A 60,948-nucleotide genomic window follows, 5' to 3' on the forward strand; every position below is an offset into this window, starting at 1 on the left:
TAAATCAGGACCAAACCAGCTCTAAACCAGGACTAAATCAGGACTAAACCAGCTCTAAACCAGGACTAAATCAGGACTAAACCAGAACTAAATCAGGACCAAACCAGCTCTAAATCAGGACTAAACCAGAACTAAATCAGGACCAAACCATCTCTAAACCAGGACTAAATCAGGACTAAACCAGAACTAAATCAGGACCAAAGCAGCTCTAAACCAGGACTAAACCAAGACTAAACCAAGACTAAACCAGGACTAAATCAGGACTAAATCAGAATTAAACAAGGTCTAAACCAGGACTAAACCAGGTCTACACTAGAACTATATCAGGACTACCAGAACTATCAGCAGTGATGTCAGATAGATATCAGACCTATGCATGGAGTAAACCAGGACTAAACCAAGTCTAAACCAGGACTAAACCAGAACTAAATCAGGATTAAACCAGAACTAAACCAGGACTAAACCAGGACTAAACCAGAACTAAATCAGGATTAAATCAGGACTAAACCAGGACTAAACCAGGACTAAACCAGGTCTACATTAGAACTTTATCAGGACTAAACCAGGTCTACACTAGAACTGTATCAGGACTACCAGGACTATCAGCAGTGATGTCAAATAGATATCAGACCTATACAAGGACCAAATAAGGACTAAACCTGGACTAAATCAGGACTAAACCAGGATTAAACTAGGACTAAATCAAAGGTAAACCAAGACTAAATGAGGACTAAACTAGGACTAGATCTAGAGTTAACCAGGACTAAACCAGGACTATACCAGGTCAACCAAAACTTAACAAGTCTAAAACAGAGCTAAGGACTAAACAAGGCTAAACTGAGACAAAACCAGTTCCAAACCCAAACTTTCTTCTCTGTTCTGTTCCTCTGGTTTCAGGTTCATGTTTTGCATACAAAAGCATTTCCCCAACAGCACTTTATAAGTTAACCAAAGAGTGTAGCAAATATGCGTTCATAAAATACTACAACTCATGCATCCAGGCCCTTGGATCTGCCCAAAAACTGCTGCCAAACAGTTGGATACAAGAATTCCTTAATAAATTCCCATGGATCTTTAGTTGTTGTTACATTTTTCCAACCTGGTCTTCAGCACATTTGAACATCTGTAAGTCATTCTGGATAAGATCAGCTTCTAAACCCCACGACTCACACACAGCCGACAAATGAAGTGGCACAACTGAGTCATCAATGGACCAATTAAAACAAGATGTGAGCCATTTAAAAGAAATATACAGTAGCTTTTTCATATGGTTCGGATTAACAAATTTATCACTGTGCCATAGTGGGTTAGAGGTTTACCCACAAACCAGAGAGTTTAAAAGCCACCCACAATAGCGAATATATGTCCGCTGTAACAGGAAGGGCATCTGTTAAAATCTGTGGAATCATTGAAGCTATCATCGAAATTGTTTGATGCGTTTGAAACACCAGAGTTTACATTTCTGAATGGAAATTGAGTTTTTTGTTATATATATCTTCATGTTTATACAGGGGAACCCAATGAGAACACATGGATTTGCTTTTTCATGGGTGCCCTGCTGAAAATACAATACAAAGAGAAAAGCTATAAAATAAACAAGTACAAAACATTAAAAATACGTAAGGGCTGAGTGAAAGAGTGGATCTAATGGTTTCAAAACAGGGGCTGAAATCTGCATATACACCACATCTCCATAATCCGGTACAGAAAGAAAGATTGAAAGATTTCATTTCTGTAATTTACTGGGATGCAATATTAAAGCCACACAGTGCAACTTTTAAGCCAAAAAATGAGTAAAATTCCATGGAAATGTTGTTCGTATCTCTCCAAGGAGAACATAGGAGTTCCAGTTCCAAGTTGCACAGTGTAACTTTAAAACCAGTGCCCTATAATGCCAATAGTAATGATTGACTTGGATGGACTATTAAACAGCTCCCAGATGTAGCAGGACTAGGCGTGACCGTCTGTAGGTGAAGGCTTATAGTGCCGTGGGTAATGACACGCCCCCTTTTCACTCCTGGTTGAAAACACGACACAGACACCAAACAGAACTTGTGCACATTGTCAGACTAACTCCATCCATCCACCACGAGGATAGAAGTAGCACTAAGCACTTGATTTGTGGGTATTAGGTTAAAGGAACAGGAGTACAAACATTTGAACTCAACCTTTGGCAAAGGAACTTGACCAGCTTTTATACTTGTCACGGTTTTTTATCCCACTACTATGTTTCATTTTGTTAATAAATGTATATGGGCCCATAACATGTAACTCTTGCACTATGGCACTTTATATGGTTTTAGTAAAATTCGATAATATTGATTTGTGTGCACTCTGATGTTAGAATAGCACTGGACATTTTACCTTTACTAAATTGCCTATTGCCTACTAAGTGTTTTAGAAGTGCTGTGTATGTTAAATAAATTAGCTAAACTTATGTCTAGCCACACTCTGGTTATTCTGGCACTTGCAAATACTTGTTTCCATAGAAATAAAGGGGAGTAATTCTTATCTCTCCATGAAAAATGTTACAAAGTATGGTTTTAACTTTTCTATTTCCATGGATTTGTGCAGGGGACGTTCCACCCCCCAAAGAAGTTACACAGTGTTGCTTTAAAAAACAGTGCTCTATGATTGAGTTGGCTGGACTATTAAACGACTCCACCAATCATAAAAACAATGACGTATGACTCCACACTAAACAATGTGTTTCCATGTGATGTCATGAAATGCTAACGCTTCCTCATTAAAACAGCGAACTTCTAAAGAGCCGCAGGGCCATTTTGTTTCCTCACTTTTCATGGAAATGCCATTTAGAGCAATGTTTTCAGAGAAATTACAAACGGAAGTTATTTATCTTGTGTCAAACTGCAGCATATGTTGACATTCAAAAAGAAAACGGCAAGAGGAAGTGTGTTCATTCATAAAAAAAATCTCTACGTTTATAATAAAGTCCATTCAGTGACGTGTGACCAGTGATGGAATTGGCTGAAATGTTCCAAAGCATGGCATTAAACACATCTGTCTAGCATCTATTCAATTACAGGTGTTGTTCCTACTGAAAGCGGGATCACCTCTCCATAGATCTGACCTGTAACCTGCTTGTCTTTATGGATACATAAGGCAAACCGGGGAAAACAGCGGTGTAGAGGGCTAGAAACTCAAGAAGGACAACTGGTCAAATCTGTGGAATCATTGAAGCTAATAGAGTAGAAAGCATGCATTATGACTGTGAGTGGGCTCGCCTCTCCACAGATATAACCTGTAACTTCGCTTGGTGGCATCTGTTTGTCTACATGGATATATGAGTTAAATGCTGTACTGGAGAAAAGCGTTGAAAAATAAACCAGCTGGAGGCATCTCTACTGAACTAAAGGTAAAAGGTAGATGTTAACTTGAAAACTACCACTTCATGACATCACAAGGTGGAACAGAGCATTTTGAGCTTCGGAGATGTAGAAAAACTGATAATAAAAAGTTACTCCAACATGTGTGAATGAAACAAAACACAACTCCAGGTACGTTTTTGAGGAGGAAATAGCATTATAACATGACTTAAAGCTCAAATGAGTCAGTTTTGTGTCATATGGGACATTTAACACTCACAAGAATCCATCTTATGTAATACGCTATAGGGCCCTTAATATTAGATCATTCCAAAAACATGTGAGTTTATTAATACATATTTCTAAGTTTGAGACTCATATTTTCCTGGTGACACTACGTCTCGTGAGGAAAACTTCACAGAAGATTCATTGAGAAATAAGTATTAGGTAAAGCTCTAGACTTGAACCTGCCGTTGCCAGCTGGAGCGACGCAGCAAAAACAAAAACATGGAAAGAAACTTAGAGACAGGTCAAAATAAACAGGACTCTGACTTCAGTTTGAAATAAAAGGTGTCTATCCCTCCCCCACAAAAACTGAAGACTTTAGCAGACAGGAGCAGTGCGTTTCTCAAATACAAAGTTTAGCAAAATGATCTAAAATAAGCATTGGTGTATTAGAAAATAGATATTAAAATGCATTAGAACAGTTTGATTAGTGTCTGGATGTCAGTTGTGGTTGGCAGGTGCAGAGGAACATGAAAATAAACATCTGAAAAACTCTGGCAGATCACAGTGGAACACAGGACCAGGTAGGAATGACCGTAGCTCAGTTGGTAGAGTGTTTGTCCACTGATTTGAAGGTCGGTGGTGCGACTCCAGCTCCCAAAGATGAATGTTGCTGTTGTGTCCTTGGGCAAGACACTTAAGTTAAGCCTCAAGTGGAGGAGTTCAAGTATCTCTGGGTCTTGTTCATGAGTGAGGGAAGGATGCAGCATGCAGGGTGGCTGGGGGCTCCCTTAAAGATAGGGTGAGGAGCTCAGTCACACAGGAGGAGCTCGTAGTAGAGCCGCTGCTCCTCAACGTCAAGTGGAACCAGTTGAAGTGGCTCAGGCATCTGCTCAGGATGCCTCCTGGATGCCTCCCTAGGGAGATGTTTTGGGTAAATTCGCTAAATTGGGCCTGTTATATTATTATTATTATTATTATTATTATTATTATTATTATTATTATTATTATTATTATTATTATTATTATTATTATTATTATTATTATTATTATTATTATTATTATTATTATTATTATTATTGCAGACACTACCAGTAAAAAGTTTGGACACACCCTTAAATTTAATGTTTAATTATTATTATTATTTTTTTTTTAATGTTTTTTACAAAATACGTCAATTATAGGAAGTAAGATATGTAGGAAAAAAAGTTAAACAACTCTCTAATATTACATTTTTAAAAATATTTTATATTTAAACCCTCAAAGTATCCACCCTTTTAGTTACTGACTTTTTTATTTACTACATAATTCCACATATCTTACTTGACTGGTGCTGTGTAAAGATACACCACCAGTCAAAAGTTTGGACACACCCTCTCTAATAACTACTTTTCAACAAAGCAAAGGGTGACTACTATGAGGATGTGAATATTAAATATAAAAATAATATTTAGTAATGAGAGGGTGTGTCCAAATATTTGACTGGCAGTGTATGTAATTATTCACACCTGGCTGTCTGCGCCAAGGCCTGAGTTTAGCTCAAACAAGTGTTGCATCATTTTAGTCCCCGTGTTAGTGCAGCCACTGCAGCTCAGTGATTGAATTCTACAGGTTTTCACATGAGGCCTGTCCATATACTGAGACAAAAATATATCTGCAGGTTTAGGCTCTGGTAACACAGATTCAGTTGTGATTGTAATGGCGTTTTACAATCAAGCAATTAAAGTGGAACTGAACACTATGTAAACAGCTTTTTCTCTTCTAAACTGTGCACATGGGGTTTTAAAAGTATTGTCTACAGTCCCGTGTGATATTTTGGTCATTAGTCTGATCTCGCCCCTACTCCTCCCTCACTCTCCCCTTTAGTCCTCCAGACCCACCCCTCCTCCTCCTCACTAACTTCTTTAGTCATTCAGGTACTTCAGGTAAGTAAAAAACAAACAAACAAACAAACAAACAAACAAACAAACAAAAAAACTCATACAGTTTCTTTAACACAAGAAAGGAAAACAAGAAGCAGCTGCTGCCACAGGTCATCTGCACCTCCAGCTTCTGAACACGTCTGTGCTGTACTCCATCACTCTGTCTCTCTCTGTCTTCTGGTTTGGATGTGAAAGTGTCTCACTGCCTGAATTTTCTATTATTGATACTTTGCAGCTGATGTCATCAACATTCCCTGGGGATGTGATGCTAACTGTAGGCACTAATCTGTCTGAGGCATTGTTAAACTTTAATCTGAGCTTTGTTTTAACACAATCTGAACACAAAGAGAATTGACTTGGTTGGAACTACTATTTGTGCTGTTAAAAAGTCTGTTTTTAGTGATCACAGGCTCTGTGTAAACCATAGACTGTATAAAGAAGTGATTGTGACGTCACTCACAGTATTCAGCTCCAGTCAAATGAAGTTCATCGAGGCTCGCAGTTATAGGAGCCAAGTTGGAGCAAAGTTCCATATTTGAAATTCCGACCGTGAGTATCAACCAAAGCAACCAAAGAGCCAATCCGGAGCAAGGCTGTTGAAGGTAACACCAAAAGGACAAGCCTGACAGTGGTATAGAGAGAGCCACAGTTTTTCAATGTAAAGTGAATTGGAGCCAGAATCAATCGAGCCAGAAGGGCGCCCATGATCACTTCCCATTTGGAACGTCATGGCTAGCACATTAGCTATGTCCATCTATACAGTATATACAGTCTATGGTTTAAATCCATTTTGATTTTTTAAAATTAAGTTTTCAGACAATCTTAAAACTTTTTGGCAGTGTTTTCTAACGTGTGCATTGTATCACCATGGTAACTGCTGAACATTCCGCCATTGACATACAAACAGAAGACCCCTAGTGTGATATGACTGCAAAGTATCAATACATTCTCAATCTTTCCCAATCTTTCCATCTTCATTATCTGTAATAAAACATCCCTCACCAAATTATTATTATTTTTTCTTTTCATTATTTTATTATTATTATTTTCATTATTTTATTTTTTATTACAGTAGCAACATAACTCCTCATATTATTTCAGCAGTTCTCACTTCCCCTGTCACCTTTTTTTTTCTTTTTATTTTAATCCATTTTAGCCTCTGGTTGAATCTTGTTATTCCAAATGCAGGTTCATAAAAGGGGGATTGCTTTCTCTCCAAGTGCACTTCAGAATGGTGGACTCATTATGAAACTCAGCCTTGGAGACCGGCTTCAGTCAAAACAGTCTGAGTCCTGAGCTCCCTGCAGTGTCATAACTAGATTTATACATAAAACATACCACAACTCCCTGGACTCCACCTTCTATATGAGCTCAAGGTTCAAATGTGTGCACCATGTGATTTAGTCTGTGTTGTTTTAGTTATTTTAGTATGTCATATATGCAGCAGTGGATCACATGACTCCAGGAGGGAGAGAAGAGACTAGGGCTACTCTCAAACGCAACAGTGTGAATAAAAGAACTGACATTTTATGCTTAGGATTTCAGTAAAACAGGTGGAGCTAAGTTGTTTATGCCAATTTTTCTTTTCACGTTTTGTCACAAAAATGTTAAAGGTGCTAGATAGGATTTTTACTGTTTTAAAAAACGTGAAAAACAGAGCTAGTTCATTTTAAACGGTTCGCACTAACATTATGTATTCCGAGCATCCTAATAATTCACCAAAGTTAAATGGGTAATAGATTCCCTGTGTTTTGTTTTTTTTTGTTTTTTTTTTGTGAAGTGAATCTGAAGTAGACCAGATTATTGATATTTTATGTTATAAAGGCTCCTTTTGGTATGAAAAAAAAATAAACAATAAAAAAAAAAAAATAAAAAAAATAAAAATAAATAATTCACCTTGTTGAGTTTATAAGCGCTTTTCAAATGAGAGAAAAAGTCTGTTTCATCATATTCATCATCAACAACAAGGATTGACTGACTTTAAAACTGTTTTGGACTGAGGGTTCAGATCTGGAAGAAAGTCTTTCACAAGTTACTGGAAACTGGACTGTATGTGTGGATCCTCCTCCCTCCCTCCCCTCCTTCTCCCCTTTAGTCCTCCAGACCCCGCTCCTTCTTTTCCCCTTTAGTCCTCCAGACCCCGCCCCTAAGTCAACCATTTTGTTCCATTTGGCGAAATATGCGTATGGTGCATAGTTTAAAGAGCCCAGATGATGCAAAATAGACGTTTATGAGCTTTTTTGTTTTTTTGTTTTTTGTAGCGATGATCATCATTCGCCTACTCAGAGTTGGATTTTTATTATCAAGAAAACAATGACCATGTTTCCTGATACCACAGCCTTCGTACAGGGTTAGGCTGGGTCCATCTTATTACCATGAAATCAAAAAGAATAGCAGTCCTAGAAGTGCCATTTATTGCTGAAGTCAATATAGACAATGAGTGATAATATTGAAACCAAGCCCTAAAGAAGAATTATCCCCCCAAAATGATTTTAAATGTAAAATATATAAACTGCAAGAAATAAATGCCAGATCGAAACACTTAAGTTGTTGGTTTGTGTGTATAATGAGCCATAGCAGTTCATGATTCAAATTCTAAAGCTCAGACCTCATCATAGAACTGAAAAATAACCAACATTCTTCCAGTAGAGCAAAGAAAATGTACACGCCATAAATACTGACTCCAAAGTACATAGTTCCAGCTTTCATATTGTAAACGATAAGTCGAAATAGTGATTATTGTGACAGGCCTAGACAGTCCTGTGTAACATCAAGTTTGACTGTGAAAACTCTCACACTTTGCTCATGTGTTTTTCTGTTTGTTTCAGTCTGACTCTGAGGTTCACACTTTACACATGTAACTGTATTGTATTATGGTAAAGGCTGTGTAGATGCTGTTGATACCAATCTGTCAAAAACAAGTGTTGGAACAGCAAATGCATCAAAAACATATCGGTATTATGTGGTGTGTTCTTGAAAATCAGATAAAACATATCCACAATACCACAGTGCACTGTATGTGTGATGTGTTCACATCTCTGCTGACGCCTTCTTCCTGTTTGACTCATGTGTGAAATACTATTGATTCTTCGATTTTAGGTGTTCACAAATAGTTGCTTTTTGCTGTTATGTTTGAATTTCTATACTGAAAGTGAGAAAGGTTTGGGCCAAAATCCTTAACCAAGTGTGAACACAGCTGTAGAACTGAAAAAGGTGATTGCAGTGATCGTGTTTGTGAATGAGAGTTGTGTCTCTGAAAAAGAGCCTGGAGAACCATGTGAACTAGTGATGTGAACAAGCTGGCTCTTCTGAACGGCTCCTTAATGTGAACTGTTGGAACCGGATCTCATTTTTTAAAAGAACCAAATCTTTTCTTGCTAATTTGTCTGCATTTTTACACACTTTAACACTAAGCCAGCACAAGAATCAGCACAGAAGCAGAGCAGGCGACACGAGTCAGAGATTTATGCCAGTTAGTTTTAAAAAATATATTATTATTAATATTATAGCGCATTATTTAATTAGAATTTTCATCATTTCAAAGTGTAAACACTCTCCCACTCTCACTTTGATCCATTTTAAACACATCTGCGGCTTGGTCGTTTCTCTCTGTGATTAGTTTGTAACAATAGTTCTCACAATGGTTTTGGTCACATAAATCAATAGTAAAACAGCCAGTCTTTTGAACGTCTCTTTGAAAAGAACAGATCCAAAAGATTCAGATCCCACAAAGGAGCCGAAAGTCCCATCAGTAGTGTGAACCGATGCCAAACGTTCCTCATGATTTGACCTGTTCCTCTGTTCAGATACAGGTTTGAACCAAATTATCAAACTAAACCAAATTTTTAAAAATGTGCTAAAACAACTGAAAAAAACTGACAGCTTAAATGAATATTGTTAAAATGCTGATTTCTGTTTTAATATAGCGAGTTCTTGGGTTAAGTCACAAACAGAAATGATCAGTGTTAAAAATATATTTCATGACAAAGTACATCAACGTAATCAATGGGAAATACTGCCTCTTGCCGCCATCTGGGAGAATGACGTCATGACATTACAATCTGAAAACCACCATTGTGACCCCAGACCTCTCAGGTATGACATCCTCTTTCTATATCAGTGTGCAGAATCTTCATATGACTGGAGTTACCATCACTGAGTACGCCATTTCACATCAGCATGAACCACAATAACGTCTGTGCACTTTAACCTGTTAAATAACTTCCAGTCAAAACCAAGTGTGCAGCTTTCAGAAAACCCTGCAGACAGCTGTGTCATTTTCAAAAGTCATGAGTCCACATATTACACAGCAAAGAGTTTAAGGGTTAAAGATCCAGTTAGAAACTTTCAATGGAAATTTAAAGGGCCTATATTACACAAAATTGAATCTTGTGAGGTTTTCAGTCTAGCCATAATGCTGTTAACTCATCAAAAACAGACCTGGAGTTGTGTTTTATTTCCTTCACACATGTTTGAGTAACACTTTATTAATAGTCTGTAACATCTCCAAAGCTGAAAATGCTCTGTTCCATCTTGTGATGTCATGAAGTGGTAGTTTTCAGCTCCTTTTAGCTTTAGTTCTGTAGAGGTGGGAAATATCAGAGCTGAAATTATCCAATTGATTCTAATGAAGGTGTATGGAGTTTAAAAACACAGTGGAGCACTTCCTGTATTACCACATGACATCACAAGGTGGCACAGAGTGTTTTCTGTTTGAGAGAAGTACTCAGCCTAAATATGCAGGGTTTGTGTGTTAAACATGTGTGAATGAAACAAAACACAACTCCAGGTCTGTTTGTGATGAGGAAACAATATTATAACATAGAGAATCAGAAAACAGTGTAATATGGGCCTTTTAAAGACACTTAAGGGTTCAGAGTTGTTGTTTTTTTACCTTTGTCATGGTATGTTGAGTCATTTTGGTGAGTTTGAGAATTTGGTGCCATACTTATAAACAAGAGCTACTTTTCACTACTTTTTGTGATTTTTATTGTGACTGAGATTTGATGTGATCGAGCTCATCACATCAAATCCCAGTCACAATAAAAATCACAGGAGCTCGGTCACACAGGAGGAGCTCGGAGTAGAGCCGCTGCTGCTACACGTCGAGAAGAGCCAGTTGAGGTGGCTCGGGCATCTGGTCAGGATGCCGCCGGAGGGACTGTTTCTCGGTCGGCCTGGGAACGCCTTGGGGTCCCACCGGAGGAGCTGGAGGACGTGTCCGGGGTGAGGGAAATCTGGGAGTCCCTGCTTAGACTGCTGCCCCCACCACCCGGCACCGGATAAGTGGAAGAAAATGGATGGATGGGATTCGATGTGCGATTTATGTTTTAAAAAGTAAGCTTCTGTTCAAAGTGCACCTTGTAAACAACTCCAGAAGTATTAACATTTGAGAGACGACTGAAATATGAACTGATAAACAAATACAAAAATCACATGCATTTCTGAACACGTTTGTAGAAGCCTAAAAAAATTGATTCTCAACCTTGAGGCCTCGACCCAAAGTTGTCGCAGCATGAATACAGTGGACCAAACAAATAAAAAACATGTCTTAAAACTAGATTATTTATACAGGCCTACTTTTATAGCCAATATCTTAAATAAAAGAGCATTGGGTTACAAAAATTGAGTCAATACTAGTTTAAATATTGATTAGTATTTGATTTCTGATACTTTTGTAAACCCTCACCCTAACTCCTAACCCCTTAATTAAGTAGTAAGGCTAATTAGGATTTCGTCATTATAAAGAGGGACCGACTATTCAATATTTTGACACACATATTGGTCTTGGGGTATTGGCCAATGAAATGCATGCTAACTATATTTATATAAGGCTTCATCCCATTGGTCACAAAATCTTATCACCAAAAATGAGGTCTAGCATGTGGAGGTCTGAAGCCTGTTAAGTCTGTTCTTAAAAGCAGAAAGCTGAGATCACACTGATCAAATAATCTAATCTAATAAAAAGCAAATCAAAGCTAATAAAAAAGCAGCGTTGGGTCATAAAACTGCGAAACATTTTGAGAACCAATGGACTAAACTAAGATAACAAAAAAGTCAGGATATCTTGTTCTATACAGAGGACATTTGCTCATCTGGGAGGGAGGAGGAGGGGCGGGGTCTAGAGGTATAAGGAATAGTGTGATTGGTCTAACATGTATTCACACTTCAAACTCAGTGCTGTGTGCTATCACCAACTACTGGAAATTGCACAGGACACACTTCTTTTTATTTTGACCCCAAAGCTGCAAATGTACCTAGTTTGCGCAAAAATAGCCAAAAAAAGGAGACAATACTATTCACATAAAAGTAGATTTAAGTTGACTTTAAAAGTAAACTGAACATTAATCACACTACTAGTCTGAATTGCAATATACTTCTTTTCCTACAAAGGAGTGACCTAAACAGCTGTCTTCTCTCCACTGAGGTCATGGTCAGCGTGTTATGTGTCTGTGCTGTTTAGTTTAGACCATGACATCATCTCTGGGCTGTCTGATCTTTGGTCCCCAGTCTCTCTGAAGCTGGACGAGTGATCTGGATTTGGACCTTGCCCCTGAGTCTGGAGGTGTGTTGCTGATGGGCACAGAGACAGCAGCAAACCAGAGCCAGACGTGTGTGATTAGTGTGGTATGTATTCTGCATTTAAGAACGTCAACAAGCTTCAGACCTCCACCTGCTAGACCTCGTTTATTGGTGATAAGACTTTGTGACCAATTCGCTATAGATATAAGATATGAACATTATGAACAGACAAATCAGGCGGCTTCTTTCCCCAAGTTTGGTCTCGCTAGCATTAGCAACAGTTTTTGAAAGTATGATTTTAGTTTTATCTCTTTGCTGTTAAACCTTGTGTTGAATACCATGTGTCACGGACATTGAGGTGAACTTGTTTCTCAGAAAGAATGCGACACATGCTTATTTTAAGATGTCTACACCGGAATCTGCTACCCACCCCCTGCTAGACTCCTGATTGGCTCTTTGGTTGCTATGATACTCGCTTTGAGAATTCCAAATGTGAAACTCAGCTCCAAATTGCCCTGATGAGCTTCATTTGACTGGAACCGAACACTATGGGTGACGTCATATTGACTTAGTCCACTTCTTTAAACAGTCTATGGGCCACACCCACCTCTGTATTTTTGAGTAACAGGAACTTCATGACTGGTTATGATAATAATCCAGTATGCAAATAGAACCTTAAGTGGTTGACTATTGTCCAATAAATAAATGTAATCAAAATTAGCATGGCTTTTTATAGACAAAATGTTAAAAATAGTGAACTAAACAATGGACTCTGAAGGGTGCAGTACTTTCCACTTCATTAACAAAAGCTGATTATCCCATCATTAAAGCCACAACCCAAAAGCATTCGCTCCTTGTTGACGTCACTCACAGGATTAAGCTTGTAAATATTTAATTGCAGTAATTTGTCTTTCCTGAAGTGCTGAATGTGCTGACAGAGCAGTAAGTTTAAGAGCAGCTCCTCATGTGGTAGATTTATCATATCAGTCATCTGTTCCACACATGCATCAAACCAGAATCACAGAGCGACAGAAATAAGATTATGGTCAAGTGTACTTCAGACCTGTATATTTAGAGAGAGAAGGGAGAAAATGATATATTAAAACGATTTATAGGTCCTATGTTACACAAAAGTGACTCTTTTTTGAGCTTTAAGTCATGTTATAATGCTGTTACTTCATCAAAAACATACCTGGACTTGTGTTTTGTTTCATTCACACATGTTTGAGTAACCCGGCATTATCAGTCTGTCTATATCTCCAAAGCTCAAAATGCTCCGTTCCACCTTGTGATGTCATGAAGTGGTAGTTTTCATGTTAACAACCACCTTTTATGTTTAGTTCATTAGAGATTGGTAATTCCAGGGCTGAAATCATCCAAATGATTCTAGTGAAGGTCTGTGGAGTTTAAAAAACAGTGGCACACTTCCTGTTTTACCAGATGACATCACAAGGTGGAACCGAGTGTTGTCATTCTGAGAGAAGAACTCAGCCTAAATATGCAGGTTTGTGGGTTAAACATGTGTGAATGAAACAAAACACAACTCCAGGTCTGTTAGTGATGAGGAAACAACATTATAGGCCCTGTGATAGTGACAGTTTTAGTTAAAAAGGAGGCGAAACCATTAACAGCAGAGAAAAAGTCCACTTTCGATATAAATCCCGTTAACGAGCACAGCGGCCGTCAGGATTCGTTACAGAGATGAGAGATGACATCACACTCTGACAGTTTTGTTGCTTTAGCCACTCCATCTGAATATTCATTACAGCAATAACATACGTTTGTATTTATGAGCCGAACAGAGCCAACGTTCATATTACACTTCATTTAATCTGATGTGTGGTTTGGACGCCTCTCCTTCCAGATGCTTATTTTCTGTTGGCTGCTTCTTTAATGTGTGTGTACGTGCGCCTGTATGTCCATCACTTGCATAGGTTAGAGTACTTTTTCACTAAACCATTTAACAAAAAAAAGTACTTAGTTTCATGTTTGTTTGTTTTTTAGTCTGATGAAGTTCATTATTTTACTTCCTGGTTGGACACGGGCAAACATAATGTTATTAAGGCCCAAAATTTCTCTAAATTACACAATAGTTATGATTAGACTAAGAAAAATGACAACACCTTTATTTTGTTAAATGTGTGCCTTGTGTGTAAATTGTGTTTTTGTCTAAGTTTGAACCTCATCACTACTTCCTGTATTTTTGCACTTCTCACTTTCCTCCCTTCTGAACTTTTTTTTTTGCAGACACTTAAATGATGTAAAACTATGGTAAATATTTACATGGCACTATCACAGCCATAGATTGTATAAATAACAACCTGCTAGTCACCTGTTTCAAACAGGAAGTGAGCGTGTGCGCTGGCTCCAATTCACTTTCTATTGAAAAACTGTCACCCCTCTTTCTGTAACTGCTGAAGTCAGGCTCGTCATTAACTCACTCTACATGATCCTGATGTTTCTATTTCACTATTGTATCTGTAAATCAAGATATGAACAAATCAGGCGCCTTCTTTCTCCGAGGTTGCTCCCACCGATGTTAGCAACAGGTTTAAATGACAGCGTTGCTAAGCGTCTGCTCCCTGCTAAACCAGCGATAGGGTTGGAAACAGGGATTACTTTTACAGCCTCACTCCAAATTGGCTGTTTGGTTGCTATGATACTCGCTATGATATTCCAAATATGGAACTCAGCTCCAATAACCTCTATAACCGCTGGCCGCGATGAACTTCATTTGAGTTTTTTCTAATATTTGGGAAAAAAAAACACATGAAAATCTGTCAATTTAAGTATAAATATTTGAAGTTTAGACTTCAAACCCCACCCCTGCAGTCAGGTATTTGTAATGCTGTACTCAGGGCAGTCATGTGTGATGTGATCAACTACTTGAAACAGCAGAGGCCACTGAAGATAGCACACACAGCGATCTCTGACCAGAAAACTGCAAATGTACTTATTCTGCTCCCAAAAAACAGTTTAGTGGTGACAAAAGTGGATTTTGTTTTTAGTTCCACGTTAAGTCTTCACAGACATATCCCAGACTGCAGCTTTAATCCAAACATTCCAAAGCACAGACGAGCTTCGACCTCCACAAACAAAAACAGACTTTCCTCCTGCAGCTCAGCCATGTCTCTCATAAACAAACGGGAGCAGGTCACATGGTCTCAGGGGACCAATCACAGGTGATCTGTGTTCAGACTGCTGCCATCCAGGAAGAAAACGTTATTGGATTAATGTTCACAGATGTTTGAAGGTATCCACAGAGAATAAAGCCATAAGGACCTTCAGAATATACAGTTTGTGGTTCTTTGTTTGATTAAGATAATATTTTACCTATAGAAGAAGATATAATGGGAATCTAGCATTAAAGGTCCCATATTATATTATTTTCTGATCTATGTTATAAAGTTGTTTCCTCATCACAAACAGACCTGGAGTTGTATTTTGCTTCATTTACAAATGTTTAACACACAAATCCTGTCTCTGTCATCTTAGACTGTCATCACAGGTATAATACTCCCTACAATGGAAGCATAACCAGACTGGACTGTACTAGACTGGACTGGACAACACTATCCTTGTGTCTTGAGGGTTCATGTCTCTGGCTGCTGGGTTTGTGCTTATGGTCAGTAAACTTCCCCTGTGTTCTCCTGTAAACTTCAACGCCAATGCCTCTTGTCTCAATTACAATGTTTTTTGGCTTGTGTTTTTAAACTCCACACACCTGCACTAACATAATTTGGATAATTTCAGCCCTGGAAATGCCAATCTTTACTGAACTAAAGGTAGCTGTTAACCTGAAGATTACCACTACGTAAAATCACAAGGTGGAACAGAGCATTTTGAGCTTTGGGGATGTAGACAGACTGAAAATAAAGGGTTACTCAAACGTGTGAATGAAACAAAACACAATTCACAATTCTTCTCTTTCATTTCTCTCTCTTCTCTCTTTCTCTTCTCTCTCTCTCCTCTCTCTTTATCTCTTCTCTCTCCCTTCTCTCTTTCTGTTCTGTGTCTCTCTTCTCTTCTCTCTCTCTTTGTCTCCTCTCGCTTCTCTCGCAGTCTTTCTCTACTCTTTCTTTGCTCTCTCCTCTCTCCCTCTCTCTCTTTGTCTCCTCTCGCTTCTCTTGCAGTCTCTCTCTACTCTTTCTTTGCTCTCTCCTCTCTCCCTCTCTCTCTGTATCTCTTTGTGTCTCTCGTTTCTATCGCTCTCTTCTCTCTCTCTCTCATTCTCTCTCACTCTAGTTCTCTCTCTGTGTCTCTCTCGTTCTCTCTTTGTGTCTCTCTCGTTCTCTCTCTGTGTCTCTCTGTGTTTCTCTCTCTTTCTATCTCTCAATCTCTCTCTCTGTGTTTCTTTTTCTCTCTCTCGTTCTCTCTCTGTCTCTCTCTCTTTTCTCTCTCTTTCTCTCTCTCATTCTCCATCTGTATCTCTCTCTTCTCTTCTCTCTCTCTGTCACCTATTTCTTCTCTGCTGTCTCTCTCTACTCTCTCTTTCTCTCTTCTTTTTCTCTCTCCTCTCTCCCTCTCTCACTCTGCGTCTCTCTACTCTGTCTTCTCTCTCTCGTTCTCTCTCTGTGTCTCTCTCTGTGTCTCTCTCTGTCTCTCTCTCTGTCTCTCTCCCGCTGTCTCTCTGTGTTTCTCTCTCTTTCTCTCTGTCTCATTCTCTATCTATCTCTCCCTATGTCTCTCTTCTCCTTCTCTCTTCTCTCTCTGTCTTCTCCCTTTCCTCTCTCTTTCTCTGAGTGTGTTTTTGAGGAGGTTCACATCAGACTCCATATATCCAGATCCTACGGTGTCCTAGAAGTTCATGTTTTTGTGAATGGCGTGTGCTCCGAGTCATAAACCCCAGTGTGGTCTGTGCTCGTCAGCTCCAAAACACACAAAGATCAAAGCTGCCGCCTGCTGTTGTGGCCTGAGCGTTCACCCAGATTTGACACTAAAAGTCAAATAAAAGTGTGTACCATCTGTCAGCGTGTGTCTGCGCTACACAACAGCTCCTCACAACATCTGTGCAGCACGCCACCCAAGGGAGAAGTCTGATTAGCTCATAATGGACCGACAAAATGGTTTTCCTGTTTGACTCAACTCCAGATGTATACAACCAAGAGTTTACAGGTGCATTATGTCAGTGGTCCCCAACCATCGGGCCGGGGTCCTGCACAAAAACAGTAAATAATATATCAACAACCGCATCTTCTCTGATGTAACTTTCGCCTTTTCCTCATGACACGCTAATAAGCTTGTCCGTTGATATATAATGAAATCCTGATAGGAAATCGCCCCAGAAATCCATTTGAAATCCGTTTGGCTAGTATATTATATCTGTGCTAGATCTGCTCTTGTCCTCCGCGATGATGTATCAAGTTCATCAGACACGTTGCCCAAAAGTAGAGCCACAAGCGAGTGAAAATGAACCAAAAACAAAAATCTTTAGAAAGCTTTTAAACAAAGGGGAAAAGGCCAACTGAGGAGCCAGAAGAAGAGACTAAATTTAACAGACAACACCAGGAGTCCTACTTAAAATATGAATCAGTGAGTTGTATTTTTTATGCACTTAACTTATTTTTGCCATATGTATCTGCCACGCGTAGACGGCTGGTCCGTGAAAATAAAACCTACATTATTCCAGTCCGTGGACCCCTGCACTATGTAATATGTTCTAATGTTCTGATGGACGGTCTCCCACCTGCCACTTGTAGCTTGGAATGTTTCACAGTATTTCTTTAAATCTTTTTGCGTGATGTGGTCCAGTTGAAGTTCTGATACAAAAGTGCTCTATATTCTCTTCTCTTTTACTCCTCTATCTCTCTCTCCTTGTGTTTCTGTTTCTCCTCATCTGTTTCTCATCTCTACTTCCTCTTTCTCTCCTCTCTTTTTCCTCTCCTTCTGTCTCCGCTCTTTCTCTCCCTCCACCCATCACTCTCTCTCTCCCATGTGGTTTAAATCATGAAGTAAGGTGATAAACAGTAATTGGAGTGAGAAAATAATCTCTTTCCCAATTATTTCTCTTTTCTCTCTCTCCTTCAACTTTCCTCTGCCTCTCTCCTTCTGTCTCACTTCTCTCTCTCTTTCTTTAATCTTTCTCTTCACTCTCTCCCTCTCTCTGCCCTTTGCTGTCTCTCCCTCTATGATACAATAGGATGCAAAATGTTTCTCTCCTTTTTTCCCTCTGCTTTTACTTTAATCTCCACTTCTCCCCCCTCTCCACCTCTTTTGCCTTCCCTTTTATCTCACTTCTCTCTCTCCTTCTTTCTTTCCCTCTTCATCTTTCTCCCTCGCTGTCTGTCTGTCTTTTTAGATGAAAAAATGTGATACCATCTCTCTCTTCAACTTCACTTTGTTTCTCTTTCTCTTCTTCTTTCTTTGTCACTCTTTTTCTCTCCTTCTCTGGACTCCTCCCCTTTATCTCTCTTCCTTTCCGTTATTCTTTTTGTCTTTGTCTGTCTCTCTCTATTTCTCTCTTCTCTCTCTCTTCACCATATCGCTTCTCTCTTTCTCTTTTCCTCTTCTCTCTCTTCACTTTCTCTCATGTCTTTCTCTTGTCTCACTCTCTTCTCTCTCTTCCCTTTCTTTTCACTCTCTTTTCTCCCTGTCTCTTTTCTGTCTCTCTTCTCTCTCTGTCTCTTTCTCACTCTTCTCTCTCTTCTCCTTCTCTCTCTGTCTGTGTGTCTCTGTCTGTCTCTCTCTTCTCTGTCTCTCTCTTCTCTTTCTGTCTTTCTTTTCTTCATCTCTCTTCTCTCTCTATCGCTCTCTCTGACTCTTCTCTCTCTTCTCCTTCTCTCTCTCTCTGTGTCACTTTCTGTTTCTCTCTCCTCTCTCTCCCCTCTTTGTCTCTCTTTCTGCCTCCCTCTCTTTTCTCACTGTTTCTCCCTCTCCTCTCTCTCTCCTCTCCCGCTGTTTCTCTCTTCCATGTCCCTCTACTCTCTTGCTCCTCTCTCCCTTCTCTCTCTGTCTCTTCTCTGTCTCTCTTATCTCTCTGTCTCTCTCTCTCACTCTTCTCCTTCTCTCTCTGTCTCTCTCTGACTCTCTCTCTGACTCTTCTCTGTCTCTCTCCTCTTTGTGTCTCTGTCTTCTCTTTCTGTCTTTCTTTTCTTTGTCTCTCTTCTCTCTCTGTCTCTCTCTCTTCTCTCTCTGTCTCTCTCCTCTGTCTCTCTCTTCTCTTTCTGTCTTTCTTTTCTCTGTCTCTCTTCTCTCTCTGACTCTCTCTCTCTCACTCATCTCTCTCTCCTCCTTCTCTCTCTCTCTCTGTCTGTCTCTCTCTTCTATGTCTCTCTCTTCTCTGTCTCTCTTTTCTCTCTGTCTCTCTCTTCTCTGTCTCTCTCTTCTCTGTCTCTCTCCTCTCTCTTCTCTCTGTCTTTTTCTTCTCTCTGTGTCTCTCTCTCGCTGTCTCTCTCTTGTCTGTCTCTCTGTCTTTTTCTTCTCTCTGTGTGTCTCTCTCTCTCTCTCACTCTTCTCTCTCTCTCTGTCTCTTTCTGTCTCTCTCTTCCATGTAGTCTACATCTCACATCTGAATAAATATCTGAAAAAATACAATTCTTTGTATTTGACCCAAAACACTCGAGGTTCAAAACTGCAGTGTGTGAGACGGACGCACAAAATCCTACACAACTTTCTCACGTTACAAAACATTTAAAACAGTTTCCTTATGTTAACGCAAGTGAGTCTGTGAAGTTTAGTTTATATCAAATCACCCCCAAAACAAAAGGCGCCGCCATTGTCATTTGTCTCTCTCTTCTCTCACTGTCTCTCCATCTTCTCTAGCTGTTTCTCTCTCTCTCATTTCTCCCTCTCTCACTCGAGCTATTCTATTGCTGTCTCTTTCTGTTCTCTCTCTCTTCTCTCTCCTCCCTCTCTTTCTCTCTTTCTGCCTCTCTCTTCTCTCACTGTTTCTCCCTCTCCTCTCTCTATGCTCTTTCCTCTCCCTCTGTTTCTCTCTTCCATCTCCCTCTCCTCTCTCTCTCCTCTCTCCCCTCTCTCTCTGTCTCTCTTCTCTCGCTGTCTCTCCCCCCCCTATAACTCCCTATATCTATCTATTTACACTCTCCCCCACTCTGCATCTCTCTCCCTCTCAGTCCCCCCCCCCTCTCTGACTTGTTGGTCACATGATCACTGAACATTTTACACAAATTATTTATAACACATTTTTGCTGCAAAACTTTTCTCAAAACCCACAAATAAAGTGTGGCTTAGCTGCATTTACGGCAAAAGTGGGCGGGGCTGAACAAGGTCATTATACAGCGCTTTTCAAATGTGTTACGTTGCCCTGGGACAGACTGACAGAAGCGAGGCTGCCAATCTGTGGCATCTGCCCCTGCGACCACCACCATCACCGACACTCGCACACCACATTCACGCTGGGCGATGTGGGTGAAGTGTCTTGCCTCAGGACACAACATCAGGTTCCACTCGAGTCTGGGCTGCCTCACTGTAGCTCCTGGTATTCACAGCGGCCTCTCGTCCAAGTCCTAACCAGCCCCAGCCCCGCGGAGCCTCGCAGATCTGACCTGGAGGTTTGGATATTCTGTCCATATTACCCAGCCCCAGAGTCAATACAAATATTATACACCCCCCGTCCCATACAAGGGCCCATTGTGTTACTTTAACACCCCAGCCTGAGCTGGGGGGCTTACAGGAAGAAAAATCTTTAAAAACTCAAACTTTCTCTCTCTCTTCACTCTCTCTCTTCCCACTCTCTTCTCTCTCCCCCCTCTCTCTGTCTGTCTGTCTCTGTCTCTCTCTCTCTTTTCTCACTCTCTCTCTCTCCATCTGTGAACAATTAGCATCAAGCACAACAGACAGGAGCAGGAAACACCACTGATCCTAATGCGACTGGAACAGGAACCATTCAGAGCTAAAGCTGCATTGTGGAACTTTTCTTGTGGATGGTCCCACACCTGCTTCTCTCCATGAAAAACTTACTGCTTTGCCTGGATTGTTCCACTGAGAGAGAAACAGAGACAGAGAAAGACAGACAGAGAGAGAGAGAGAGAGAGAGAGAGAGAGAGAGAGAGAGAGAACGAGAGAGGAGGGTGGGGGCAGAAAGAGGGGGGAGAGAGAGGAGAGATCAGAGAGAGAGAGAGAGAGAGAGAGAGGACATAGATGACAGAGAGAACATAGATGACAGAGAGAAGACAGCAGAGACAGGAGAGAGAGAGGGAGAGCACAGAGGAGAGAGATTACCATGTAGACACACAGATGGTGCTATCAGACTAAGTTGCAGGTCAGATCTGTGGAGAGGCGACCCCGCTCAGGTGTTTGTTTAACAATATAAACTCACACACACAATGCAACCAATTCAGCCAAAGCAATCAAATCTCCATGGAGACAAGCAGATCCCAGCCCCTAGTCCAGGAAAGTTACATAGTGTCCTTTAACTATCACTACAAATTGTTAGTTATATTGAAGCAGCTGTTTGGTGAGGTAATCCAGGCTGAGGAGAGTAAACATATTAAAGGATAGTTTTTAATCCCTTGTTGGAAATAAGTGAAGTAAGCGACCGCCCAAAATGACGTACTTGTTTCTGTTCAAACTGTTTCTGTGTGATGTAAAATGTGATAGTGTCTTTCGCCCTTCCTCTCTTTCTTTCTTTCTTTCTTTCTTTGTTTCTTTCTCTCTCTCTCCTTCAGTTTTACTCTGTCTCTCTCTCTCTCTCTTCTTCTTTCTCGTTCTCTCTCTCTTTTCCCTCCTCTCTTCACCACTGTCTGTTTATCTGTCTGTATCTCTCTCCATGATGTGCTCCACTTGGAAAATGTGATAGTGTCTCTCTCTTTTTCTCCCCCTCCTCTCTCTCTCTCTCTCTCTCTCTTTCTCCTTCAACTTTACTCTGGCTCTCTCTTCATCTTTCTGGCTTTCTCTTTCTCCACCCTTACTTCCACCCTTTCACATCCCTCTTTCTCTGCTTTCCTTTCCCTCTTCCTCCATCTCATTTCTCTCCACACCCCTTGGCTGTTCTCCTCTAAATGCTATAGTTCTCTCTCTAATATCTCTCTTTTCTCTCTCCTTCAACTTTACTCTGCCTCTCTCCCCTTGTTTCTGACGTCTCTCGCTCTCCACCCTTTGCTCTCTACATACAATATGTGCCCTCTCCCTCCCTCTCTGTCTTTCTCTCTCTCTCTCTCTCTCCCTTCCTCCCTCCTTCCTTATCTCGCTCTCTCTCTCTGGTATCGTCCAGTTGAAGTCACTTTTCTTTCCCTCTCCTTTTCCTCCTCCAATTCATCATCTCTACTTCCCCTTTCTCTCTCCTCTGTTTTCCTCTCCCTCTCGTCTCTCTGTTTTTCTCCCTCCACCCATCTTTCTGTCTCTCTCTCTCCCATGTGGCCTGGTTTGAATCATGTAGTGATGGTGATAAACAGTAATTGGAGTGAGAACATTTGTAAAACCTACAGATACATTTACAGAAGTCTCTTGGGCACAGCCCCCCTCTACTCTCCTCTCCTCTCCTCTTCTCTTCTCCCCTCTCTCTCTCTCTCTCTCTCTCTCTCTCTCTCTCTCTCTCATTCTTTCAGTCCCCTCTTCTCTTTTATTTTGTCTTTTTTTCTCAATCACTCTGGCAGGAATGTTTTGGGGGGATTTCTGATCTCTTTCTTTCACGTCTCTCTCCTCTATTTTGTCTTTCTCTCCCTCTCTCCCCCGCTCTCTTTGTTTCTCACACAGATTTAGTTAATCAGAGAACTGCCATCCCACTTCCTGAACAACCAGAGCAATCAGACCTGTGCCATTTCCTCAACATATTTTCAAGGTGAAGAGATGAGAAAGAGAGGAGGAGGAGAGAGAGAGAAGAGAGGAGGGAGAGAAGATAGAGAGTCAGAGAGAAAGAGAGAGAAGAGAGAGTCAGAGGGAAAGAGAGAAGAGAGAGTCAGAGAGAAAGAGAGAGAGTAGAGAGACAAAGAGAAGAGAGCAGAGAGAAGAGAGAGAGAGGGAGAGAACACAAAGAAGAGAGAGGAGAGAGAGAGAGAGAGAGAGAGGGAGAGAACACAGAGAAGAGAGAGGAGAGAGACAGAGAGGGAGAGAACACAGAGAAGAGAGAGGAGAGAGCAGAAAGAGGAGGGATAATAGAAAGAGAGTCAGAGAGACAGAGAGAGTGGAGAAAGAGAATAGAGCAGAGTGAGGATGAACAGGGCGGACATAGAGGAAAGAGAAAAGAGAGCAGAGGGAGGAGGGAGAGAGATAAAAGATATAGATGATAGGGGGGGGTGAGAGGGAGAGGGGGCCAGAGAAAGGTGGAAAGAGAAAGAGAACAAGCAAGCTAGAGAGGGGGAGAGATAAAAGGAGTGAGAGATAAAATAGAGCAGAGAGAGAAGAGGGCAGAAAGAGAGAGGATATAGAAGAGAGAGAGAGAGCAGAGGGAGAGAGAGAGGAGAGAGCATGACGATATAGAGGACCGAGAGAGAGGGAGAGATGGGGAGAGAGGGACAGAAAAAGGTGGAAAGAGAAGAAGTGAGAGAGAGGATGAGAGATAGAAGGAGTGTGAGAGAGGCAGAGGGATGAGAGAGAAGAGAGAGACACAGGAATGAGAGGGGTGAGAAAGTCAAGAAGGATCTGCCAAATGGAAAGGACACCAGACGGCAGACATAAACACGAGAGACAAAAGAGAAAGGAAAAAAAAAACAACAAAAGACAATTAATGCAGCTCCAGTGAAGTCCAGGCTTCAGGTCTGTTCCTTCAGTAGAAACATTTTCATTCTGCAGCGCGGTCACTCGTCCTCTTCAGATTCTAGCTTTCGCTTCTGTCCCTTAAGTTGCTCCAATTTTATAGTTTTGTCGTTGTTTATTTTCTGAACACAAGTGCTACCGTAGACCACAACAAAACAAGAGCAAAACAACGGCAGCTTCAACTCACTAGAGCCAGTCTCCAGAACAGACCAGTAACTGACCAATAGAGCCTTAGCATTAACGTGTCGTCATAGCAACCAAGTGTGACATACGTTAAAAACATCACATAAACAGTTACAGTAAGTATAATGTCAGGATTTGTTTAGTTTTTTCTGTGTTCTATGCTGTTTTCTCCCCTCCTTTCTGTGTTTGAGCCTGAAGCTGGGCGGAGATTCTGGCTCCTCCCACTCACACCTGCAACTCATTATCAATCAAGAGGTCAGATCGTTTTGTCATCTTCCGGTATTTCCACAAGTTGTTCCTCATGTCATGGTTCGCGTATCCTCTGTGATCCCGCTCCGTGGAACTACGCATCGCCTCCGCCTCCGACCCAGCTCTCCACGACCGGTACGAACACCTCAGCCTCCGACCCGGCTCACCTGAATCGGTACGGACTTCCCAGCCTCTGACCCCGCTACCCCCGACCAGCTCAAAGACTACGGCCTACGACACCGCTCTCAACTGTCTACTCCGTCAACCTTCATTTGCATTCCCGTGTCTGTAAATGAACTTTGTCTAAACCTTTTCCCCGAGTCTGAATCTTTGGTCCCCCCTCAGTCGTTATGACACATAGACTGTATAAAAAATAAACTAAGTGAATGTTACGTAGTGATCAGCTCCAGTCAAATGAAGCTAATCGAGGCTAGCAGTTATAGCGGCCAATTTGGAGCTGAGTTGCATATTAGGAATTCCGAACGTGAGTATCATAGCAACTAAACAGCCAATCAAGAGCCAGCCTGTTGAAGGTAACACCCCTTCCTACCCACATTGCTGGTTTAGCAGGGAACAGGCACTTAGCAATTCTGTCAATCAAACCTGTTGCTAACACTAGCAGAAGCAACCTCTGGGAAAGAATGCTTTTAATTTGTTTGTTATTAAGGTTCATATCTTGATTTACAGACACAACAGCGGAATAAAGCGGGTTAATATTATTATTATTTTAAGACCAAAATGACGCGTCTAACAGCAGCAGTTACAGAGAGAGGAGCCACAACTTTTCAGTAGAAAGTGAATTGAAGTCAAAGTTGATAGAGCCCCATAACAATAATCAGAAGATATTTTGGCAGTCCAACAGACAAAAACAGCACAAACAGCATCCAGATATGACATGAAAAAATGTACTTAGGTAGAAGTATTAAAATATCCGTTTGTACTTGTACTTAAAGAGTAAGCAGTCAAAGTATTTCTCACAGATTTTGAGGTCAAATAAAGATTCAGATATAGTGATTTTGTATATTTTTGTTAGCTCAAATTATGAACATATCACAGATAAACCGTCAGTCTTTTCAGCAGGTCTCAGACAATAATACAAAATTCTTTTACTTTTCAATCCTGTTCAAAAATGTAGTGACGTAGAAAGTACAGATACCTAAAATGTGACTTAAGTACAGTACTTTACTACTTTGACCTGGTTATGCTCCACCTCTAGACGTCATGGTGGTCACACATGAGACATCTGAGGGGCTAAAATGACTGCAGGTTTCTTTATCTGTTTATCTGTTCATCTACTCCACCGAAAACACACAAAACATTTCCAATATTTCTTGTGGGTTCTTTGTTCAACTTAAAACCTCTTCAGTTCCTTTTTCCAGCCAATGTTCTATTTATTTATTTACTTTTGTTTTACTCCGACCAAACGTTCTCATGCATCTCCGCATTACGACAAACTAAAACCAACAAACGCTCCGCTTTGAAATCTGCAGATCGCCAAAGCCTTTCTCAGACCGGTACAATCTGACCTTCACCGAGAACGAGGGAGAGGGAAGGAGAAAGAGAGAGGGAAGAGGAGGGAGAGAGGCAGAGAGGCTGAAGGGAGTTACTAGAGGAGCAGACAGGAGAAGGCTACACAGGCAGAAGCTCAAACTTACCAAAGAGGGCAGGTAAGTCTGTTTATATGTTTTTTATTCGCACTAGTTTTAATAAACCTGCAAAATGACTAAAAATAGGATCGTCTGGATATTTTTGGAAGTTGGGAGCACGTTCCTATCGACATGCAACACACACACATTTACCTAATAGACAGTGGTGGAAGATAACAAAGTACAAGGAGTAAAGTACTGTACTTAAGTAGAAGTTTTAGGTATCTGTACTTTACTTAAGTGCATTTTACAGTTGATATTGTTTACTTTTATTTCACTACATTCGAGAGCAGTATCTGTACTTTCTACTCCATTGTATTTCTGAGCAGGACTGAAAAGTAAAAGTACTTTTCATATGATTTGATAGAGTATTTTGATCATGTTCGTGGTAAAATGAGGGTACTTTTTACTTTTACTTGACTACATTTGACAGCAGGTATCTGCACTTTCTACTCTACTACATTTTTACACTGGACTAAAAAGTAAAAAGTACTTTTCATGTGATTTGAGGGGTTATTTTTACCATGTTTTTGAGCAAACAAAAATGAATACACAAAATTAATTAGAAAAACTATGACATCGATTTGTATTTTTACTTTTTGACCAAAATATGTCAAATCTTTGAATCAATATTACTACATTTAACCCTTTAACAAATGAACAACACTTTTACTTTTTACTCTTTAAGTACATTTTTAAACAGGTACTTCAATACTTTTACTTTAAGCAGATATTTTCACTTTTACTTGAGTAACTTTTTTTACCTGTGTACTTTTACTTAAGTAACAAATTGAGTACTTCATTCACCTCTGCTAATCCGGTGGAGCCAATGCTGTTATTTTTATAAAAGTTGTAAACATAGTGATGGATGAAGCTCGTTTAGAGTCTTGGACCTAAGGGACAGCCTGGAAGTCACGTCACTTGTAAAATTCTTGTCGAACTTGCAATTAATTAAGCTGCGAAGCGAAAGGAAGGTGACGTTTTGTGAGTTTGCAAGTGAGACGTCAGGTATGTGTATGAAAGTGAAGAAAATTAGATTGTAAAAAGAGATAAAGACATTAGCAGTAATTGGGGTTTTACATGTTCAAATTTGCCCTTAACAAACCGCACATCGTGTTATGTCAAAGCCTGTTTAAGTTGTTGGAAAATCTCCGAGATTTTGGAATATTGTGGAGGCAGAGAAGTTTTCCAGATGGGATAAATTTGATGCCGTTAAGATTGAAACGTGCCCCACCCACCGAGGAAATGTCTCTGGCAACGGGACGGCTACAGGCTGCTGCTGCTGCTGAGGAACACAAACACAGATTATATAACTTGTAAAGTAGGAGACGTAACATATTTATCTGAGTTTTTTTTGACATTCGTTCAAAATTAGCCAAAGATGGTTGAGGTTTTAGGAATTTTAGAGAGGTGGCTTCTGGGTCAAATAGCTTCAGTCTGGCCGTAGAGCAGTGGAGATGAACATTTGGGAATTTTGAACAGGATTCAAAAATTTACAAATGGCCAAACCAAAAATGGAGATATTTTTTCAGAGGTTAGTTTATTTTTTTGGTACAGTATGTGCTCTTCGAGGACAAGGCTTAACAGAAAACAGTAAAAATGCCTTACCCAACGACCCATTTCTCCACCTTCTTGTCTCCATAGAGATGTCATAGCTTTGAATGTTCCCCACTATGGCTTTAACTTCTCTATCTTGCATGTATCTGCTTAAATGTGTTTTATTGCTGAAAAGTCCATGGAAAACATACATTTTTACTCTGAATGTCCTCTCCAGAGATCTGAGCTGTAACTTCTCCTTTGTCAAATAAACTCTCAGTGATTGGCTGTAGTTTAGGCGACAGCGGCAAAGGTTGAACATTGGTGAAGCTATCCAGAGGCACTGCTCTGTCTGAAGTTAGACTTTAATTTGAGCGTTATGGTCACAATCTGACCAGAAACAACTGACTTAGTGGGAACTACAAGTGAGCGGATTTGTGCTGTTAAATGAGTTACAGTCACAAACAGTTTCTGCGTTAGTCACTTTCACCTTTTTGTTGAAAATGAAACACCTAAACTGGACCACGAACGCTCGGATTCATCACAGGCTCCTGAAAATGTGCTGTTTAAATCAATTTTGTATTTTTTCTTGAGTTTTCAGACGATCTAAAAAGTTCAGGCTGTATTTGCTGATGTGTGCACTGTGTCTCCATGGTAACTGCTGAACATCCCTCCATGGGGTATTAAAGAGGGGGTATTTTATTTCTATGAGGTATTAAAGAGGGGGTATTTGACTTCTATGGGGTATTAACGAGGGGGTATTTTACTTATATGGGGTATCAAAGAGGGGGGTATGTCATTTCTATGGGGTATTAACAAGGGGGTATTTTATTTCTATGGGGTATTAAAGAGGGGGTATTTGTCTTCTATGGGGTATTAAAGAGGGGTATTTGACTTCTATGGGGTATTAAAGAGGGGGTATTTTTCTTCTATGGGGTATTAAAGAGGGGGTATTTTATTTCTATGGGATATTAAAGAGGGGTATTTTATTTCTATTTTGTATTAAAGCGGGGGTATTTGACTTCTATGGGGTATTAAAGAGGGGGTATTTCATTTCTATGAGGTATTAAAGAGGGGGTATTTTATTTCTATTTTGTATTAAAGCGGGGGTATTTGACTTCTATGGGGTATTAAAGAGGGGGTATTTTATTTCTATGGGATATTAAAGAGGGGGTATTTTATTTCTATGGGGTATTAAAGAGGGGTATTTTATTTCTATGAGGTATTAACTACAAACACATATTGTTTCAAAAATGTTATATTCACTGAAAACAACGTATTAACATAAGTGGCACTTTCATTTTTGGAGTACCCCCCTTCATTTGCTCTCTGTGCTAAGTTCCTCCCCCTTCAGAGCGCTATGACAACACAAACATGGTGCATCCTGCTAATGAAACTACTGCACATTGAGTCAGGTTTGTCTGGTTGCTGTGTGCAGTTTTGTATAATGTTTTTGTTTATTTTTTGAGAATTGTCGCTTGGGAGCTTGGGTGAGGCTTGAGGGCGGAGCTTTGGACAGAATCTTACAGCTAACCACAAAGAGGGTTCAAATTGGGCCTGGGAGAGATCACTAGATTACTCAGACATGCATGGATGACATCTAAAACTCTTCTGGTGTGTTTTTTGATGAGGGAACAAAGTTATAACTTGGTTGAAAGCTGAAAATCGTTTGGGCACAATACCCCCTCTTTAAGTTGCAGGAGGGCAGAAGTTAGCATGGCTTGTACCTTCTTGGTTTCCACCTCTAGATCATTATTTAGTGCAAAAACATCTGTAAGTGTTGAATAACATTTGCAACCCTGAGCGGTGTTTTGATTTGTGACGTTCTGGGGGAAAGTTTGGCATCGAAACAAAGACAGCTGTTTGATTTAGCCAGAGAAGAAGAAGAGCAGATACAGGTCCAGGAAATGAACAGAGTGAGGGAGGAGGAGGAGGAGGAAGAAAGAGGCTATTGTCTGGAGTGGTCTATAGGGGGAGCTGTGGAGAGCGGGAGAGGGCAAAGGTTACAAACCCAAATAGGACCCTAAGGACACATATCGGCCGCAGTCAAATTCTGTCAACTTACTTCCTCAAAGTCTCATATTCCCAGTAGGCTGTGTTCATGTGATTGTACACAACAAGACAACACTCTGCTCCACTTTGTGATGTCATGTGGTGATACAGGAAGTGCTCCACTGTGTTTTTAAACTCCATACACCTTCACTAAAATCATTTGGATGATTTCAGCCCTGGAATTGCACGTGCAGATATATTTTATAAGCAGTTCTCGAGGTGAAAATAAGTCCGCTGTGTTCTGTCTGCATCTGATTAAAGTGTTGAATAGTCTGATAATCAGGAAGTGCACTGGTAACATGCTAGTTGTTGTTAGCATTACTGGTCTAGCTTTCGAAGGTTGTGAAAAGTGCTTACAAATTCATCATGGTGAATAATTAGAACGCTCACTGTGCATAAGGTAAGTGGGGAATAACTTAACTCTTAACTGCTCTGTTTTCACATTTGTAAAAATGAGGTACAGTGCCTTTAATGTAAAGATTAAACGCCCTTAGAAACGTCCATAGAAATTTACTGGCAAAAACAATATAAAATGGTTGTGCATAGTGTGGCATTAAAGTTTATTCAGTTATATTTTTTATCATTTAAAAAGAACAATAACATGATTCTGTGAAGATAAGCACATAGACTCTCCATCAAAGTTACACAGTGCAGCTTTACGTAGATAGTATCTTCAACTCTCCATTGGTTTAACACAAGGCCGAGAATTTACTGAGGTGTGACAACAGAATCCTGTGAAGTCGGGCAGAAGTCTGTACTAAAAATGACTGTTTATGTGTAAAAAGTGAATGTTTTGGCCTCCTTTATGGTCCATATCTCTGTAATTAAAGGAGTATTGTGCTAAATAGATTTTTTGAGCGTTGTACTGTGTTATGATGTTGTTGCCTCATCAAAAACATGCCTGAAGAGGTTTTGGATGTCATCCACGCATATTTCAGTAACAGTGATGAGAAGAGTACTTTGAAGATGTATGTAGTTACAGAATATTGAATACCTGCATTAAAATGTATTTTGTAAGTATTCTGGTACATGGGCCAATCAGAGTACTGTGTTCTGAATACTGGGAATACTTTTACATTGAGTTACATTATATTATTGTGTAAAAATATGACATAATTACAAAGAGCTTTATTTTTGTTGCCTTGTTTGTTTGTTAAGCTTGAATTTATGTCTAATTAGAGACAGTGCCCTATTCAGACCCTCCTTGTGGTTAGCGGTAAGATTCCAACGCTCCAAAAAAAAAAAAAAAAAAAAATAGAAAGAAAGAAAGAAAAGAAAAGGAAATGAAAAGTATCAAGGAAAAAAAATTGAATCTCGTTAATTTATTTTTCTGTTTTTCTAAATTTTCTGTCCTTTCCCTCTTATTTCTTTAGCTTTCTTTTTCTGTTTAATGACTTACTTACGCACACACACACACATATACACACACGTGCACACGCACACACACCCCAACACGCACGTGCGCACCCCCACGCACACACATACATGCACACACACACATACACTCACGCATGCACACACATGCGCACATGCAGACACACACACACACAAATGCATACACATATGTGCACACACACGCACGCACACACACACACACACACACACACCCCAACACACACCCATGCACACACATGCAAACACACACGCACACACACATGCACACACACGTACACCCCTGCACACACATGCATACACATATGTGCACACACACACACACACACACTCCCATATAAGAAGAACAGATGTCATTCTTACTGTCTCATTACCCCCTTCAAACCTGGATGTCTGCACTCTCTTTTCCCTCAAGTCAAAATGTTTAATGTTTTTTTCTTTTTTGGATTGTCTCTAATATCTAGATTCCAAGGCTCCACCCACAAGCCTCATCACCCACGCTCCCGCACGACAATTCTCCACAAATATACAAAAACATGCTACAAGACTGTACACAACAGCTTCACAAACCTGAATGTGCAGTAGTTTCATTAGCAGGATGCACGTTAATTGTGTGTGTTGTGATAGCGCTTTGAAGGGGGAGTGACTTAGCATGGAGAGCAAAGGGAGGGGAGACTCAGAGCGTCAAAAACATAAAACATGTTAATATGTAGTTTTTGGCGAGTATAGCATTTTTAAAACAATAAAACATGATGATCTAAATATGTTATTTGTTAGTAGTTAATACCCCATAGAAGTGACATACCCCCTCTTTAATACCCCATAGAAGTGACATACCCCCTCTTTAATACCCCATAGAAGTGACATACCCCCTCTTTAATACCCCATAGAAGTGACATACCCCCTCTTTAATACCCCATAGAAGAGACATACCCCCTCTTTAATACCCCATAGAAGTGACATACCCCCTCTTTAATACCCCATAGAAGAGACATACCCCCTCTTTAATACCCCATAGAAGTGACATACCCCCTCTTTAATACCCCATAGAAGTGACATACCCCCTCTTTAATACCCCATAGAAGTGACATACCCCCTCTTTAATACCCCATAGAAGTGACATACCCCCTCTTTCACATTCACACGTGATTATACTCAAATGACCTGAACACTAAGCCATAACATAAGTGAATCTGTAGAACAAAATCCATCCAACAAAGGATTAAAGTGCAGATGTAGGAGAGGGGCAGTTGTTTTCTATTGGCTGAGACACACCCAGTGTCGCTCCTATGAAACTGTGATAATGCAATGAGGTCTGTTAACACTGGAGGGAAGGGCCTGTGTGGTTGGAACAATATGCCGTTAATTATGAAATCGTTAACGACAAAATAATAAGTACTTGCTCCATTGACTTTTTTGGTCTTAAAATGTTCGTATTAACCCGCTCTACACGATCCCGGTATTTATTTTTTCGCTATTGTGTCCGCAACTCAAGATACGAACCTGAATAACAGACAAATCAGACGCCTTCTTTCCCCGAGGCTGCTCCCCTAGTGTTAGCAAGAGGTCTGATTGACAGCGTCGCTAAGTGTCCGCTCCCTGCTAAACCAGCGGTGCGGGCGGGAAGAGGCGTTACCTTCAACAGCCTCGCTTCGGATTGGCTCTTTGGTTGCTATGATACTCACGGTCGGTTCCTTAGCATGGTCCAATCACCTCAGCTAATTTGTGCCATGTGTCTCTTGAAAATTCTCGCATCATATCACTTGTTTCACCTGAGATTAATAAGACTTTGGTGCTTCGATGGTTGATTCAACAGAAATCCACTTTTTTACTTTTAAGCGACCATGTTTTTTTTTACCCAAACGGACTGTGCATGTCTCTGATTGATTCATCCACTTGTCAATCATGTCCTCTGGAATCAGGAAGACAGGATACGGCTCCAGACCCGCTCGTCTTTGTAAAGTTTTATCAAGGCGTGTGGTTCTGGCTGGTTACAGTGCTTGGAGATCCCAGTCTGGTCCCTGGAGTCTGTTTGATAAACAGTTTGTAACTCATGCAGCAGGAATGATGCTAATGTTAGAAAGACACATTTGGTTTAAACTTTACAAATGATTCCTTTAGACACATTCATATCTTATCCGGCCTAAATCAGGACTAAACCAGGACTAAACCAGGACTAAATCAGGACTAAATCAGGACTAAATCAGTACTAAACCAGAACTAGACCAGGACTAAATCAGGACTAAATCAGGACTAAACAAGAACTAGACCAGGACTAAACCAACACGAGACCTGGACTAAACCAAGTCTTTATCAGGACTAAAACAGGATGAGAACTGGACTAAACCAAGTCTGCATTAGGACTAAACCAGGACTAAATCAGGACTAAATCAGGACTAAATCAGTACTAAACCAGAACTAGACCAGGACTAAATCAGGACTAAACCAGAACTAAACCAGGACTAAACCAGGACGAGACCTGGACTAAACCAAGTCTTTATCAGGACTAAAACAGGACAAGAACTGGACTAAACCAAGTCTGCATTAGGACTAAACCAGGACTAGACCTGGACTATACCAAGTCTTCATCAGGACTAAAACAGGACTAGAACTGGACTAAACCAGGACTAAACCAGGACTAAAACTGAACTAAACCAAGTCTACATCAGGACTAAACCAGGACAATGGTGAACCCAGACACATTTTGGTTGTAGACAGGTCAGAGAGGTCTTTACTAATCCTCATATTAGTCTTTTTGTTTTGGGATCCCTCCTTCCATAGACATAGTACCTCTCACAGTAAACTTCTTTTTATCTTTATAGTTACACAAAATGGTGCTTTTGTTTATTACAGTTTTGTTCATTTACTGTGCAGCCTTGGTCCTCCAGCTGCTTCTTCTGTATTTTTGTTTCTTCTTTATGTGACCTTTGCTCTGATGTTGATGTGAAGATGCGTGAGAAGATGCTAAATTTGGTCATTATCTTTTCCCCTGTAGTTTGGGCTGGACTCGTAAATAGCAGCACATGTTGATCCTATTTTCTATTATTGTCAACCCGATTAAACAGAAAGTGCTTCAAAAAGTTCCCGCTGTGTCCTGTGGCTCCTTAATGCACCACAAACTGCACAAAACAACACAACGCAGAAGTCTAATGCTCACACTTATTTGTAGGCGAGTTACATTGATGTGGATGTTTTCTCTTGTGTGAGATTGTCCTAATAAAATGGTTGGTTGTTTGGTTTACTTTGTCAAGCACCACCAATCTTTCTTCAATCTGTTCACTTTAAATGAGGCTGGAAGTTAGAAATGAAGTGTCTTATTACTCTTCCTAATGAATGTTTATAATGGTACGTGGGTGCAAAGGTGCGGACAGACCTGCAAGTTGTGACCTGAACTGGGGTCAGACCTGACAATATTGTGGAATTTTACAGGAACAAACTGAAACACATCCTTCCCCACTTCATAGACAGGTTATAAATACTTGAAAGGACTTGAATCTCAAAACAGTTGGAGTTGGACCACTTTACTTGGTTGAGACAATGCATCAGAGCCGGTTCTTGGCATCTGGCCCCCGAATGAATACATGGTTTAAAAAAAACCTGATGCACTAATCATAATAAATGAAAGACAAAATTATTAGATAAATAAATAGAAAGCATATTGTATTAATAGAATGTATATTTTATTATATTGTTCTGGTGTAAGGAAACAAGTTAAATTTCTTCATTTCTTCTTGTTATTTTCTGAACATTAGGTAGTAACAAAAGCAAAACAAAAGCTGTCCCAATTCACCCCCCCCCCCCCCCCCCACACACACACACAGACACACACACACACTCTGTGGGGGGGGGGGGGGGGGGGGCCTTGACTCTGACTTAAGGCCCGAATGAATTATCTATGGCCCCCGGGATGATATTTAATTACTATTAGAACCCGGCCCGCAGGCCAGAGCCGCCCGCTGGTGGCAGAAGAGATCGCAAAATCAGCCCAGCCATTTACAGAAGGAGAGTTTATCAAAAACTGTCTGCTTAAAGTTTGTGACGCAGTGTGCCCAAACATTTAAGAGGCTAACAGGTCTATACGACCCTGGTTCAGTCGGGTCTTTTCCCACCTTATGAATTAGAGTAATGTTTGCGTCATATAGAGTAGGTGGCAGGAAACCTGTTGATAGAGCCTCATTGTAAACATTTAATAAAAAGACTACTTAGTGAGATAATCTGGCCTCTTATATAAGCCTTGAATGTCTCCCAAAGTATGAATCTTGTTACGCCAGGGTTATCATTTATCTCGAGAAAAAAACGATATTTGTTTTTGAATTTTTTTTTTGTTTTTGAATCTTTTACTTTACTATTTGTTAGAAGGGTATTATTAAATCGCCACACTTTGTATGTTAGACTGCTTTCTATCTCCATCTGGAGAGAAACCAGGCTGTGATCAGACAGTACCATCGCTTCATAATCGCAGTGTTTGATTTTTGACAAATATGCGCAATCAATTAAAAAGAAATCAATTCTAGAATATGAGTGATGGACTGGGGAAAAAAAAAGAGTATTTTCTTGTACTAGGAGACAGAGCCCGAAATGGATCGTATCTGATCTGAACAGCTTTGGCAGATTTAGACATTGAGGATATTTTTGTGATGACCAATCAATTTTAGGGTCCAAAAGTAAATTGAAGTCTCTTCCAATGATCAACTGATGGGAGTCCATGTTGGGAAGCGCTGAAAAAAAAGAATTTACAAAGATTTCATCCTCAATATTAGGGGTGCAAATATTGGCTAGCGTGGCAAAATTGTTATACAATTTCCCTGTGACTATAATATATCGCCCACGAGGGTCACATACTACTTTTGAGGCTATAAAAGGGATAGAGTTTTTTATTATTCTTGCAGTTCCTCTATTTTTGGCTGTATAGTTCGAGCGGAAGACCTATCCATTTCGTATGCAGTCGTTTATGGTCTTCATCTTTCAAATGAGTCTCTTGTAAAAATCCTATGTCTGTTCCTAATTTTTTAAGATGAGATAGAATATTTCCTCGTTTAACTGCTCCATTGAGCCCTTTACAATTCCATGAAATAAATGTCACCAGATTTAGTTGTTGTGCTGAACCCATATTATGATTGTTAACCACATTTGCACTGATAGTAAATATCTCTTAACCTATTTGTGATCACCTTAAAGACGTCCTCCCTTATGTAGCATACATACAAAAAGTGCAGGTAAAAACACAAACAAGAACAACCCCTGTACCCTCTCTGAACTCCCCCGACAACCTAACCTCAAAAAGCTTGAACAAAGGAAACCTGAGTCTTTACACTCAGAGAGGTATATGTACATTTGACTTAACACTAAGCTCCTGTAAGAGATATGTTTATGTATTTACTTCCCAGACTTTTTAGATTTTTCTTTTTTGTGAACTAATATTTCTGCCTTCTGCGCTTAATAACCAAAGATCCGATGTATGTATATATATTTATTTATTTAACCTTCATTTAACCAGGAAGGTCCCACTGAAGATTAAAAACCTCTTTTTCAAGGGAGCCCTGGCCAAGCGGCAGCAGCAAATAAAAAATATTTTAGTTACATAATTAAAAAGGCAAGATAAGAGGAAAAGACAAACAGATTATGAAAAACAAGTACATGTTGTGGAGTCAGCCTCGAGATCTCTCAGTTTAGATTTAAAAGCATTCAAGGAAATCAACTCTGTCAAGTTCCAGTCTTTTTGCAACATGTTCCATGCATAAGGTGCAGAGTGGACAAAAGCCTTTTTGCCCAGTTCAGTGCAACCAAAAGGAACAGAGAGCAACACATGATCTTGTGAACAAAGAGAATAAGAATCAGCCCTTGTCTGTGACAGTAAGGACAGATGTAGGTCGGCAGTAGTCCATTGCCTTATAAATAAAAGTGTACCAATGACTCCTCCTTCCATGGCCAGGGCAGGCCATCCCACTCGAGAATACAACTCACAGTGATGTGTCATTGCTTTACAGTTAGTAATGAACCTTAACGAAGCATGATAAACAGTGTCAACCATTCGACATTGAGCTGAAGCATTCATATAAAACAGATCTCCATAATCCAACACAGAGAGGAAAGTCGCTTCTTTACTTCAAACAAAAAACACAGCTTGTTCCGAAAATAAAAACCCAATTTTAATCTCAGTTTCCTGACAAGATTCTCCACGTGTGGTTTGAAAGAAAGAGATTCATCAATTAATACACCAAGGTATTTATACTCATGAACCACCTCTATGTTGTGTCCTTAAAGAGTGGACACTGTGGATTGTATGAGGCCTCTTCTTGCAATTAGAAAACAAAATAAGCTTGGTTTTATCAGCATTGAGAACTAATTTTAGTTGAATTAAAGATTGCTGGACAGCAACAAAGACTTTCTGCAAGGATTCAATGGCCTGATCAAGAGTTGATCCACAGCAGTAAATAACTGTGTCATCAGCATAAAAATGTATATTTGAATCAGATACATTGAGTCTCAAATATACACAGATATATGCACACACACATACAAATTAATTAAAAATATTAAATAAAAATTTCCTTTCTTTTTTCCTGTCCTTGACAATAAGTAAATAACAATAATAATAATGATAAAATGTGTTTGAATGAATTTCTCCGTGGACTGAGGGTCATTAAATGTGTGCCTGGTACTGTCCACGGTTACCACAAGCCTGGCCAAGAAAGCCATGCTGTACCGGACACCGGCGCTGCGAAGTTTAGCTTTCACCTGGTTGAAGGCTGCTCATTGTCGTCCCACCTCTTGGGCTTACATCTGGGAAAATATGTACCGAAGATCCCTTGAAGAGTAGGCAGCCTTTAGCTCGAGACAGAGACATCACTTTTTCTTTGTCAGAGTAGTTGTGGAGTCGGGCTATTATGACACGTGGGCGCGTGCCGTTGTGCGGACTCTGTGGTCTGTTCCTTTGAGCTCGATCTACCACAATAGCACGATCAAAGTTCTCTTCACCAAGTACCATCACCAGAAACTTGGCCACAAAGCTGACTGTGTTGCTGACTCCTCAACACCCACTATCCGTATATTTTGCCTGCGGCTTCTTTTCTCCAAATCTTGTGATCATTAGCCAATGACTGATATATGTTTTCAAGAGTCACAAGTCTATCAGATTGGTCATTTAAGGATTCTTCCATGTCTTTCTAAGTGCTTGCTGTCTCTTTGTGCATTGTGAACAGTTTATCCACCCGCTCCATGAGCTCACCCCGGGTGTTCTCAATATCCGTCTTGGTTTGGGGCAGGGCTGCAATGTCATTACGTATTTCTTTGCAGTGAGAGTCAATTTCAGCTTTAAGATCTCCCTTCGTGTTTTCTCTGAATGCCTCAAACTGTTTTTGTAGTTCCGCGCACAGGATCCCCAGTGAGATGGGCCTCTACTCATCTGCAGGTCCGGTGTTAGCGGTATTAGCGGTGTTAGCAGAGTTAGCATAAGTTTTAGCAGCCTCGTCTTTATCCCCGGAGGAGGCAGGGAACGGCTCCGTGTCTATGGTTGTTTGTGTATACCGCTTTCCTTTTCTAGTGTCCATCTTCAGAGCTTTATTTGCTTTTCAAATAGTGCCTGGGAAGTGAAGTATTAATGATTTGGGTTCAGAGCTGGTCCTTGGCGCTGCTCACTCCGTGCGACCGGAAGTGGAAGTCACATATTTTCTTTTTGAAGGACATTTACTTTTTTGCTGTTTGCCTGTTGAAAATGTTTTCCCTTGAGGTTACTGACAGAGCCATAAAAAATATTGATTTATACATTTAATTTACAGGACATGTGATTTTTCTTTGAAGGAAGTTTGTTTTTCTCTGTGCCTGTTGAAAAATGTTTTCACTTGAAGTTACTGACAGAGCCATAAGAAAATATTGCTTTATTCGTTTAATCATTAAATAATGTGTTACGTCTTGGTTCAAAAGGCTATGTGCAATCATTTCAATATGTTTTAATAAACACTGAACCAGTCCAGGCCTTGGCTTGTATTTGACTTTGACATCCCTGAGTTAGCGGGGCAGACGGAAAGAGAGAGGGGAGGAGGATGTTTATCTCCTCCTGTTCTTTGGTCTGGGGGTGAGGGCAGCCTCTCTATTTCCCTGTTCATCCACCATCTCTGCCAGCTCCGCCTTCTCCCTCGCTACTTTCTCGTACTCCGAGGATGTGGCTTTCATCTGGTTGTGCAGGGCTGCGACTTCCATCTCCAATCCTTGTCTCCTCATTTTTTTGGCTAACCTGATCTATGTGCTCTTGGAGTTTTTGCATTTTCTGTTCTGCTTCAGTACATTCTCTTTCAGACTCTTTCAGAGTGACACAGGCCGCAATCTCCTGTTGTGTACTTTGCAGAACTTTACCAAGAAAATATTCCTGGTTCTTATTTTTGGCCTCGGCTTTATCTAGCTGATCCTGAAGAGCATTGTTGGCTTGGATCACCTTTACAAAATTGCCTTGAAGACTTTGTATTTGAAATGACTGAGCCTCGGTCCCTTTTCTCTCCCTTTCCAAACGCTTTTCTAGAGTAGCATTTATCTGATGCTGTTCTAAGTGCCTATTAAAGTTACTTCTGTGTTGGTTCTTAAGTTCTTTAGTTTCCTGGAGGACTGTTTTTTGTCTCATTTAAATTATGTTTGATTGTTTCCTGAAGCCTTTCCTCCTCTCTAAGTTTATGATTAAGATGCTCACTTGTCATTTGTAGTTTTTGGACATTTTTTTCCACATTCTTAATTTCAACCATGTGGTCAGAAGTTTTCTGTTCCTCATTTTTTAGCTGATTCTGAACACTTAAAATTATCTGATTCTGTTTTCTTACATCCTCCTCCAGGTTGTCCACCTTCGCCTTTAGACACCGGTTCTTACACAGTTGATTTTGAAGTTCAGTCGCTGTCTTCTGAGCTTCTGCCTTTGCTAACATAAGCTTGCATCGCAGCTCCAGTACTTCCATACTCTCAACTGTATCTGGTTTGTTGCGGCTAGCATCAGTGTTTTGGCTCTTTTGTTTTTTCACATCTGCGGGTGCTTCTTGGGTGCTACCTGTTATATCTTCCCATATTTCTCAGGTAAATATAATGAAGAGAAGGAATGTTGGAACGACAGAATTTATTACCTCGTGTAGCAGGCATCAGCACATGTAGACCACTCTGTGTAACAGGGCATTAATACATTCAATGTTGTGTGTTTAGTAATACATAACTACAGTTACAAGCTTACATAAGATGTACCAGGGATTCAAACACATTTGTATGACATCGTACCATTAATAAACAAATCAGATACATATAGACAACATCTCAACTTTTTTTTTTCATTTGTGACACTATAGAACATAGTAAACTAGCAAACACATTGGTCACTATAAAGCTATAAGTTTAACCTTGTAGGTGGTCGTCTATCATGTACAGGATAGTGACGATCTACAGACACATCAACCTTTTCATTGGTTGGACTGTGCTCTTGTACAGAAGTGACACTTTGTTTTTCTACTTTGTCTGAAAGAGAAACATCTACAGTAGGACTGACTGGCTTTGACACTTCTACAGGTAAGTAGCATGGTTCAGGTACAAATACATTAGTTTTTTTTTTAATCAACAGACAGTTCTTGAGTGGTGTTAGGCGTTTTTAGAAGTTGACCCACATGGCAGTGCCAAACCCCATCAGCTGTCTGGACAGTGTAGGAGACAGGGCCAGTTTGGGCAATGACAGTAGCGGGAGCCCACTTTACCTTATAATAATAATAATAATAATACATTTTATTTATAGGGCGCCTTTCTGGGCACTCAAGGTCACCTTACAATACAATATATACATATACAGACAGTTAAAAAAAACTACTAGTAGTCTCTAGCCAGCACTGAATCTCCAGGTGCGAAAACTCGATCTTTTGCATGAATGTCTCTGTACTTTACTTGTTTTCATTGGTCTGCCTGAACAATGTCTTTTACTGTTGGAGGTTTGAGAAGGTCCAAGCTGGTACGAAGTTCTCTGTTGAACATGAGGCTTGCAGGAGATGCCTTGGTAGTTGAGTTGGAGAGGTGCGGTACTTGAGAAGAAACTCATGCAGTCTTTGGTGCCTTGAGTGTCTTGTCCTTGTGAGGCTTTCAGTGCATGTTTGATGGTCTGCACAAACCTCTCTGCTAACCCGTTTGTTGCAGGGAAGCTGACTTTATGCGTTGAACTTCATTTGCTTGCGGAAAATCAGACATTTCTTTTGACACGAGTTGGGGACCGTTATCTGAGATGAGCTTAACAGGAGCCCCGAAACCACTAAAAATCTCTCCAAGCTCCTCAATGGTCTTTTCTGATGTTGTGGATTTCATGATAGCTACCTCTGGCCACTTGCTGTGAGCATCAACAGCGACCAGGAACATTCGGTCCTCAAATGGACCCGTGAATTCTATGTGAATGCAGTACCAAGGGTCCTGTGGAAAGTCCCATGGATGCGGAGGCGCTGCAGGTGGGTTGTTACGAGTCTTTTGACAAGATGAGCAGCTTCTGGCCATGTTTTCTATTTGTTTGTCTAAACCTGGCCACCAAAAATAGCTCCTAGCCATATCCTTCATTTTCACTATCCCACTGTGACCTTCATGCAGCTGCTCTAACATTTTAGCATGCAGTGACTGTGGAATGATAACCCGCCTTCCCCACAGCCGACAACCTGACTGAATAGAGTGCTCCCACCTCCTAGAAATAACAGGTTTGAGAACAGAGCTGTCACCTTTTGAGTGTCCTTTAATTACCATGTCCATGACTACTGACAGGTCAGGGTCATTTCTGGTTTTGCCTTTTTCACTTGGGCAGCTGAAACTAGTGCCTTTTCCATGTTTTTGAAATAGAAAATGTCCACTGAGTTAGGTTCATGTTTGGTAACAGGGAGTGGTAACCTGGAAAGTCCATCTGCGTTGCAATGAGAGTCAGATTTGCGATACTTGATGTCATATGAGTGAGCTGACAACAACAAAGCCCACCTTTGAAGACATGAGGCCGCAAGCGATGGTATTCCTGTGTGTGTGGTCCCAAGATCGTTGTCAGGGGTCCGTGATCTGTCAAAAGAGTAAACTTCCTTCCATACAAATATTGGTGCAATTTCCTCACTCCAAAAATTATGCTTGATGGTTTTTCCTCACCATTTGGAAAGATGTGTGAGATGAGGGCACCCACTCCATAGGGTGACGCGTCACAGGCCAGTTGGATTGGAAGTGAGGGATTGAAGTGTGTGAGAACCTCTGAAGTGGTGAGTGCCTTCTTTGCATTCTGGAAAGCTTTTTTACACTCACTTGACCATTCCCATTTCTTGTCTTGACATAACAGTTAATGTAATGGCTTTAACAGTGATGCAAGATTAGGTATAAACCATCCATAGTAGTTTAAGAGGCCTAGAAAAGATCTCAATTGACTCACATTTTCAGGTGAGGGTGCGTCCACAATAGCCTCTATCTTTGAAGGAGCTGTGTGTAGGCCTTTTTCATCAATCACGTGTCCTAGGTACTCCACAGATGGTCTCCAGAACTCACATTTCTCCTTGAAAACTCTGAGTCCATACTGTTGTAGCCTCTGCAGTGTAGCATCCAGGTTGCGAAGATGCTCTTCGTCGCTTGCACCTGTGCAGAGAATATCATCCAAATAACACTGTACACCTTGCAATCCACTCAGGATCTGATCCATGGCCCGCTGATCCATGGCCCCCTGATGTGATGCCAAAAGGTAATCTGCAATACCTGAAAAGTCCTTTGTGCGTATTAACCGTTAGCACCTCACGTGATTGTTCATCCACATGCATTTGCAGATAAGCCTGGTTAAGGTCAATTTTGCTGAACTTTTCACCTCGTCTCAGACCTGCAAACAAATCTTCAATTAAAGGCAGTGGATATTGCTCTACACTGAGCAACGATTGGAGTGGCCCACTCACTGGTTGTGACAGTCTCCAAGACTCCACTTTTAACTAAAGAATCCAGATTTCTTTCATGCTGCCTAATTCATCACGAAAAACCTCCTCATTTTTGTCTAGGATGGCTTGCAGTTGTGAAGAACAAACAGAAAGCCGGCAAATTTCTTTCCAGTCAAGACATAGTGTTTTCCAACCACACACCCCATAATGGGAGCAAAGTTTCCTTTGGTGACATACACAGTTTGGCCGTTTGGTTATTACACCGGACAGTAATATCAGTCATGCCTTTCATGTGCACCTTGTGCCCAGCGTATGCCTTGAACACTGTGTCAGATGGGCGTAAGGGAAGGTGACTCATACATTGCTTGTAAACATGATATAACACAAGTGATGCCTTTTACCCTGTGTCTATCTGCGTTTTGACTGAATGACCCTCCAACTTAGGTCTGGCCCAGTAGCAGTCTGCAATTTCATCAATACTAATTACATGTACTGTGTTCACTATGCTGTTTCCTTCAGAGGAAGAGCTTTGGCTATACTCTACTGCATTTACATGTTTTCTTTGTTTGTCATAGCCTCTTTTATCCTTTTTATTTGCTCTGTCTGTGTCTTTTTTTATTTCTACAGGCACGCTCTACATGTCCTTTCTTCGTGGTGACCTGGTTTACCACAACTAAAACATGGGCCCTGAGTATTGCTTTGGTTGTTTGCAATTTTGTGTACTTTTGTGTACCTGTTGTGTTAAGTTGTTGAGCTTCCTTAGATGCCATTTCCATCGCCACACTGATATCAATAGCCTTTTTGAAGTGTTAAGTCATTTTCGGTTAACAACTTTTTCTGTGCTGCCTCATTTCTTAATCCACACACCAGTCTGTCTCTTAATGTGTCATTCAACACATCACCAAACTCACAATGTTTGGCTAGTTTTCTCAAAGCTGCTACGAACATGGTGACAGACTCCCCTTCCTCCTGATTTCTTCTGTGAAACTGGAATCTCTCCGCGATGACTAGGGGCTTGGGTGAAAAGTACATGGTGAGGGTGTCCACGAGCTCTTTGTACGTTTTACAGCTGGTTGCAGCAAATTGCGAAGCATGTTAAATGTTTGTGGCCCTATTACACTCAAAAATGTTGCCACTACTTTTTCAGCCTCGATGCCGTTAGCCTCCACAAAATAGCCAAAACGCTCCGTATACGAGCTTCACTGCTCCACGGTTTGGTCAAAGGGGCCGACTGAGCTGATAACTCCCGCCATTTGCGCCTGGTTATACAGCTGTGCCACTTGCTATGACTGTGTTACTCTTTCTACCTTCCACGGTCCATGTTATATCCACTTTTGTTATATCTTCCCGTATTTCTCAGGTAAATGTAATGAAGAGAAAAAATGTTGGAACGGCAGAATGTATTACCTCGTGTAGCAGGCATCAGCACACGTAGAACACTCGGTGTAACAGGGCATTAATACATTCAGTGTTGTGTGTTTAGTAATACGTAACTACAGTTATAAGAGAGGGTCAAAATACATAACACTACCTTTCTGTTTTTTGTTCTCTGATCACGCTTTAAAACTTTAGATTGCACTGCATCCAAAAGTATTAAACTTTTTGTAAATATCACTCAACCGCATCTTTTCCTTTGTTTTTTAAATAATTTATTCTTGCAGGATGATGAAGGCGGGTGCAGGACTCCTCTCTGCAGTAGCGCTGTTCCTCCTGGTGGGGGCAGTGCAAAAACAATATAAAATGGTTGTGCATAGTATGGCATTAAAGTTTATTCAATTATATTTTTTATTGTTTAAAAAGAACAATAACATGACTCTGAGGATAAGCACATAGACTCCATCAAAAACGTTACGCAGTGCAGCTTTACGTAGATAGTATCTTCAACTCTCCATTGGTTTAACACAAGGCTGAGAATTTACTGAGGTGTGACGACAGAATCCTGCGAAGTCGGGTAGAAATCTGTACTAAAAATGACTGTTTATGTGTAAAAAGTGAATGTTTTGGCCTTCTTTATGGTCCATATCTCTGTAATTAAAGGAGTATTGTGCTAAATAGATATTTTGAGCGTTGTACTGTGTTATGATGTTGTTGCCTCATCAAAAACATGCCCGAAGAGGTTTTGGATGTCATCCAAGCATATTTCAGTAACAGTGATGAGAAGAGTACTTTGAAGATGTATGTTTATTTATTTATTTATTTATTTATATTATGTAGTTACAGAATACTGAATACCTGCATTAAAATGTATTTTGTAAGTATTCTGGTACATGAGCCAATCAGAGTACTGTGTTCTGAATACTGGGAATACTTTTACATTGAGTTACATTATATTATTGTGTAAAAATATGACATAATTACAAAGAGCTTTATTTTTGTTGCCTTGTTTGTTTGTTAAGCTTGAATTTATGTCTAATTAGAGACAGTGCCCTATTCAGACCCTCCTTGTGGTTAGCGGTAAGATTCCAACGCTCCAAAAAAATAATAAAAAAATAGAAAGAAAGAAAAGAAAAGGAAATGAAAAGTATCAAGGAAAAAAAAATTGAATCTCGTTAATTTATTTTTGTCTTTTTCTAAATTTTCTGTCCTTTCCCTCTTATTTCTTTAGCTTTCTTTTTCTGTTTAATGACTTACTTACGCACACACACATGCGCATATACACACACATGCACACGCACGCACACACCTGCACACACACCTGCACACACGCACGTGCGCACACACACGCACACACATACATGCACACACACACGTACACCCACGCATGCACACACATGCGCACATGCAGACACACACACACAAATGCACACACATGCATACACATATGTGCACACACACGCACGCACACCCCCACACACCCCAACACACACCCATGCACACACATGCAAACACACACGCACACACACATGCACACACACGTACACAAATGCACACACATGCATACACATATGTGCACACATACACACACATACTCCCATATAAGAAGAACAGATGTCATTCTCACTGTCTCATTACCCCCTTCAAACCTGGATGTCTGCACTCTCTTTTCCCTCAAGTCAAAATGTTTAATGTTTTTTTCTTTTTTGGATTGTCTCTAATATCTAGATTCCAAGGCTCCACCCACAAGCCTCCATCACCCACGCTCCCGCACGACAATTCTCCACAAATATACAAAAACATGCTACAAGACTGTACACAACAGCTTCACAAACCTGAATGTGCAGTAGTTTCATTAGCAGGATGCACGTTAATTGTGTGTGTTGTGATAGCGCTTTGAAGGGGGAGTGACTTAGCATGGAGAGCAAAGGGAGGGGAGACTCAGAGAGTCAAAAACATAAAACATGTTAATATGTAGTTTTTGGCGAGTAAAGCATTTTTAAAACAATAAAACATGATGATCTAAATATCTTATTTGTTAGTAGTTAATACCCCATAGAAGTGACATACCCCCTCTTTAATACCCCATAGAAGAGACATACCCCCTCTTTAATACCCCATAGAAGTGACATACCCCCTCTTTAATACCCCATAGAAGAGACATACCCCCTCTTTAATACCCCATAGAAGTGACATACCCCCTCTTTAATACCCCATAGAAGTGACATACCCCCTCTTTCACATTCACACGTGATTATACTCAAATGACCTGAACACTAAGCCATAACATAAGTGAATCTGTAGAACAAAATCCATCCAACAAAGGATTAAAGTGCAGATGTAGGAGAGGGGCAGTTGTTTTCTATTGGCTGAGACACACCCAGTGTCGCTCCTATGAAACTGTGATAATGCAATGAGGTCTCTTAACACTGGAGGGAAGGGCCTGTGTGGTTGGAACAATATGCCGTTAATCATGAAATCGTTAACGACAAAATAATAAGCACTTCCACTAGAACTTTTGTTACTATTTCTAGCAAATGTTTGGGAAAAAACAACAAAAGGCTATTTATACATCATTTATACAGCGATAGATTTGTGGGTTGTGGTTTAGTCTGCCATTCTGTGCACATGTGGCAGAGTGGTTAACCTGTCTCCTGCCTCTCAGTAAGGAGGTTGTGGGTTAGACTTCTTTACACTACAACTTCACAAACCTGATGCGATGTGTGGTACCTTTATTAGTAGGATGTACGCTGACTGTGTTGTGATGGTGCTCTGAAGGGGAGGGTGACTGAGCGTGGAGAGCAAGGGACTGCTGATCTGTGCGCGTGTAGCAGAGTGGTTAGCCTGTCTCCTGCCTCTCAGTAAGGAGGTTATCCCCTTAGTTTCAATACATTGTTAGTTCAGGTGCTTTATTTGGTGAAATGCAACTATGAAGTTCTGCACTTTTGACATAGACTGTACTTATAAATGGACATAGCTAACCTGCTAGCTGCTGTGTTCCAAATAGGAAGTGAGCATGGGCATGCTTCCTGCTTCATTGACTTTTTTGGTCTTAAAATGTTCGTATTAACCCGCTCTACACGATCCTGGTATTTATTTTTTCGCTATTGTGTCCGCAACTCAAGATACGAACCTAAATAACAGACAAATCAGACGCCTTCTTTCCCCGAGGCTGCTCCCCTAGTGTTAGCAAGAGGTCTGATTGACAGTGTCGCTAAGCGTCCGTTCCCTGCTAAACCAGTGGTGCGGGCAGGAAGAGGCGTTACCTTCAACAGCCTCGCTTCGGATTGGCTCTTTGGTTGCTATGATACTCATGGTTGGAATTCCTTAGCATGGTCCAATCACCTCAGCTAATTTGTACCATGTGTCTCTTGAAAATTCTCGCATCATATCACTTGTTTCACCTGAGATTAATAAGACTTTGGTGCTTCGATGGTTGATTCAACAGAAATCCACTTTTTTACTTTTAAGCGACCATGTTTTTTTTCACCCAAACGGACTGTGCATGTCTCTGATTGATTCATCCACTTGTCAATCATGTCCTCTGGAATCAGGAAGACAGGATACGGCTCCAAAGCCACTCGTCTTTGAAAAGTTTTATCAAAACGTGTGGTTCTGGCTGGTTACAGTGCTTGGAGATCCGAGTCTGGTCCCTGGAGTCTGTTTGATAAACAGTTTGTAACTCATGCAGCAGGAATGATGCTAATGTTAGAAAGACACATTTGGTTTAAACTTTACAAATGATTCCTTTAGACACATTCACCCTGTTTCCTTACTAGTACTGGCTACTGGTTCCTCCAGTACTCCTTCAGTACTGGGTTTGCGCTTACTCTTACGTCGTCTGTCCTCTCGTTCAGCGGCACTCTCCATTGAGGTGCTTCTCTTCCTCTTTTTCTGGTTTGTGTTCTCTGATTTCTTGATGTCACGACACACTTTGCTATCACTCTCCATCGGGGTGGTTCCCTTTTGCTCAGTCTGGGTCTCATCATCTGCCATTTCAAAGACTAAGTCCTCCTCCTCACTCAACACGTGGTTTTGCTCGATGTTTTGTTGTGAAAATGTTACATGTAAAAGTGTGAGTTGATTCAAATATTAAAATTGTGTTAAAGTGTTGTGGGGTATTTGTGGATAGTAAAAGTATTAGGCGAGAGCCTAAGTTGGACTTGTGTGTTCAAAGTCTGAATCTGTTTTGAGTCAAACTGACCCTTACATATTCACACACAAGAAATACTCACTTTGAATCAAAGCAAGTTTATTATGTCAAACTTTCAAAGCAATTGCCAGAGCACTCAACTTTGAATAATAATTTGATCATGCTTTAAAAATTTTGATTGCACTGCATCCAAAAGTATTAAACTTTTTGTAAATATCACTCAACCGCATCTTTTCCTTTGTTTTTTAAATCATTTTTTCTTGCAGGAAGATGAAGGCGGGTGCAGGACTCCTCTCTGCAGTAGCGCTGTTCCTCCTGGTGGGGGCAGTGTTGAGCCAGAATGTGCCACGAGTGAAGAAACCCACCAAGCGCCCGCCCTCCTCCAGGAAACCCTCCGTGCCCCGCCCCGCTCGCCCCCCTCGGCCCCCCCTCACCCCCAGCCCTCCCCGCCCCGCCCTCCCTGAACCCATAGAACCCACAGATCTGCCCCCGGTCATCTTTGGTAGCTCAGACATGTTCGAGCACTGCCCCAAAGTCTGCACCTGCACCAGGACTTACCCCAATGTCCTGTTCTGTGAAAACCATAACCTCCGAGTGGTCCCTGTGATCCCGGAAAGGACGCATTACCTGTACCTGCAAAACAACTTCATCTCGGAGCTCACCGCGGAGCCATTTGCCAACGCTACAGAGGTGCGCTGGATCAACCTGGCCAACAATCGCATCCACCGCATAGACAAACAGGTAATATTGATTGAGCAGTATAGAATTTACTTATTGATAATTTGCCCTGATATCACGCTGAGGAGGGGGGTTCAGCAGTTACCAGGGTGATATAATCCACATATTACCAAACACTGCTAAAAAGTTTTAAGATAATCTGAAAACTCAAGAAAAATTACAAAATTGATTTAAACAACACATGGTGTCTTCTGTGTGTAAATAAAGTGTAGAAAGTAGTAAACATAAAGAAAAAAGAATGAGAGGGTGTGTGCAAACCTTTGACTGGTAGTTTATATGTTTTCAGACAAGATGAGGTGAAACAGTAGCAGTTAACTTGAAAACTACCACTACATGACATCACAAGGTGGAATACAGCAGTTTGAGCTTTAAAGATGTAGACAGTCTAAAAATAAAGGATCACACAAACATCTGTGAATGAAACAAAACACAACTCCAGGTGTGTTTTGATGAGGTAACATTATAACCTGTCTTAAGGATCATCAGAGTAAATTTTGCATAATATATGGCCTTTAATTTCTGACAGGTGTTTGAGCACCTGCCATCGCTCCTGTACCTGTACGCCCAGAGGAATCAGTTGAAGGAGGTCCCTGCTGGTATGCCCACGAGTCTGGAGCAGCTGAGACTTGCCAAGAACCGTATCACCAACATCCCCTCAGGAGCCTTCAGCAAGATGGGCAACCTCACCCTACTCGACCTGTACCACAACCAGGTACTACCCATGCAGGCAACATAAAGTGAAACTAAACACTATATACATATATAATAATAAATAATCTCATCCTCACCCTCCGTCTGGTAGAGGACCCTTAAGGGTTCTGCTTAGTCTCTTTGTTGTTTCTGGTACTGCACTTTTCTGGACTGAGATATCTGATGTTTTTCCTGGGATCTGCTGTAGCCACTCCTCCAGTTTGGCAGTAACTACCAAACTGGCACCATTGATGCTTTCACCTTCCAGCCCTTCTCTTCTGTGAGCCCCTGGTATTTCTCATATTCCTTTTTCCTGATGTTCCCATCACTTGGTACAAAGTCTTTGCCCCACAGTGTAGGGTTGGTTCATCTCCATTCTATCAGTTTGTATCTGAAGTCCCACAGGATCTTGGCTTGGTCATTCTCTATAACCTTTGGAGGTGTTTCCCACCTTGACCCTGAGGGCCCTGTCCATACTCTGCACAGATGTTTCTGTACTCTGTGTCCTATGCCACTTGGTTGTGCTTCTCAGTGTATGCTTTCTCTGCCAGAATCTTACACACTGCAGTTATGTGCTGGGTTGTCTTTGCCTAGCCCAGTGGTTGTCAAATAGTGGGGCGCGCCCCCCTGGGGGGGCGCGGTGAGATACCGGGGGGGCGCGTATGATTCCGCGTATGACACTGTATTACTGCACGCAGCGCGCACACAGCAAAGAGCAGGAGAGAGCGAACAGATCGTGACACAGGACAGTGAACAAGAAACACTTTTGCTAAAGAGACACTATGGAAAACATTTTAATAGGGATGAAAAGAAAGGCGGAGATAGACGGAGGTAATGTCACCCGAAAAATAAGACGAGGAAGTCTGATGAAGAGTATTTAGCACTTGGCTTCACCGTGATTCCGGTGGGACACGTGGACAGACCGGTGTCTGCTGTGGCAGCGGACAGTATGAAGCCAAATAAGTTAAAGCGCCACCTCATTACACCTCAGTCACGCTGATAAGACGCTGGAGTTTTTTCAGCATAAACGTGCCAAATGTTGCCAACAATTATCCCGCTTTGTAAATGTCACTTAAAGCAGCAAACACTGAGCATCATATAAGGTGGTGTACCAAATTGCTAAATTACTTGTTTTAATTTGATATTTATTTTATATTTATATATTTATATTTTATATTTATTTAATTTTAATTTATTCATTTGATGTTTATTTAATTTAATTTTTTATTTGATATTTAATTAAATTTCATATAACACCCCCCCCACACACACACACACATATATATATATATATATATATATATATATATATATATATATATATATATATATATATATATATATATATATATATATATATATATATATATATATATATATATATATATATATATATATATATTGGAGCTTGGATGAGCTGCAAAACCACAGGGAAACATCTTTGTGAAATGCATGGGATTCTTGTATTAGTTTATCTGTTCATATTGTGTCCATGAAGATTTAATGCCATTTGAGACTTCTCTCAAGTATGAATGCTTCTAGAGTTGTTTACAATGAGCACTTTGAGACAAATCTTTTTAGACATATATAGCAAATCCAATCTCAATACTTGTCAGAAAAATCACAATTCTTTTTCTTCTAAACAGTGCAGCCCTTGTTTAGTCCAGATTTTGGACCAGATTTAGTCCCAGTTTTGATGTGGTGTTTTGATTTTTAAATTAGTTATCAGTGATCTCAACAACTAGTTATTCATCAAATTCTGCAGTTGCATGTTGTACTACTGCCATAGCCTCAAACTTCCCCTTCCCAGCCGATGACCGCATGTATGTAAATGTACCAAACATGAGATCACAGAATACTCAAAGGCTGATGTAAGTTCCCAGGCTACATTCTTACATCTAGTATGACTTCACTCCGTTTTAATGTATACAGTAAGTACTTCTCACACATTTTAAGAAGTCATGTGTGTTTATGTTTGTCAGTAAAGCAGGTTTTGTCCCTGGAGGCTGCACAATTCTGAGTTAGCGTCCCAGAAGTCAGCCATTTTCATAAGGCATGACCAGGTGCCCCAAATCAGACACAAAACAATAAAACAAAAAGTTATTCCTCACTTAGTTTATGCATTCCGAGCATTGAAATGATTCACAATGATGAGTTTATAAAGACTTTTCACAACTTTCAGAGACCAGAGCAGAGTAAAGTGATAAGTTGATGATAATATTGATTTTTTTTTTTTTTTTTTTTTTTTTCTGCATCCTAGAAGTCAGTCATTTTCTTAGGACATGACTCAGGGCCCCAAATCAGAAACAAAACAAAACAAAACAAAAAGTGTTTTCCCTCACTTACTTTATGCATTCCGAGCATACTAATGATTCACAATGATGAGTTTCTAAGCACTTTTCACAAATTTCAGAGACCAGAGCAGAGTTAAACAATTAGTTGCTAGTAATATAGATTTTTTTTTCTTCTCTGTAAGTATAAATACAAAAAGTTTAATTATTTTAGTCTCAGAAAGTGGTGCCATTATTCAAATTATTCAAAGTATGATGTTGTTTGAACTGTTTTCACCTACACAGGCACCTGCCCTCAACCTGAAATCATGACATCATATTTTAGCACTTAGACCTAACCTATTGTTACGTCTGTCCATGTCTGACAGGTGTCGTAAATACTGCATATTTTGTGAGTGAGATTTTGCTTTCTCCTGCAGTTAAGTGACAGTGACCTGGGGAAGAACACGTTTAAAGACCTGCACGGCCTGATGCAGCTCAACTTGGCCCATAACGTTCTGAAGAAGATGCCCATTGGAGTGCCCAAAGGAATCATTCAACTGTTCCTGGACAAAAACCGCATCGACGGCATCCCAAAGCAAGTACACAGTGAACGCCTGGCACCATAACACTCAGTACTTTTACGTGCACGCCAGGAAAACCAGATAACAGGCCTGGTTCAATTTAAACCGATTTTTCAAAATGGGAAAATGGGAACTACCACGGAGGTGTTGTCAACTGAATCTCAGAGTTCCCAACTACAGATCTGGAAAAGCTGATACATACTCGGATACTTGCTGCATGTAACAGCACAGTTTGATTTGCATTTATTTATTTTGGGCAGACTCGGAGAGGCGTTCAACTGCATGGAGTAAAAAACAACCAGGACAATATTAGACATGTGTTTGGGCGTGTTCTCAGAGATGATTTAATGAATTTGGTTGTTTAGTGGACTCGGATTTTGCTGTGCATGTAAATGTGGTGACAGACAGCCAAGCCTTTGCCAATAACTTCCAGACAGCATTGGGAAACAAATGAAATAGTTGTTTGCCATTGTCAGGGAACAAAAGTCACAAATAGCTAACCTGCTAGCCACCACGATCATGGGCGTACATCCGGCTGCATCGGCTCCAATTCACTTTACACTGAAACATTATCACCCCTCTCTCTGTAACTGCTGCTGTCAGACTCATTTTGGTCTTAAAACGTTTGTATTGACCCGCTCTACATGATCCTGTTCATTTTTTTCATTAAATAATAACAGATGAATCAGACGCCTTCTTTCCCCAAGGTCACTCCCGCTAGCGTTAGCAAAAAGGTTTGATTTGTCCAGTTCTTTATACAGTCTGTGGTTATGTATGAGCCATTAATACCCCATATAATTGTTATACTCCCTCTTCCCTTTGTCTTTTTTCCAGAGATTATTTCAATGGCTTCTCTCACTTGGCGTTCCTCAGGCTGAACTATAATCAGTTGAGTGACAAAGGCGTCCCAAAAACAGTCTTCAACATCTCGTCTCTCCTGGACCTGCAGCTTGCCCACAATCAGCTCTCCTCTGTGCCCATGTTCAACAGCCACCTGGAACACCTGCACCTCAACCATAACACCATAGAGAGTCAGTGCACACAAGAGTTACACAATCACACAACACCAGCAGGAGTCACACAATCACAACACCAGCAAGAGTCACACAATCACAACACCAGCAAGAGTTACACAATATCACACAACACCAGCAAGAGTTACACAATATCACACAACACCAGCAAGAGTCACACAATCACAACACCAGCAAGAGTTACACAATCACAACACCAGCAAGAGTCACACAATCACAACACCAGCAAGAGTCACACAATCACAACACCAGCAAGAGTCACACAATCACAACACCAGCAAGAGTCACACAATCACAACACCAGCAAGAGTCACACAATCACAACACCAGCAAGAGTCACACAATCACAACACCAGCAAGAGTCACACAATCACAACACCAGCAAGAGTCACACAATCACAACACCAGCAAGAGTCACACAATCACAACACCAGCAAGAGTCACACAATCACAACACCAGCAAGAGTTACACAATATCACACAACATGGCATCACAAAGAAAGTGGTTTAGAATCATTTAGAAGCAAAAGTGGGCGGGGCCAAATAAGGCCAATATGGTGCTTTTCCAGATGATCAAAATTGCTTTTTACAATTTCATGCATTATTCATTCACTCCCCACTTGGTGGTGGTAAGTGTCGATGCAGCCACAGCTGCCCCAGGGCTAGGAGTGAGACTGTGAATCTATGCCATGGGCCCCTCCCACCCTCGCTCACACGCCACATTCATACAAAGTGGACGATGTGTCTTACCTAAGGACACAACGTCAATTTTTGCCCAGCACTGAGCTTCTGAGATGTGACTAGATCAGGTTTTGTCAAGGACGTTTGGCCACAGTATCACTCCACTAAGTCAAGCAGCTGGTGAGCTTCTGCCATAAAAGTTACATAGTGCAGCTTTACATTGATTACTTGAGGTTTAAATATGAGTCAGTTCAAGTTTATTTACCGTATGTAGCACATTTAAACCCACTTCAACTGACCAAAGTGCTTCACATAAAAGTAAAAAAACAAATATACAGATCACCAAAGTGTTTAAACTGTGAATGTTCTGTAAAAAGTAAAAACAAAGCATATTTTAAACAGAATAATTTCCCAGAACTATTCCACCAGTCACAACCCTTATCGACCTGTAAAGTTCCCAGTACCTGTTATAAATTTGAAACAATAAAAAGGGATATTTATTTCAATATAAACTAGACCCAAATTAATAACAGAAACATGGTTGTCACCCCCTTGTGGTGACTGTGTATATTGCACAATAAATCACAGTTTCCTGATTGTTACTATAATTGCACAAGGCTTAATTCCTTCTTTGTAATGACACTATTATAATTTGACTATGATGTAATGTTTTCGGCAGTGAGAGTGACGTGGATTAGCAGTTCCTTTTTACTGTTTTGACTCTGAGCTTCCGACAGACATTCAAGAACTTCATTAACACATTTTCATAAAACCTTTGGCACCAGCCCAAAGATTTACAATAATAAAAAACCTGTTCAGGAAAAAGGATTACGGCAATGTCTATAGTTTGACTTGCTCATATTACGTAATGTTGTTTCCTCATCAAAAAGGTTGCGTTCTCTCAAATTGATAATACTCTGTTCCACTTTGTGATGTCATGTGGTAATACAGGAAGTGCTTCACTGTGCTCCACTGTGTTTTTCCATACACCTTCACAGAAGAGAATCATTTGGATGATTTCAGCACTAGGATTGCCAATCTCTACTGAAATAAATGTAGAAGGTAGCTGTTAACTACTGCTGAAAAGTACCACTTTATGACATCACAAGGTGGAACAGAGCGTTTTGAGCTTTAGAGATGTAGACAGACTAATAATAAAGGATTACGCCAACATATGTGAATGAAAGAAAAGACAGGTCTGTTTTTGAGGTGGTATAACATTATAACATGACTTAAAGCTCTCAAGAGTCCATTTTGTAATATAGGACCTTTAAAGTACATCGCTGGAGTGAGAAAATAATACAGATATACAAAATATTCACTCATAGTAAATTTTACTTTCTAAGCAGTAATGGTGGTAGTAGTAATAGAAGTAACACTACAGTAGCTGCAGTGTTTAAAGTATTTATCATGGGCTTTCAAAATGATGAAAAAATTAAACTGTTCCCATAGCAATTATCAATTAAAAAAAAAAAGTTGTATCTTTTGAACTGTGAAAAGTTCTGAAAATGTCACATCTAACAGGAGGATGAAACCAATGAATAGTACTTCAGCAGCGGTGGCTCAGTGGTAAATCATTCGCTCACTAACCCTTTGCACACCGACGCTGTGCCTTTGAGCAAGACACTTGAACCACATTATCTTCATATGAATGTAGTGATTTTACAGTGTCAGTGTGATGGGATGGAAACTAAAAAGTGAACAAGAAGCAGAAGTTAAGGAGAATTTTGAGTTTTTTTAAGCATTAATATTTTACTTATTTATTTATTTTCTCGTTATTAGCTCATCCTGCAGTACAGGTTTATGGTTTTGGGAAAGTCCCGATTCTAACTCATGTGTTTGTGACAGGCATCAACGGCACACTCCTCTGCCCCTACAGCATGGAGGTGGAGCTAGAGGACCACAGCCTTCTGCCCCGCCTACGGTGAGAAAAAACATATCTTCCCCTTCTTTTAAATGTTTACACTTTAAACAGGTTATACTACTGTTTTCCTATTAAGATAAATATCTAGAGCTTTGTTCTGTTTTATTGGAGCATGTAATCCTGTCTGTACAGTCTAATAAAAACTCTCAGCTCCACCTGTTTCCTTTCAGTTGTTATTACTTGGCATGGCATTCAATTCACAATTAACACCTAATTAATTATTATTTAACTAATTATTATTATTATGACAATTTTTATTGTCTCTTATGGGTTTCAGGCTTATGAGTACTTGATTTGTAATGTTTTGTCAGGACCTTTCCCCACGCCAAAGATGTAATACTTTGAATTGTGTTCAAAGACCAAAGACCAAAGACCGCTGCCGCGCTGAATCCTTCAAATCAGGAAGGAATCCTTACGCCTGAAACTCATGAATCCTCTTAATCCATAGATCTGACCTGGAACTTGGCTGAGTGGAGCCACCTGCTTGTGATTTTATTTTATTAGTGCCCCCCATGGTGCAAGCAAAGACAATGAAGCTTATATTACTCTATTTTCTGATCTATGTTATAATTTTTCCTCATCATAAACAGACCTGGAGTTGTGTTTTGTTTCATGCACACATGTTTAACACAAAAACCTGCATATTTAGGCTGAGTTCTTCTGTCAAACTGAAAACCTTCCACCTTGTGACGTCATGTGGTGATACAGGAAGTAATCTACTGTATTTTTAAACTCCATACATCTTCACTTGAATCATTTCAATTATTTCATTCCTGGAATTTCCAGTGCTATTAATTTGAGAACTACCACTATATGACATCACAAGGTGCAGTAGAATATTTTGAGCTTTAGAAATACAGACAGACTAATACTAAAGGATTAAATATGTGTGAATGGAACACAAAACAACTCCAGGTATGTTTTTGATGATGTAACAGCCTTATAAAGATGGCTGAAAGCGCACAAGAATCAGTTTTGCGTAATATGGGACATTTAACTTTCACAACTGCAAAGGCCATGGCTAAAATCCACAAAATGAAGTAGGCAGAATCATGCAGTTAGTTTTTTAAGCAGTTGATGATGTCTTTGTTCATTTTATAACATCCTAATCATTTTGAGAGTTTTTGCCCCAGTTGCAGAATTCATTTTAGTTTAGACTGCAGCTCTAGAGATTTGAAATGTTACACTGTGTAAAGATTAGTACCAGTTGTGTTGCTGTAATGTGTAATGTCATGTTTTCAGATACTTGCGTTTGGACGGGAACCACGTGAGCCCCCCCATCCCCATGGACGTCATCATGTGCTTCAGACACCTGCAGTCCATCGTCATTTAGACTGGGACTAAACCAGGACTGAATCAGGACTGAAGCTGTGCTGAAGCAGTGCTGAACCAGGTCTGGACCAGGTCTGAACCAGGACTAAACCAGGACTGAACCAAGACTAAACCAGGACTTACCCAGATCTAAAACAAGAGTAAACCATAACGAGACGAAGGCCTGAACCAAAGACCAACCAAGGACCAAACTGACTAGGACTAAACCAGAACTACACCAGGACTAAACCAAGACTAAACCAGGACTAAACCAAGATGGAACCAAGACCAAATCAAGACTAAACCAAGACTAAATCAAGACTACACCAAGACTAAATCAAGACTAAACCAAGACTAAACCAGGACTAAACCAGGACTAAATCAAAACTACACCAGGACTAAACCAGGACTAAATCAAGACTAAACCAAGACTAAACCAGGACTAAACCAGGACTAAATCAAAACTACACCAGGACTAAACCAGGACTAAACCAAGACTAAATAAAGACTAAACCAAGACTAAATCAAGACTACACCAAGACTAAACCAGGACTAAACCAAGACTAAACCAGGACTAAACCAAGACTAAACCAGGACTAAACCAGGACTAAACCAAGACTAAACCAGGACTAAACCGGGGCTAAACCAAGACTAAATCAAAACTACACCAGAACTAAACCAGGACTAATCCATGATACAAACTTGAACTGCAAAACACTTGTGTGCTCCACTTGCAGGCCCCAAACCACAAAATGAGAACCACCTTGAAGACGGGAGCATTACGACTTTAATACTTTTTTTTTTTTTTTTTGTTCCAATAATGTTATAATTTTAATATGTGTAAAATAGCTCAGAATGAAGGTGACACTGAGGACAGCTTGATGCAAAACAATCAAAAGAAAAGAACTTAAAACTACCATGTAGTTGATGAGGTCCTGGATGCACCTGTGATGTTTAAGTACTCCATGTAAAAACGATTTGTTACTCTTGTTTTCTGTATAAAGTCACTTTGTACAAAAATAAATCCATCTTTTGCTCTATTCATTGTTTTTCTTTCACATATTAATGTCAGTAAGGAAAATATTAGTTATAAATGAAAGGTAACCCAAAAGACAAAAAGAGCGAGTGCCACCCCCTCGTTTTCTCAATTTATCATCACATCACTAACCTCAGCCTCACCTCCGTCATGTTCAGACCCCAGACCCCACCTCTACCACCATCTCCTAAACATCATCTAACTAGCCACACCCTTCAATACGATGTCTTCTGCTGGGGTCTGAGCACCAAAGAGAGCTCATTCAATAAAACCTCTGTAATACTTTTCTTTCGCGTCTGTCTGAGTCTTTCCAAGTTGAAACATTTATCATGTAAGCATGCAGTCTTGTGTTTTAGTCTTTAGTGCTTTAGTGTTAAACGTTTGAAAGGTCAGAGTTAATCAGCTACATGGTAACTACTGACCACAAGACACGACCTGGCAAATCCAGTCTGACCTCTGTCTGTATTTTTATACAGATTGATGTCTGGTCTCCATGTCCTCTGTTATGTTCCAAGCCCGGTCAGATTTCAGTGACTCATGTGAAAATGAACGAGCTCACTGGTCACCTATGATTTACCAATAAAATCAAGTTTACTCACTTCAGATCAACAAAGTTTAGGCTTTGCTCAGATACAGATGGACCATGCTTGTGCCCGACTGTAAATCATTCCCATTTGAAAACAGGGAGACACAAAACAGCACAAAAATCTGTTTCTGAAACTTAACAAACCACAAAGTTATTAAAGCATTTTGCCAAATCGTGTGTTTTAAATGTCCTTTTTGGACTTAAAACACAGACTACAATCTGTGTATTTTCGTATTGTAAATTTTTTAATCAGCTAATGTGTTTTTAAAAAGGCAAGTCCAGTGTTTTTGACAATGTTGATATATCACAGAAGTTCTATGTCAATGTTCTGTTACATAATGGTTCATATTAAACAGGGCACACATTAAAGCAAAGGGAACATTTAAACTGCCTGACCAGCCAGTCCTGTCTGTATTTTGGTAGAGGGATTCCAGAAGGTTTTGGAATCAGGCCAAAGAGCGAGAAAAAACTCCATCCTGACCTGGGACACTCCAACCACAGCCGGTAATTAGTCTGACGTGTCACAAATGCAGAAGAAGAGTCCTCTCAACAACAACAATCAAACAGATTTTAACAATGGAATGTGTAAAACTATGGAACAAACTGAGTGCTGATATAGAGCAACGTCCAAACATGAACTGATTCAAAAGAAAATACAAGGAAATCATTTTGAAAAAGTATAATAAAGAATGTATGTTGATGGCTGCTGATGTGTGCTAATGAGTCTGCTGTATTATATTGTATTGTATATGCTGTTTGAATAATCATAAGTGTGTGGTTATTGTAAAAGAGAACAGGGGGGATCACATGAGACTTTTCCTTCTCCCTTTCATACATGTAAGCATTATCTTTATTTTATTCACTGCTCCCACTATTGGCACTTAGGTACATGTGCACTTTGACCTCCGACCTCCATGAAGTTGGCCCTGCATTGAACGCACACCTACACAAAAGCTATATAATTTTGCGCTGTAAAAAGTTTTGTTTGTCCTGCTTTAGTTTTTGAGATATCAATTCTTTTATAGGTCATCAGCCGCCCAGCAAGCTTAAAAAGCTCCAAAACTATGATAAAGTGGATCTTTGTATGTGGGGCTGTTGTGGTGAGCTTCAGTTGTAACCACAGTTGTCCTGGGGCAGGCTGACGGAAGTGAGGCTACCAATCTGCCAATCTACCAATCGGCTCCTCCAACAACAACACACACACACACACACCACATTCATACTTGGCAATGTGGGTGAAGTGTCTTGCCTCAGGACACAACAACAGTTTTTGCCACTGGTGCTCCACTGTGCCACATGGATTTCTGAGCTGTCTGCCATCCAAGGCCTGACCACATGGAGGTTTGGTGAGGTCAGTCTGCTCCATAAACACCACATGTACACTCGTCATTTTGAGTGAAGTGTCTTGCCTAAGGACACAACAACAATTTCCACTAGAGCCATTGGTGCCCCACTGTGGTACCTGGTATTCTGTAGTTGTCATGGTTGTGACTGGCTGACTCAATAATAACTTAATATGTTGGATATTTTGACTGACTAAGAAGTGCAGTAGAAGTTAAGGACTACTGGGTTGTGTGATTTGGGCCGTTTTTTTTTTCCTGTATCCATGGCAACCCTGCATGGAGCTATGCTAGCCAACAAGCTCTGAAATGCTACTTTTAACAACTTTCTACAACAATGCAGCGGGCTTCAAATATGGCAGAGAACGTTCCAGAGGAAACACTTCAAGGGAATGTCCCATCTCATCACCGCTCGAAACCACAGAGCAGAGTGAGAGTGATGTTTACGAGAGGCTTTCCTGTATGTCCAGAGCTCCCCTGGTGCCCCCTGGAGGCTGCTGTGATGCTGCAGGACACTGGGGACACAGAGGACATGGAGGAGTGACACTTTCATCCTGAGGGATCTCAAACTGCTCTGACACCGGATCTGATGGCTCTACCTGTTGAGCTGCACTAAGACTTTTGTTTGAGTTGTTCTGTTGTT

The 60,948-nt window shown here is 40.4% G+C and overlaps 1 protein-coding gene across 1 annotated transcript; it reads left to right on the forward strand.

The window, feature by feature from the left end:
* The first annotated feature begins 25,625 nt into the window (after positions 1 to 25,625).
* Positions 25,626 to 58,383, forward strand: prelp (proline/arginine-rich end leucine-rich repeat protein). Its single transcript, XM_033966500.2, has 7 exons — positions 25,626 to 25,746; positions 48,378 to 48,852; positions 49,376 to 49,561; positions 52,250 to 52,407; positions 53,228 to 53,424; positions 55,957 to 56,032; positions 57,275 to 58,383. Exons 2-7 carry the CDS (start codon positions 48,382 to 48,384, stop codon positions 57,363 to 57,365), a joined length of 1,179 nt encoding a protein of 392 aa, XP_033822391.1. The 5' UTR covers positions 25,626 to 25,746; positions 48,378 to 48,381; the 3' UTR covers positions 57,366 to 58,383.
* The last annotated feature ends 2,565 nt before the right edge of the window (positions 58,384 to 60,948 follow it).

Source organism: Periophthalmus magnuspinnatus, chromosome 5 (genome assembly GCF_009829125.3).
Source record: "Periophthalmus magnuspinnatus isolate fPerMag1 chromosome 5, fPerMag1.2.pri, whole genome shotgun sequence".
Taxonomy (NCBI): Eukaryota; Metazoa; Chordata; class Actinopteri; order Gobiiformes; family Gobiidae; genus Periophthalmus; species Periophthalmus magnuspinnatus.

Bases quoted from the DNA above. Each gene is read 5' to 3' on its own strand.
- prelp (XM_033966500.2), top strand. From the start codon at position 48,382: ATGAAGGCGGGTGCAGGACTCCTCTCTGCAGTAGCGCTGTTCCTCCTG. The intron at 49,562-52,249 runs GTACTACCCATG...TTTCTCCTGCAG, and splicing joins TCGACCTGTACCACAACCAG to TTAAGTGACAGTGACCTGGG. The intron at 53,425-55,956 runs GTCAGTGCACAC...TGTTTGTGACAG, and splicing joins CAACCATAACACCATAGAGA to GCATCAACGGCACACTCCTC.